At 38.8% G+C, this 72,089-nt stretch overlaps 1 protein-coding gene and 1 pseudogene across 5 annotated transcripts; one reads left to right on the top strand and one right to left on the bottom strand.

Annotated features, from left to right (window-relative positions):
- Positions 1 to 14,437: 14,437 nt before the first annotated feature.
- HAT3.1 (Homeodomain-like protein with RING/FYVE/PHD-type zinc finger domain-containing protein) lies at positions 14,438 to 71,290 on the bottom strand. Of its 5 annotated transcripts, none has more exons than XM_088854030.1 (10): positions 70,968 to 71,290; positions 63,319 to 63,450; positions 53,270 to 53,896; positions 38,906 to 39,071; positions 38,688 to 38,811; positions 38,476 to 38,588; positions 37,888 to 38,313; positions 35,029 to 35,412; positions 15,278 to 15,367; positions 14,438 to 15,180 (listed from the first exon to the last, which is right to left on the bottom strand). In XM_088854030.1, exons 3-10 carry the CDS (start codon positions 53,812 to 53,814, stop codon positions 14,776 to 14,778), a joined length of 2,253 nt encoding a protein of 750 aa, XP_088710156.1. In that variant the 5' UTR covers positions 53,815 to 53,896; positions 63,319 to 63,450; positions 70,968 to 71,290; the 3' UTR covers positions 14,438 to 14,775. The 5 variants fall into 5 exon arrangements, with proteins under 5 accessions (XP_088710156.1, XP_088710154.1, XP_088710157.1 ...); XM_088854028.1 differs by lacking the exon at positions 63,319 to 63,450 and adding an exon at positions 54,005 to 54,062; XM_088854031.1 differs by lacking the exon at positions 63,319 to 63,450 and adding an exon at positions 54,005 to 54,062 and having other exon boundaries at positions 71,132 to 71,290.
- LOC148779453 (U6 spliceosomal RNA) lies at positions 43,458 to 43,567 on the top strand (annotated as a pseudogene).
- Positions 71,291 to 72,089: the final 799 nt, after the last annotated feature.

Raw genomic sequence — 72,089 nt, 5'->3', positions numbered from 1 at the left:
AATCCCCTTTTTTACAATTGACTTAAGCCTATTTATATATAGGGAAACAGGGGTGGATACTAAAAAACTAAGCCTAGATATAATTAAAAGTAATTAAAATAGAGTCTCGAAATTGGTTACAATGACCAAAATTCCCTTTGCACATATGACATGCTCGTCCTTCTCTGAGAGGTGCACCGTCATTGTCAAAACTTTGAGAGTTCTTCCCAGGAAATTGCAGTATGAGTTTGGTTGATCTTTTGTTGTATTCTTGTCACTTGTTTTCTTGTGATCGTTTTGATGGTTTTGCAGCAATCTCCTTCGTAGATGGATGTACTCATTGGTGTTTATGAACTCTTTGATGATCTCTGCTGCACTTCTAATTCGATTGCGAGCCTGGAGAAAGTTTCCTTTAAGTGCTTTTTGCCGGAGGTTTTTGATTTGTTTCTGCGTCGTTTCTTGGACTTTTTCGGTGGACCGTCGGAAAAGGGATTTTTCGACGATGGTGATTTTCTAGCTTTTTTTATTTTTTTTTATTGCTATGACTTTGGGTTTCATACCTCTTTTTGTGTTTTGTTTTAAATGCTGCTTGCCGTGTTTGACTTGGGTTCTCTTCTTGGAAGTGTTCCTTTCTCGGCCCCAGCTTTCGCATGGCCGAGTTCTCTCTGCGAGGGGCTAAGATGTCCATCTGAAGATTTCAGCGTCCATGGATTCAAGCCATCTTTTCTTTTCTTTCGTCGGGAGGCTTGTCTTTCATGCTTGTTCGTCAGAGGGAGGGGTTTCGTCGATGCTCTTCATGGGCATCTGAGGCTTTCGACTACTTTTCTGCTATAGGGAAGAAGCAGCAAGCTCGTCGAGGAGTGGCCGAGGAATTGCCATGGACGTTGACTGGTTTAGTTAGGCCGTATGGTGGGAGTCTTGCTTCTGCCATACTTCGCGACGGTTTGGGCTTTTTGGGCTGCTGGGTCGGTCCGTCTGAGCTCTGGCCCACTTCTTTTTTCTTGGAAGATGACGGTGGTTATCTGGCTTGCCTATCCGGCTCGTACGTGGTGGTGAGATAAGGCTTTGAGTGGGCATCTTTATTCTTTGGTCATCTTTATCTGAGGCTTATTCCTTCTATGACTACTATCTTCACACGACTATGTCATGTGTGTCGTGGTGACCTGGTTGTAGCTGGCTCTCTTCCTTTATTCAATTGAAAGGCTGAGGTGCGTCAAAAGTGACATATAACAACTTGCCTCGACGGATGTTACACTTCAGAAGAGGTGAGATGTGAAAAATTAGGAAAGAAGTGGTTTTTGACATCGAGGCTCATTTAGAATCCCTGCTACGATGTTTGGAGGCCTATGCCTTAGATAGACGGTAGAAGAGCCCTTGGCAGGCGCATGAGCTGCTTCGCTGGAGTTTTTGGGGATGGTTTCTGGTTAGTCAGGGTACCTCGTCCGGTTCCCATCCTATTGGGTCCAGTCGGGGGCTTTTGTGTGGCCTGTCTCGAAAAGTCTAGACCTGTCAATAGGGAGGGTTTCCGAGGCCGTCTCTTTGGTGAGACTTCATCCTAAGTTTTTTAGTGGGGGTGTTGTTCCTCCGGCTTGACAGTTGTATGCCCTTGGGGGGCATCTTCGGCTCGTCTGAGTGATTTTTCCTTCTTCCGCTTCTTCTTTCTTGTTTGACCATTTTTGGGATGGCACCGAATTGAGAGGTCTTCGTAGTAGCGTTGAGGTTGGAATTTTAATTTTTTTGAAGGGTGGTGCTGAGGCCAGAATTTTTGTTTGTGTGGCATGAAATTGAGGCTGGAATTTTGTTTTTGAGGCGTGACACTGAGGCCGAAAATTTTGGAGGGTAGCGCTAAGGCCTGAATTTTGTTTTGGAAGGTAGTGTTGGGGCCGTAATTTTTTTTTTTTTTAGGGGTGGCGTTGAGGCCAGAAATTTTTAGAGGGCAGCGCCGAGGCCTGAATTTTGTTTTGGAGGGTGGCACTGAGGCTGGAAATTTTTGGAGGGCAGCGCTGAGGTCTGAATTTTTTTTTTAAGGGGTGGCACTGAGACTGAAATTCTTGGAGGGCGGCGTTGAGGCCTGAATATTCGACCCGATACCGTATAAGCCGACGGTGGCAGGGAGTGGGACCGCGACGTGAGGTGGCGAACGCCACTCAAGTGGGAGTGACTCAAACATATGAAAGCACGAAATTAAGATCAAACCATGAAAGTAAAAGTAAAATCTACAAAATATGATGCATAACTTTCCATCTAAGAGGAATCTCAAAATAATTTTTACATGCAAGTTTAAGCGCACTCAAAGACATTTCAAATGACAGTAGTTTCATAGGAAATGGACTTCGTTTGGTTTGTTAAAACTAGTAAACACAATAGTGACATTGAAAGATCTAGGGAAAAACCACCAACAGGACATACTCCTATGTTTTGAAATATAACTTCGTTTTTATAAAGAATTTCGATAGTGGCCAAACACGAACAATTTACTAAACTTGCATATCCTTCTAATGGCAGTGATTTGAGGTCAAAAGGACTTCGTTTGATTGTTCAAAAGCCCCTTATAAGACATGCATATTCCTGGAACTTCATAGTAATCCTATGCATGCCTCAAGAACATGTTCCGTTACCTTCATTTCATGGTAATGAGCATAATAACAACTATTCACTCACAATGTACACACATAAACCTACATTTTTACAAGATTTGTGAAACATACATTCATTTTCAGAATCCCCATTCCAATTTTAGTGAACAAGGTATAAGAAATCACCACATCACATACACTTTTATTACTCATCTTACAATCATATAAGTTTATATATTCTCATGGCTATAATGTAATCACGATGGATCCACTTACTTGAACAACAATGGTGCCTTCTCCAAACCTTCTTTCACAGCTTTCTCCCATGCCATTCATTTTTCCCTCATTTCTCTCTCTAAGACAAAGGAATTGAATAAGCCAACCACTGTTGGAGTGGAAGAAAGCTGTGAAAGAAGGCTTGAAGAAGGCACCATTGCTGTTCAAGTAAGTGGATCCATCATCATTGCATTATAGCCATGATAATACATAAACTTATATGATTGTAAGATTAGTAATAAAAATATGTGATATGGTGATTTCTTATACCTTGTTCACTAAAATTGGGGCTTTTGTTCTATGATGAATGGGGATGCTGAAAATGAATGTATGTTTCACAAATCCTGTAAGAATATATGTTTATGTGTGTACATTGTGAGAGAATAGTTGTTATTATGCTCATTACCACTGAAATGAAGATTATGGAACATGTTCTTGAGGCATGTATAGTTTTACTTTGAAGTTTCAGGAATATGCATGTCTTATAAGGGGCTTTTGGACAGTCAAACGAAGTCCGTTTGACCTCAAATCACTGCCATTAGAAGGATATGTGAGTCTAGTAAAATGTTTGTGTTTGCCGACTGTAAAATTCTTTATAAAAACGAAGTTATATTTCAAAAAATAGGAGTATGTCACTGTTAGTGGTTTTTCTCTGGATCTTTCACTGTCATTGCTATGGTCACTGGTTTTAATTAACCAAACGAAGTCCATTTCCTATCAAACCACGGCCATTTGAAAGGTCTTTGCGTGGGCTTAAACTTGCATGCAAAATTATTTTGAGATTCCTCTTAGATGGAAAGTTATGCATCATTTTGTATAGATTTTGGTTTTACTTTCATGGTTTGCTCTTGAATCCGTGCTTTCATGCATTTCAGTGACTCCCACCTGAGTGGCGTTCGCCACCTTACGTTGCGATCTCGCTCCTTGCCACCGTTGGCTTGTATAATATAGGGTCGGGGGGGGGGGGGTTGCGTGGTCGTGACAGGCGCTAAGCCCAAAAATTTTCGGAGCGTGGCCTAAATTTTTGTTTTGAGGGGTCTTTGCTCCAAGTGCCCTTTTCGAGTTTTTACTTGGATCAGGGGTGGTGCCACAATGGTGGTTTTCACCAACTTCCCTTTTGAGGTATTTTTGCCCTTGACTTCAGGGTCATGTCCACCTTTTTGCTTTATTTCCATTTTTACTCACAACACCATTTTCCTTTTTGGGTTTTCACTATGCTCTCTTTTTTTTTTTTTACTCACCATGGAACATTGTAGCGAGGACTGTTGAGGGAGAGCCCGAATGGGGGTCCTGGGTCTAGTTGTTTATGTTGGAGGACTTGCTGCCCGTTTGTGATGCATGGGCAAAGGAGATGATGGAATTCAGAAAGGCGCGACAGGCCTTCCTCTGATGAGGTGATGTTTCTGGCAGGTGAAACGTCGGAGGAAGATCCACTTTGTGATCTAGTGATAATGGTGCTTGGAGGGCATGGCGGCGAAGATACTGACTATTTGAGGAGTCAGGGCATCGTTCGACGAAATGTGTCAATGTAGTTGTACGAGGCATTTTTCTCAGGAAATGGCAGGTGCTTTTATGGTGAGCCTATAGTTTCCTCTATAAAAGGGGGTGTTTGGGCTGAAATGCAGCACAAGGAACTCTCCTTTGCTTGTTTAGAGTTAGGCTTGCTTCAAGAGGCTCGGTAAATGAGTCATCTTCTTGATGGGGGCTTTGAGCCCTCTGGTTGTTTTCATGCTCTTGGGAGCTACAGAAGAATGATCTTCACCATGTGCTCATCATTAGTCATCGTCGAACTTAGATCCGGTCTCGTTCATTCGAGGTTGGGTCGTGAAGGTCTTGACTCGATCATCCCTTTGGTAGTGAAGATCGACCAAATGGGGAGTTTGGTCTTGTTTGTTTTCTGGCGCTTAGATGAGTCATCTGTTATAACAAGAGGCATGCCCTATTCTAGCCTTCTTTGGAAACACTCCTTTTTTACCTTCACTTTATCGCGAAAAAGAACAAGGAGTCTTCTTTGGTTTTTCTATGGCCTTGTTGAGGGAGAACTAAGGCCTTGTTAAGGGAGAACGAGGTTGCTCCTTGGAGAAGGCTACCTGCATAGGCAAGTGGCGCTTCATCATTCGCACAAGGGAGGTGCTTCTATCTAGGTACTCCGAGCTGTCTATAGCGCGAAGGATCCTGCATCTTGTGGAGTGATGTCTTTGACTTTTTGGTGTTCAATTCCTTTATGACAGGTTCGATCGATCATTTGTGCCTTGAGGAAATTGAAGTAGCTTTTCATAACAGTTCTTGTAGAAGCAGTCTTCTTCTCCCTTGTAACGTAGACTTGTATTCCCTTTTTTGCTTTACGGAGGATGACCTCGTTGTAACAGAGACTTGTATTTCCGTTTGCTTATGAATGAGAATCTTTTTCTTTCTTTTTCAGTTCAAGTGCTTTCGCCTTTTCATCATTTTCTTCAGCGTTTTTCTCCTTCGCTCCCCCCTTTTTTTTAGCAGGGGATGTCCTGCCTAGCTTGGATGGCTCAGATGCCTCCTTCCGGGTGTGTGAGCAGCACGGAGAATGAATTCCTTTTTGTTTTGTGAATGTGTGAGTGTGTGCTGAGCTACGCAGAGGAGCGATATGTCCCTTAGGGTAGTCCAGAGTTTTTATCGGAGAGTAGGGAAAAGGGTGTCGTGTACCTAGGTGGTGTTTGGCTCGGTGTACCTGCACTGTCTCACTGGTGTGTAGTGGGTGAAGGAGGACCAAGACCTGGGTTTGGCGGTGCGCTTTTGATTGTTGCATGGCTGCCCTCTTTGGGATAAGCGCCATCAACCTCTTTCATGCAGAGATTTTATTGCGCGTGCCTTTTTCAGTATCATTGTACCCCTAAGTCGTGTGACGTTTCGCATGTGCGACACATTGTAGGCTTCTTTTCGCAGGGCATTTTGCTTTCCCTGTCGCTCGGTATTCTCCTGCGATTGCGACGCGTGTCCGGCTGCCGGTTTATCCACACGATTCCTCTTCCTCGTTTGCTTATTTATAGGCAAAACAGGGAAAATACCTTTTTTAGTCTCAGGATCATTTGTCTTGGAGAAAAAGAAGAAGAGTTGTAGCCTTCATCGTTCTCTTTCTTTGTTTGTGCATCTTCCTTCCTTGTGCTCGCTTGGTCTATTTATTCGTCATTGTCTTGGAGAAAGAAGTTCGTGTGAAAAAGGTGGCTCTTCAGTGGGGCTTCCTATTGCAAAACGCTCAAGAGCGGATGTCCACTCTTCTTCGACTCCAGTTCGCGAGGTGTTTATATCGAATGTTGAGAGTGTAGGCGCGGAGTCGAGGGACTCCCCACGATGAGACGAGGGGGCTCTGTTCTTGTTTGTTTGGAAACGGAGTCGAGAGCTGGGGATGACCAAAGTTTACCTCTTTCGTCGTCTGTTTCTGACGAGGACCTGGAGGTCTGGACTGGGGCCCTACTTGAGACATCCGTCCTCTTTCCGTGATTGCATCCCCCGTTTTTTCACCCCTGGAGCTGGGTTTTAAGGAGGCTACGGTACATTGTATGATTCATCCCCACCCCTCTTCCTTTTCTATTATTCTCACAATAAAATATCCATCCAATGACAAGTCAGGGTCCTCTAACCCACTTGTCTGGCCATCTTACGAGTGTGTGTTCATAAGGCATAAAGTGCGAGCAAGGGAGCAAGAGCCGAACCAGCCTCAAGCTAGGGGGCTTTCCATCGTGATCTAAGAGGGCGCCCGCATGCCTGAGCGTGTCACGAACCCACTGTGAAGTAGGTTCCACCTCACACCCTATAATTCTCTCTCATTAGTTGGTCCCTGCTAGTATGTGCACCATACACACTACAGTTTTGTAGAGCAATCTCGAGTCGGACACACCCATCTGAGTCGCCACAAGGTCTTACGACCTGATGAGATTGAGGCCCAACCACTAGGTTTAGCAAGCTAAACACCATTCCCTTGGTAAGCCAGAACCTGGACTCGGGCTCGGACTACAAGGTTCTCTTTAGGTTCGCTAAAGCCGTGGTTGGTTCATCTCATGGTTGGTCTAGCTTAGTGGTTACCTCCATTAGTGTTACGGTAACTTGAGGTCCTAGACCTAGACTTTTGAGATTCCAGATTACCCCGACCTTAAACCTCTTAGTTTTGTGAGTCAAATTTGTTTGAATGGTGGCATTCGTTATTGGATAGGGGATGGACCTCAGTATGGGGTTGGTTTCAACGCTTATGTTGGGTTTTTATTCCTAATTGATGCAGGATGACCTCTGGTCTGGTACGGTGGTTATTGAGGGTAGTCCTCGTGATACACACCTCTTGGCCAGAGGTTCCCCTAGGATAAGCTATCTGATCACTGACTTGGTGGTTGGGTTTACTGACAATGGATCCACTCACACTAGGTGTGTCACTGACTCTAGATTGACTAACATAGGTGACACCCTAGGGTGGGTCTTGATTCGGGTAGATATATAGGAGCCTCGAATACAGACCACCCTTGGGGTGCGCTGATGTGTCTAACTTATAACTAGGTTTGTTGAGGCAGTCGATGCCATGTCAAACTCCTTTTAGAGATACAAATGATTGTAAGACATGCTAGACTAGTGACTGCTAATCAGTTGGTTCTACACATACAATAACCAAAAGTAGTTATGAAAATTTGACCTATGTCATTAATGGGTAGGCAGGGCTGAGGATATGATCCTAAACTAGTGGGTGCAAATCAGTGTGTCAATCAAGCAATTTCACTCAGAGAAAAGAAAACACATTTTTTTTTCTTTCTTCTTCTTTTTTACTTTGTTATTTATTTATTTATTTTATGAGAAGATAAAACTAAAAATTATTTCCAAAGAGCAAGTAACCCAGTGTGAAACAAAAATGGGGAGAGATAAATGAATAACAGAGAACTAAAATAGATAAAAGAAAGCACTTCGACTAAGAGCTAGCCTTCAGAAGCGTCCGAGAGTCTATTTATTTAGGGAGAAACACCTGGCACAAAATAACACCATTCCGCCCCACAAATTTTGACACGAACCCCTTTAAGGCCTAAGAAAGGTCTGAAGGGTGTCAGTGTGTTTTCTGATTCTCAAAAAGCTGTTTGGAATGTCACTGCATGTCAGATTAGGGACTTTCCAGGGGAGACTTTGATGTGTTTACAACTTAACATGCCCCACGGTGGGCGCCAAACTGACTACATCATGAGTCGGAACCGATCTCGTACAAGATCAGGACCTAGATCTTCTCTACACGAGTTATTGAAAAGATTGATGGGGTCATGTCGAATTTCGACCCAATGGTGACCGGATCTTGAACAATAAATCACATAAAAGTTCAGAAATGAACCGTAAACTCATAAAATGAATAAACAATGCACAAACTTCTAAGAACATATCAAGAAACTAAGCTAAATGCAAATAAATAAAACTTATGACCAGCTGGACCTTTTTGCCCGACACTCAGAATAAAAGGCCTAGATCAGAGCTTATGTTGATTGAAATAACTCCCTTCTGCTAAAATTAATGCTTAGATCTTGAACTTTGAATAGATGGGTTAAAAGGATTATGAAAATCTAAGGTTTTGGATGCTCCAAGTGACGAAGAAAGTGTGGGTTTCTTAGTTGAAATGGGTGGCCAGGTGTCACGACCCCGCCCCCTGACCTCCGCTGGAGGGCGGCAGAGCGCGGGATCGTGACTGGAGGTCGCGAACGTCACTCAGGTGGGAGTGGCTCAACGCATAATAATACGGAATCGAGAGCAAACCACGAAAGAACACTTAAAATAAATCCACCCATCAAGCCCAAAAATCAAACCAAAAGATACAACCATTTCATTTCTTCAACATCAAAAGTCTTGAAGGCACTACTGGCCCAAAAAAACACAAAATGAAGTTCTTGAAGGCACTACTGGCCCAAAAAAACACAAAATGAAGCATTCATCATGCTGCTGAAAACCAAAACCTACTATAGAAGTCTTCGGAAGACAGCTTCTCACTTCTTAATTTCAGGCTTCTCTCTCTCAAACTGCCACCCCCCCTCTCCCCCTTCAATCTACAGTTATGAAATTAAGATGAAATGAGCTAAAAGCCCAGTAAGTAGATCACTACCCTTGCACCCTGAACTATCAGTATACATATAATGACATGCTTAAGGTTTAACAGGAAAACATTTGTCTCACATAATATGGTCACATAGTAGAATGCATATAAATGTTGTATGGTAAAACTCAGGTGTTAGAGCATTATTTGTTCTCAAGGTGACATCTACCGTTATGCAGATTACAGTTATAGTCAGATATTCTTACAAAGTGTAGAATTCAGATGAACAGAACATATTAATATTGCTCCCGAAGTAGAAGCCACAGTGATCAGGCTAAGCCAGTCTTGAACTTGGGACTTCTACCCTCATTTAGGAGGGAGGACAATGACAAGTAGAGGCCCTATTTCGTAATGTCCTTACTCACGTACACAATCCCCAGTGCGCTTTGGGGTTTTCGATAGGCTGCGTTCTTGCAAGACGTGACTCTCATTTAGGCCGTAGACGAGAGGACGTTACACTACCATTGAAGGACCCAATGCGTAGTGCCTATGAAAGTTGGGGGGCGCCCCTGTTATTTACAGTTACCTTTTGACTCCACTCTTATCATAGGAGTCGAGGTACAAAGGACCCGACTACCATTGGAGGACCCACTATGTAGCGGTAACAGAATAGCATAATTTAGATATCAAAATCAGAATATCCACTACCAATGGAGGACCCATTGTGTAGTGGCCAGAAATCACAGAATAATGGTTCTCATATACCAGAGTCAGAATTATTCATTTATTAGAATCCCAGAGTCATGTCACAGTATCGCAAAATGATCATATCAGTATCACATAATAACAATATCAATATCGCCTTTTAACAATATCAATGTCACGGAATATTTGTATTAGGGTCACAGTATAATAGAGTATCACAAAATAATAGTACCAGTGTCATACATTATGAGAGTCACAGAAATCTTAGTATTGATGTCACGATTTTTCTGAAATTCAGGCAGTGACATTTAATCAAAAAAAGGTTATAACTTTCAGTTCACTTGGAATTCGAAGATAGTTTTAAGATGAATTTATATTAGACTTAGCTATCTTTCAAATAGGGGTAGTTTGAAGACCATTAGGCCCCATTTTTCCCCTTAAGGGGTTCAAAGAAGTGAGGGTCAATCAGCAGCACCCTGCTGGGTACAGTGGGCAGCGATGTACCCTATTTTCAAATACTATAACTTTCAAACAATGGGACAACTTGTGACGGTTTCAAAATCAATTTTCAAGACAAAACACGTATCTTTCTAACAAGACCAATTTGAAAGAAATCAGATTCCATTTGGTAGTTCAAAAATTCATGCCAAACAAGGTCATAGTTCAGAATTTTTGTCAATACTTCTCACAGCAACATACCTTCATAAAATAAAGTATAACTTTCAATCTAAGGAGAATTTCAAAATAATTTCTACATACAACTTTAGCCCATTCGACGATATTTCAAATGGCTGTAGTTTGGCCAAAATTGAACCTCTTTTGGTTAGTTAAAATTGGCGCCTACAGTGGTGTTAATGAAAGAAATCTAGAAAACAGTCAATAATAGTATACCTCCTTACTTTGAAGCATAACTTCTTTTTTGTAGAGAATTTGAATAATGGGTAAAGACAAAGGTCTTACTAGAGTCACGTATCTTTCTAAAGGTGGAAATTTGAGGTCAATCAGACCCCATTTGACCATTCAAAACTCTCTCCCAAAAACTCGCATATTCCTGGAATTTCACAGTACCATGTAACATATTTCAAAAACACATTCCATGACTTACATTCCATGGTGAAGAACATGATAATAATTCTTTCCTCACAATGTACATACATAACATACATTTCTTGCAAAATCTAAGAATCATACATTCATTTACATTCACCATAATCATAGAGCAAAAATCCTCAAATTCTAGTGAAAAAGCCGTAAGGTTTTTCTACATCATATACATTCACATTGCTCAAACTAAATGCTTACAATTTCATGCATTCTCATAACTAGCCTACAAGGGTAATGGATCCACTTACCTAAAATAACAAAGGCCTTTTCCAATTCTCAGCTCACAGCTCTCTCACCCGCTCAACAGTGGGTAGCCTCCACAGTCACCTCTTCACTTGTGTCATAGAGAGAGAGGGAAATAGGGGAGAAGTGCGTGGCGTGGGTGAGAGGAATGGCTTAAGTACTCAAAGCTTTGGGGGGGGGGTGGTCCAAGTGTCATCAAAGGGCTTAAAATCTGGACAAGTGGCACTTACATCAGTATACGTCTAACAAGTGGCACTCTCAAACCATACATGTCAGAACTCAGCCGGCGTTGGACTCTCATCTCAACAGGTGTTGGGCTTCTCTTCTTCCCAAACGGTGTTGCTCTCTTCTTCCCAATCGATGCTGGGTTCTCTTCTTCCCAGCCGGCGCTGGGTTCTCTTCTTCCCAACCGGCGCTGCTCTCTTCTTCCCAACCAGTGCTAGGTTCTCCTCTTCTCAACTGGCGCTGGGTTCTCTTCTTATCTCAGCCGGCGCTACTCTTTCTTCAACCCAGCCGGCGCTATGCCTTCTAGGTCCCAGCCGGTGCTAGCACTACGTGGTCCTTACACCAAGGCTGCTAGGAGTTTAGGATTTCGTAGCTAAAGTCAAGATTTTCCAAGGACTAGTGTTAGGGTTAGGCAATTAAGGTATCCTCAAAACATTGTAATGGATCTTCCCTTTGTGGGGGTTAAAAATGAGAGTTTTATAAACAAACAATCACCTAAAAATTGTAAAAGGCGATCGTCTGGATCAATTGGGAGTTGACAATATTCGTGCTACAAATTCCGACGTAGATCCGATGTACGGTGCACCTTAGGTCACGTTAGCATAGATTTATTCGGGATTGCAATTTTAATCTCCCTATTTCATGTCATAATTCATGCAGTATGGCAATTTTATCATGTCAACATTCCATCTTAACATGCAATTTTGAGGGGCTGAACTAACTAATATGGGATTTTATGGGACTCTAAGGAATCTTGAGAATATACTAGGTTGGATCATGGTTTGGACATGACTATGGTTATAAAATCATGTGGTTTATTAGGCTAGTGTGGTCCCTAGGGCTTCTGTAATGCTTCTATTGTGCATTGGTAGAACTAAATGTTAATTCCAAATATGGGGATTGTAGCATTAAATAATCAATTAAAGTGCACGTCCAAACTGGTCATGAGATGCAATTTTGGTTTTGGAAATTGTACAAGAATATATTCTTATCTCTAATTATAAAATTTTAAACTTCATTCAAATCGAGCAAATCTATAAACACATGAAAATCTTGAAAAAGGGTAGTCTTAGATAATGTGTCGCAAGATGTATTATATTTTAGACCTTTTTTGTTTTTTTGAATGTTAATAGTGACTTTCATTAAAATAAAGAGCATAGCTCAATATTACAATAGCAATAAGAGATGAAGAAATAAAGAGACTAAGCTCTCAACTCCGTAAAGAGACCTATCCTAAACCATCAAACAATTACAACAATCAACACCAAAGGACCCAAATTCACTAGTAACTTTAGTAACCAAACTAATCTAAACGAAACTGCTTCCACAGGCGACAGTCTCCCCAGCATCTCAGTCAAACCAAACCACAAATCAAAACTCTCGATAGAGAACAACCAATTTGTCAATAACCTCACAAGCCGGGGTTGGAAGAAAGCGCTAATCTACACAGGATTACGGTGCCCATAAGGATATCGTTCGGAACTTGGCAGCGCCGCTGTGGGGGTTGGGGCACAACCAGCTATCAAAAAATAGGGCTAAAAGGGGTAAGAAAGAGGTGGCAGAGTAGAAAAGCTAAAAAGAAAGGAACCTAGGGAATAACTACAAGAGAACATAGATAAATGCTGAGGCACAACGAAAGAGGAGACAAACTCAATGTCAAGATGATCAATTACATATTTTTCCAACATCAAAACAACTTTTTCCGAAGGGTTTTAGAGGTGCACCTTAATTCTATATTTTAAGATGCCAACCTTATATAATTTTTCCTTCCCATTTTTTTTTTTTTTATATATATATATATATATATCACCTTTTTAGACTACATAGTGCACCTCTTTTTTTTTTTAGGAAGTTGGTCCCTATGTTGAACATGATACGTATTCAAAGTCTTTAGGTCCTAAACATACTCCTAAATCAGGTTTTGCCCGAGGAAGCAAATGGACAACTTCTCCCATGGGGCAAGGAATCATTCCAGTTGTCAACAAAAATTTATATGGGAATAACACTTGAAATAGGATCCCATCAAACAACTTTTTGTTAAAACATGGGTTCACCAAATACATTTTTCACTTGAAAATAATGGGTCTAGAATTTCGAACCCATTCTTGACTTGAAAAAAATAAAAAAGGTCTTGAGTGTACGTATAAAAGATATGAAATCATTTTTAATTGGAAAATTGTTTGGTGCATCCAATTACCATGCAGGCTCCGAGATCTACACCTACACCTCCCACCAAAATTGGGTCCCATAAGTAATAGTCCTCCAAAATGGTTCAAATATGTTCTCCAAAAAAATATCATTTCTAATTTTTTAAATTTATGTATTTTTATAGATTAATATTCTCCATGTTAAATCAAATTCAGTAATAAATTACCGCATCTCTACATGTGAACAAATTCAATAATAAATTACCGCATCTCTCCATGCGAACTCACAGAAACCGTGTCATTATGAGAACATATAGATTTAATGTTAATTTACCTTGCCAAAAGATTTCATGCGCCCTAGGGAGCACATTGTCTATTTAGTCCCTGAAGTAAAACCAAATTTAAGAGCATTTTTGGGACCATAAAATTTGGGAACATAATATTCTCGTCTAATAGGCCAAACTCAATAAAAAGAATAAAAAATTCTAATTGAATTTTCTACGGGCATGAAAGGAAAAATTATGCCTCAAGATCAAAAAGAAATGTTTAACATGAGATCCAAGTGTTAAAAACTCGAAATTTAAATTTCTTCTTTTTAATTTAATCATCTAGTAAGTTTATGTGGTTCCCAAATTTTCAGAAAAAAAAAAATCTTCCCAAGCAAGCTTTTGCCCACGGGAGCAAGTTCTTGATATATGCCCGCGTGGGAGAAGAGTATACAATCTCATTTCCCCTTATGTTCAAAAGTCTCCCCCAGTTTTTCCACCTTACGAACCGACCAGCCTCAAATTCCGTTACACCCCTCTTTTAGACCTTGTTTAAGGTTTTGATGGAGTTTTTCTTTTTTAGTCCTGCAAAACTATATAAACTAGCTCCATGGTTTTTGTATACTATAATACCATTTATTTTTAGAATACAGAGTTCACAACTAATCCTAGCTAACAAATGTCAAATTGGATAGCTTAAACTATGTCACATAATTTGGAAAAAACTTTTCTTTGAACTCCGACACATACTCAACCTTCAAGTTTCAAATCTAACCAGAAATGACTATGACCCACCTGTACAACAGATAAATGATCTTATTGCAAATATTTCCACAGATTTATCCAGTCCTCAGATAAATTCTAAAAATTATCAACGAATTTTAGAAGTCCCTCGCAATCTTAAGAAATGGTAATTAGGGATATAAAGCAAAATTACCAATTTAACTTACACATAAGGACATCAGTATTCAGTACTACAACAAAGAGGAAGATAGAGTTAAAACTGCTCATATCAGCGAAAGCAAGGTGTGAGGCAGACTTAAATTTAATTGGCATATGCCACTTTCTTAATAAGAGCAGCAACCCAAAGGGCATACCCCAAATTGATAACTTGGAAAAAATAAACAAATCCAATAAATTCCAACATCAAAAATTGGTCCTGGCCCAATCCAAAAATTCCTCCATTGCAGCCACCCAACCTAGGTATTCGAGGGTCCCATCTTCTCAACAATAAATAGTCAGGAATTTACTTTCCTACTTCTTGTCTGGATGCCTCGTGTTCTATTTACCTCATTATTCTCCTGACTTGCCTTTTGTGGTGTTCGAACTCTTTGAGAGTTCTTTGCACTAGCCTCAACTAGAGAGGCATTCGTTTCCAGTAACTCTTCAGGAACGCCACCATCCCTCTGGTCAAGCCTTGTTAGACTCGATAAGGAATTGATTTCGCCACAAGTCTCTCTTCTTTGTTCTGGTTCTTCACCACCAGTTTCATTTGGTTTTTCTTCCATGCCTCCACTGGTTGTAGGCATCTGGCAAGCCATGGAAGGCATGGGATGGGACACACTAGGAGAGACTGTTTTGCCAGGCGGTAACAGTTTTGCATTGCGCAAGGCCACGCGAGCATTCTCAAACCACTTGGAAACCTGCATGTATATATGCTTCAATCAGGATTCGGTGTAGTTTTTGCGAAGTGAAAGTTTTAAAAGGTATTAAAGCATGCAGCTATGGAAAAATACAGACCTGCTTGAATGTGATACCAAGCTCTTCAGCCAACTTCGCTCTTGTTTCTTTTGTGGGATACATATTTTCTTTAAAGGAGTTATGGAGGCTCTGCAGAAACAAACCTAGATCAGTCAGTACGGAAATGACATCATCAAACCTACGCATAACAGTATGAAGCAAAACAACAGCAAACATAATGAATCTTCCAGGCAGCTCCAATGATTACACAGTGCAAACGATTAATCAGGCCTAGTTGGATTATTTATTTTCAACTTTTTAGGAACCACAATGGAGGTTTGGAGGTAATAATCCATCATCAGTATGCACATGATTATCAACAAAAATTAACTTGAGACATCAAGTGAGTTCTAGAATAAAATCATCAGGATGGCTCGGCTCTCGAGGGAAGGAATTCAATTGACCAATATTGCATAAACAAGACATCAACTTCTTGAATGTACAGTCATGCATGAAAACATCTTTTTTTTTATATACATCTGTCCAGCCGAGCACAACAATAAATAGTCTCATAAACCTTCATGTAAACAGCCCCACTATCGGAAACTTGCTAAACAAAGCCTACACCATAAATTATATAAAGTGCGGAAATTATATGATCGATAAATGAACATGTCATAGTCAAACAAAATGCACAGCAGGCCAAAAGCTTGACCAAGTAGCATCATAAGTAAATTCACCATTTCAAATAGCTGCTTGCTATCTTGTGTGTGTGCCGGCACCGCCAATCTTCTCGTCCTCCACCTTCTGTAGAACTGGCTCGACCACGTGACCATCTATCCCGAAGTCAGTCCAGACTTGACCCTTCTCAGATCAAGTATAGTAATCCATCAGTGCATCCTCTTCAAGCCGCCCCGGTCCCATATCATCAATCGCAGGTGGCCTATTCAACCCCTATTCCAACTCAATACCCTCGAGTCAGCCGTATCAATCGGCTCCATACCCTCCGACCGCACCACCGGCCATTAGTCATCCTTAGCCAGGATATCTTGTGCAACAGACCCAGCTGTCCATTTTCTGTCGTTGGCACCGGCTTTCCAGCCCCCAGCTCCTCCAATCCAGATCGCTTCTCTGACCTACCCATCCGGCTCAATGAGCGTACTCGAGCCACACCTCCAGCGGTTGGGAACTTTATGCATTGGTAGAAAGTGAAAGCATGACAAGATTTTCATGTAGCCATGGCCTACCAATGAGTAGGTTGAAGAAGGGTTCAATGTCAAGGACATAGAACCTTACTATTCTGACAGTTGGCCCAATCTTAAGAGTGCGAGGGATGATCCCTAAGGTTTTTCTCTGGGCCCCCTCATAGGCTGCAACTAAATTTTTATAGCCTCAAGGTCTATATGTGATAACCCAACTCTTAGAATAGTTTTCAAAGGGTAGATATTCAAAGACGCCCCATTGTCAACCATCACTTTCTTGATCTCATAACTGCTCATGCAAAACGGTGATATAAAGCGGATGAGTGTGGAAACGGTCGAACCCTGGATGTATATCATCATCAATGAATGGGATGGGGGTCGGTGACATTAAGAGGTTGAACCCACTGCTCAGCTCTTTAAGTCTAGTATGGGTAGGGACATGAGTCATCCCCAATATTTTCTCGATTTGGGCCTGGTGAACGGGTGAGTTCTTCAGTAAATCCATCATAGAAATGGATGCTTGATTTGGGCTTGGTGAACGGGTGAGTTCTTCAGTAAATCCATGATAGAAATGGATGCTAGAATTTTACTAAGATGAATTGGCAAGTTGTACCGTGTGATAGGCTCCACTGTGTCCGTTTATTGTTCCTTTGTTGTTTCATTGGGCACGTTGGGATTTTGATTAGGTTTGGGGAGATTCCCAAACCTTTCTTCCAGATGTCAGCCATCAATCGAGGTGGCTTGAAGTGGCTTCCTCTCCTCGTGAGGTGGTCAACCTCTTGAGGGGTTTTTATTGGGCACAAAGACGATGCCTGGTTTAGCATTTTTTGGATTTTCAACTTTCTCATCTTGTGGAGTGTAGGCCCGGTTAATTGAAATCATGTTTATGCATGAATCTCGGTTGACTATGGCACCTTTGCTTTTGAAGATGACGTTATCCCAAGGGGAAACTGGGAGGTTTCCTTGGATATCTTAAGGTTTTGAACTTTAAAGTCTCCCCTGAATGGCTTATCTTCAAGCTAGGTCCAGCCTCCTTAGGGGGTTCGATTTCAGCTTTCTTGCCATTATACGGAAGCAGATTGGCAAATATTCCTATCTTCTGATTACCATCGGTGCATCGGTGGGAGAGCGGTTGATAACACCACTATCTCGGAGTTCCTAGATAGTACGCTTCAGGTTATAGCAGTCTTCAGTGCTATGGGTGTGGTTTCTATGGTATCCACACCATTTGGACTTGTCTTTAACCTCATACTTTGGTTGAACAAGTTCTGGAAGAAAAATGAGCCCTGCTCACAGGATCTTAGTTAATATCGTTCGTGCAGTGCTGGAAGGTTAACTTCCGGAAAGCACCTCTTGTTTTCAGTGTTTGCATTGAAGTTATTGGTCCTACAGGTACCCTTAGGCTGATTATTAGTCTTTTGAGCCTGGGGCGGAACCGGTGCCACGACAATCTGGCCTACATGGGCAGTAGTATTGTTCTTTTTGTTGCCATTGTTATAATTGCCCCTTGGTTTAGCTTGTGACATACGACCACTGTCGGGTTCTCAGACTTTGCACTGGCAGCGGCGACCTTCGACGTTTCATAGAAAGCTACTTGATCAATCATCTGTTGAAATGAGAAAGGTCGCAACTCGTGGTTGAAGAAGTTCATGTACTATGGCAGGGAACTCAACAGGCACATACTCATCTGAGAGGGCACGAGTAGTGCGTAATCAATGACCTTTGATGTGGATTCCTGAAATCGATTAGCCAAGTTGGGGAACGACTCGCCAACGTTTTGTTTCGTTGCAACCAACTCTTCGAGGGTCATTGGTTGTTGGTTGGCCCTTTGATATTGTTTGACGAATTGCCGAAATAATTCATCAAGAGTCTGCTCAGGGTACTTAGAAATTACTTCTCGGAACCACGTTACAGGTGGTCCGAAAAGAGTGAACTGAAACATCGCCTTGAGGAGACGTGGTTTCTCTTCCAATGCTGGAACAATTAACAGGTAAACGATGACGTGATTATCAAGGTCACCCTTCCCACTGAACTTGTTTTCAAACTTTGGGAACACGAAACACAGAGAAGGGGTTAGACATCCCTGAGAACATCCTTGACATAAGATCATGGAGAGAGTATATTCGAAACTCCCATCTTAGCCAGGGTTTCTTCAAATGTAGTTAGTTCGCCTTTCAGTTGGGCAAATTCAACTGCCTCAAAGGTTTTAACCTCGAGGGCCTGTTGGTTGCCCATAATTGATGGCACAATTTGTGGTGCAGGAGATGCAGCTAATATGGGTTGCACCAAACTAGAAGCAGGCTAAGCCTGCGAGATGGCTAGAGTCGTGTTAAGTGCCGACTCAAGCGAGGAAGCTTGAGCCGGTGCGTTCGGAGCCTAGTATGGAATTAGTGCAGGTGGAGGTGCCACTCATAACTACAATCCTGGACGCACAAAGGGCGAACTCCTTACAAGCCTTAGCCGTTCTCCTAGAGGCCGATTTCACTCTATGAGCCCATCAATCCATGTTAAACAATTCCCATCTTCACCATGACATAGAAACCTTGTGTATATCACAAATTCTTTGGTAAGTGTGAGAGCGCCTTCTGCCACGATTGAGTCATAAACATTTATGGGACCTAAGAAGGACTTCAAAATTCCTTCCTTTTCCACCCCTAAGAATGCCTCCAATCCCACCTAGTCCCAGATAACTTATTAGTGTCCATTAAATTTGGATCTAAGATAGCCACTTTGGCCTCACAATCTCTATCACGAAGAAGCTTGCGAAAAGCTGCCAACATGGTGATATTAAACTCAAGTTAAGACAATGCCTAGGAGATAAACTTGTTTCCACCTAGGGTGGGGGTATTTTGGTCAATTTATTTTTTGTAAATTATATTTTAATATATTTATTAGGCTTGCCTATTTTTTAAGAGTAAACGCTAAAAATTTAAGTGAATTGAATGTAAAAAAAAATTTAAAATTAAAATTCGAATACAAAATGCAATCGTCAACATTGGATCGGCCCATATTTAATATGGGCCATTGGATGTTTACTGTAGATGTCAGCTAGCATGCTGACCTCAGACTCTCCCATATATATATATATATATATATATATATATATCAAGTGAGAGAGAGAGAGAGAGAGAGAGAGTTGTTCCTTTAACATTTCCATTAATCTACAATTAGACCCTCATCCCTTGGAAGATGCAAGTATTGCTTCCACTCAAATACCTTGAGTTTACAAGAATCTCCAATTGCCATAGCTATCAGCCTCACATCTGCACTGCCAAGGACATTCAACCATTCATTAAAGAGGATACATAGGCTGGTACAACCCACATCATATGGGATGGATCAAAGGCACATGGCCATACTGCTTTGGCCAGCCTGCAATGGTGAGAAAAATGGTCAATGGAATCAGTATCCTCATGACTAGTAACACCAGTATAAGGAATCTGCAAGCCTGCTTCTGAGGTGAATAGTAAACTGCTAGCCCTGAAAGTGAGCCATCTTAATCCTTTAAGAACAGGAATTCTCTACAGCGACTGGCCTGTAGCCCAACTTCTGTCAAAAGCACTTCCTAAAAGGATCTCAGGGATCAAACCCCTTGAATCTCCCTCGAACAAACCCTCTTATCCATCCTCCAAGAAGGGTTGTCGACAGCATGCACATCCCTCAACAGACTAAAAAGTTCTTCGATTTTTGGACCTTGAGCTTCCTATTGAATATCAACCATAAGACTCTCTAGTCATCCTGAAACCACTGGTGGCCCTAGCTGCTCCAAAGCAGCCCTTGATAATACCAACAAAAAGAAAAAATTTCTCAGAAATATATCACCACACGATCCAAACTGCCCAAAGAGAATGTGAATCCTACCTTCAACCAGTCATCTCAAAAACTAACTAAAGTCATCATAAGTACCAACAATCAGTCTCCAAGCCACAGAAACCTTCGCCCAAGGATAGCCATCTTGACTTGGCTCCCCAACAAAATTCTGACACCCCGTACCAACCTAGAATTAAGTCAATAGACCATCATACTCCTCTCCAAATTGATAACCATTTCCCCAATATTGCTTTCTTAACAATTCATAATCTACATATACCCAAATCTCCTTCGCTCTTGCACCTACAAACTTCTTCTCACTTACCAAATGAAACTTGTAGGGATTACTACTAGGGCTACAGGTGGGCCAGGCCCATAATCTATGGTATTTACATGTAAAGGTACAGTGGGTGGCATAACATGAGGACCAAATAGATAAACAAGGCATGTACATGTATGAGACACAGTAGATGTCATAACATGAGAACGGTATGGGTGATCACCTTTCTGAAAAGATGGATAAACATGTTACGGCTTGTAAACAAAACAGGGTACATAAATATGTCATTCGAACACCTGCCACAATATATCTGCCCATGGAAGTACAATGTATTCACAAGGATGAATGAAAAGCATAATACACCTTGATTGACCAGGCATGGCCCATTGTAAACATTACAGGGCCCGACAGGTGTAGCAGCTCATAGACAAGTTCATCCCACTTATTTCAAGGGCCCTAAAACTATTGATTTACTTGCATTTTTTAAGTTAACTGGCTTATAGCTACAGTTAATAGCCAATCACCAAAAAGCATAGCTAGAGGGATTTTTGTTTGCGCCAAAAGTTTCCGCATCTGTCTCGAAATATAAACAATCTCAAAGAGAGAAAAAATCAATTGTGAGTCCTTGAAAGCTGAGATCCACCATCCTCCAAATGGAGGGCCAATTCACCAAAAATGGTTTATTCTCCCCCATTTTTTTGTGTGAATTCAACCTTTATTGATCCTAGGCAGGCAGCATTCTTGAAAAGTAGGCTTATTACTGATAACATCCTCATGGCAAATGAACTCATGTCTCTTTGCCATAGGAATTCAGTTCGGCCTAAAATGTGTCTGCAAATAGTAGTGCCTATAACAGGGATTTCTGGGATTTTATTGTGGGTAAAATGCATGCTTTGGGTTTTCCTGATCTATTTGTCTCATGGGTTTGCTTGTGCATTTCTACTACTTCCTTTGCTATTATGAGGAATGGATCTCCCAAGGGTATTTAAAGGGAAGAGAGGTTTGAGGCAAGGGGATCCTCTATCTCCATAATTCTTATTGGTTGTGGATTTCTTTAGTAGGCAGCTTGATTGTGCTATGTTACAAGGCACGGTTCCCAGGGCTTTTCCTTCAGGGTGTGATTATGGGGTATCTCATCTGTTTTATGCTGATGATGTGTTCAGTTTTTGTGAGGCATCCATCGCCTCTACCAGGGCTATGCAAGAAGTTATTTCTAAGTTTGAAAGGGCTACTGGTCAGATTTTGAATTCTTCTAAAAGCAAGGCGTTCCTCTTTGGTGCACCACGAGGAGGACGTAGGAGAATCCTGAGGGAGTTAGAGTTCCTTGAAGGAGCTCTACCATTTTGTTATTTGGGCTTACCTTTATTTCGTGGACATCTGAGGCACAGCTACTGCCATGGTCTAGTGGGCAAGGTGTTCGATAAAAATGGTTCGTGGCAGACTTTATGTCTATCATATGCAGGTAGACTTCAATTGCTTAAGTTAGTTCTTAGAGCATCAGCGATTTTCTGGCTGTTATCTTTTATTCTCCTGAAGAAAGCATGTAATATGATAGAGAGAATACAGAGGAACTTCTTATGGGCGGGTGAAGCAGAAAAGAAAGGCATTCATCTTGTCAAATGGAGACAGTACGTCTCACTCAAGCTAAAGGAGGCCTTGGGGTACGGGAAATGGAGGACTTCAATATTGCATGAATGATGAAGTTAGCATGGCGGATTTTGGAAAACCCATCCTCGTTGTTGGCCAAGTTCTTCAAACATTGCTACTTTAGGAATTCTTCTATATGGCAGGCTAAAGCAAAACGAGGATGTTCTCATGCCTGGAAGGAAAATTTACTTAGCTTGTCGCACTTGAGAGCCAATATACAGTGGAATATTGGTAATAGTTAGATGGTGGATTTCTGGGTGGGTCCATGGTTCGCAAGTTAGTCATTATTAGAGTTGCATAGGGATACCATTCAGGAGGATTGGGCCGCTGCTGGGAGCAGGGTTTCAGACTTTATAGGAGGAGCACTTCAATCCTAGGTTTTGGCACCTCCCGCATCTGATGCTTTGAGAGATATATGAAGGGAGGTCGAGAACTACACTCTTCCTCTACAGCCCAAGAAGGATTCATTAGTCTGGATTCACTCTGCTGATGGCCTTTTCTCTATTAAAGGGGCATGGGATTTTATTAGGCATAAAAGTTCTGCACAACCTATTTTTCGTGCACTTTGGCTTCTAAATGTTACCCACGAGCGAAATAGTTTTCATGGCTAGCCTTGCAAAATCGTTTACCCACTTCTTTTTAATTGCAGCAGCGGGGCATGCAGTTGGATTCTTTATGTCCCTTATGTAGCAATCATGATGACAACCTCTTTCATCTATTATTTCAAAGTGTTTTTGCTCATGGAGTATGAAGATCATTAGCTTGGAGATGTGGAAAACAGTTCGTTCTTGACACTTTTGCCCCTGAGTTACTTAGGTGGTGGTTATTTTTCAGGTTTAAATCTCATGGTCTCCGTAATATATAATCTTCCATTTTTTTTACTACTATTTGGTTTCTATGAGAGGAGCGCAACAGGAGGGTCTTTGAGTCAAGGCCCACCAGGAGAGAACACGTTGTGAAACGAATTACCTTACATGTTCAGACACTAGCAGAAATTAAAAAGTGGTCTTTCCATTTATTAGAAAAAGCCATTATAAGTAGTCTTCAGATAAATTGGAGTAAACAGAAGCAAGAATCTCGTATTCCGGTGGTGTAGTCATTTCCTGAGGTTCAGAAGTACAAGCTCAATAATGATGGTGCTTCCTTGAGAAATCCAGGTCTAGCAGGTGGTCATGGAGTCAACAGGAAAAGTGAAGGTGGTTTTGTTGTGGCTTTTCATTTTGGATTTGTTTCTAGTAACCATGCAGAGTTCTTGGCCCTTTAAGAAGGCATTTAGTTGGTTCATCAGAGGAATTGCTTTCTAATTCAAATTGAAAGTGATTCAGCCCTACTTGTGAATGTCATTCAAAATCGATGTCGTGCTCCATGGCTGCTACAAACAATTGCAGATAACTCCCGTACCAGACTTTCTATGCAGCAATGGTCCATTGCACATATTTTTTGGGAGGCAAATATGGTTGCTGATGCACTCGCTAAGAGAGTGCACCTGTTGGCCATGGTGCTACTATGTGGCGCCATAGACCACCAAACTTTCTTTCTCCTCATTCACTACATGATCTAGCGCAAATGCCCTATTACAGGGTTGTACATTAATTGTTCTTTTCACATCTTTTCATGAAAAGTCGGGTAGGGTGCCTTCTCCCCCACTGACTTACCCAAAAAAAAATGGATGCCTATTTTCAAAGTGTTTATGCCTCTCTCTCTCTCTCTCTCTCTCTCTCTCTCTCGGCACGTGTGTGAGGTGACACTTAAAAACACAACTATGATCGAATTTCTATAGCACTTTTCTCATGGATCATCACCATACAAATTCCGTCAGACAGCAAAGGTCATTCGCTAGTGCTGAAAGTTTTGTATTGATTATATACATCAAATTCACCTCAAATTAGAAGTCACATACTTCTAAGTTCTAACCATCATGTACCCATAAAAAATATAATAAAAATTATTATCAAAAAATAAAATGACCATAAAGCTGAAACACTCATAGGGGTAATTTGGTCAATTATGATTTGAATTATGTTTTCAATATTTTTATTGTTGAGGTTCAATGAGGCGTAGACACCCTAAAATTTTGAAGTGAATCCAATTTGTAGAAAAAGTAAAAAACTTCAAAAGTAACTATGGACAGTTCTAGCTATTTAATGGAATTTGGATGTTGATGAGCCATGAACAAAGTACAGTAAAAATTAATTGGGCAGATAAAAACACTAAGCATGCTACTCATGCAACACATTATTGCACCAGACCCCACTAATAACTAGGATGGTGACCTAGAACTGCTGATCTCACACACATACCAAGCTAATAGCTCTCTCTCTCTCTCTCTTTCTCTCTCTCTCTCACACACACGTTGGACAAACAGAATCAGGCAAGATGGAGATTATTGGGCCACAACTTACCATTAGAATACCTGATTGGCCAACGCGTAGGAGCAAACTGCTGGGGGCTCTATGTACGTGTACCTCGCATTCATATAGGCATTATTACCCTTAGTGTATCAGTGCCCTCAAGCCATAGTTTGTGGCCCAGGCCCTACTCTTTTAGGGCTGGGCTGACCGGGCTGGGCAAGGTCACCGGCCCATTGCCAGCCCTACCATTAAGGAGAGAGAGAAAGAGAATGATTGAAACAATATGCATTGATGGTGTTTGTATCCCTTGTGCCCCGTTACCGAGAACGCCTTAACCAAAAGTCCTTCACAACATTTCAAGATTTCCAATTACACTGGTGGACTGACATAGATGTTGAATGACCACATCTCTTGTGCATTGAATCCAAATGTCCTTCATTGATATCGTTTATCTATAGAATATAAACCTCCTTTGAACAGAATTAAGTTGCCAAGTTCTAAGAGAAAATATTTGTGAAAGCAATTTAATTAAAACCTTCATACAGCCAATATAACCACATATGCCATGCTTGGACAAAAGATTGGACGGTTCATAAAAACCTACAAGGTCATTGTCAAAGAGGTTATACCATTGCGAGATTTCAACACGTCCACTTTTATGTGCTTGCATATAGAGTTATTATCTTCATTGTTTATTGAGCAAATTATAGTTTGACTATTACAGCAAGGTGAAATGACCATACCAGTAGTTTGATTTTCATGAAGTGGCTCATCCAAATGGCATAAGTCATTGCTATCTGACATGTGATATAATCCGCTTCCAAGGTAATGCCAAACAATACATCCATATTTCTCATTTGACCAGGATGCTACACCTTAATTGTAAATTAAATATGTTCAAAAGTGGATTTCCAGTCATTAGGGTCTCTCTGCAAGTCTGCATGTAAATTGTATCACAGATTCTTTGTCCAGTCCCGAAGAATGAAAGTGAAAATATCATAGACAAGAGATGGGAGTTGTTTCCCACACTGAGTGCTCTGAGTGCGCAGTACTTTGAGTGTATGTAGTTAGGACGTTTGTGTCCCTACTTCTCACTCGACCAAGAAATGGGGATTGTCTCCCTAATTCTTTCATACATCCCCTATCAGTTCTTTCATACCATTCCCAAAGTACGAAAGTCAAAATATGATGTACAAGAAATGGGAGATGCTTCCCAAACACTGAGTCCTTTGAGTGTGTGATACCTTGAATGTATGTGGTTGAGGACCTTCTTGCATAGTGAGTTCTCGAGATCTTCGTGCTTTATTTTCTTTGTAATAACCCCTTGTACTTATTTCTTACAATATAATGGGTGGAGTACCTGCTCAAACCCCGCACTACCTTAATGAAAAATGCATCTAAGTACTCTTGAACTTCCAAACCATCTATTTACTATCAAAGTTTATAATGCTTGTCCTTGAATGTATTTGAGTAATCTTTCACTGCTTGCCAAAGAGCAATACCACAATAAACCTATTTGCAAAAGCTGGTATAGGTTTAATGTACACCATATGTACATTATGCATCCAATCGCCTATGATAAGAAATATGCTCCAATTCAACTTTTCTTGATCAACTAGACATATCATCTTTACAACTTCATTTCCTGATAGATAGGTGTGTTCGTGGGTTACATATCCACCTTGACTCAATTTTTTTAAAGATTTTATTCTTTGAATATAATAAAAAAGTAACACTTTCTATCTCTATTTATCTTCCCCTTAGAGACCAATGATGCATCACCCATGCTCTTCATTTCACAATTACAGTTTAAGCTCGTTTTTGTCTACCTTTTGTCATCCATATAGAGTGATAGGATAGCAAAATTTACTTCTGCTGTTCTAAATTATCAGATCAACAATTATCTAATCTAATTGCAACATAACCAACATACAGATTCAAAATGTTCAACTATCATTGCCAAGATTACTGCTTCAAGCCAAAGAACGATTTTTTTTATTTCATATACTTTGTTTTCTTTACCTTCAACTACATACCCTCTGATTGCTTCATGAAGAAGCCTTCTTGGAATACTCATTTCAATAAAGCAGTATTAGAATCCCTTTTGAAATAATTCAGGATAATAAATTGTATGTTTCAACATAGTTTAAGTCCTTCCTTTTGAGTAAACTCTTTTGCAACTATTTTTAGCATAAAAAAATTTGTTTATAATTCCATCAGCCTTTTATTTCGTTTTAAGAATTGATGTGCAGCCAATGGCCTTTCTATCTTGGGAAGCTCGATTCGCTCCTTCACTTAATTCATCTGAATGTGCTGATCCCTTCATTCGTCACATTGATCCATCAGATGAGTAGTGTGCATTTACAACCTCTTTGTAAGCATGCTATTTATATTTCTTTTTCAAAAAACAGGAGCATAACCATCGTCTTTCATGACAAGCCAGTACCAATTCAAATGCAATTATCTGATTAATTTTGGCAGTTCAACAAAACCATCTTCATGGACTGTTATGGATGGTTCGGTCCGATCTCCTCGAACCTCCATTTCAAACAGGCCAACAGCCACGTTAAGAGTTCTTTCATCATCCAATCCAAGAGATTAACATCTCCCTTTCGAGCAGGCTTCCATATTCCACCATCATGAATTGATGATTGTAAAACTTGAACCCTTAAGAATTCTCAGCAGTGTTAGAAAAGTCGGTGAATCCAACTCGGGCTCGAGGAGCCTGGCAAAACCCCTCAACTCATCTGGGGGGGTGTATGGAAATTTTTTACAGTGTCCTAGTGTTCCTAGAAGCCAAGAATCCTAGCTGGCAAGCTAGAAAATATTTTGGATAATCTTTTGGTGGTAAGAAAATCTTGCCGTGATTAGGAATAGAATCATAGAGGGAATTCGAAATCTAATGGAGTTTGTTATGGAATCCAATTGGAAGTTTAAGTTTCCTAAGAAGGTTATATTGGACTTCAAGAAGAATTGGGAGAATATTGGAACTAGGAATCCTCTATGGGCTAATGGTGTATTATCCACCCTAATTCATGATGGTTATGAAAAGATGGATGGCTAAGTTTAGCCCTCTCACATAATGAATTTCTCATTAAAATTAGAAGACAAGTTCCGTTTATATCCACTTTACCATTAGACAGCTCATTGAAGTGTACTCCACCCTTTTTTGGCATAATAGATGAGTCGCTAACTTTTAGAAAGAGCTCCACATGAGAAAACTAGGCTTAGGTCTCTAGTTGTTGGGAGCAGGTGCAAGAGTTAAAGAGGGAGCCAGAGCTGAGGAATCACCCATAGCTGAAGCTCCCTACCTCAAGAATAATTGATACATGCACAATGAGAACACTATAGCCCAAAAGTCTTTTATTTTATTTTTTGTTGAAAAAGGAGAGATTGCAGGGCCATGATGAACCTAAAAATCACCAGAGTCCCAAAGCAGACGCGACAAGGCAATTCTCAATAGTGAAAACTGCCCGGTTCTAGACAACCCTCGCAATTCCCCTCTTCACGATTATCCGAGACGGGCAAGCCCCCCAGATCCGAGCCAGCTCTGGCGATTCCAAATCAATTCGCCAATATTAAACTACTAAATGTAAACCACAGCCATGAAAATGCAAAACAAATATTGTCTACAAATGGTTGTTAGTTAAAACATTGACTAAGAAAAAAATAGAATAAAATCAAAGATGTCGAGTTCAAAATTCAAAAACTTTGGACCATCCCCAAGATCGAGATCCCTTCAAACCATGATCACACACCATTTTTAATGCAATCACGATCACCTTCCAAAGAAATCAAGATCCCTCTCAGTCAGGGATCGACATCCTTATAAGATAAGGATTAAGCTCACTTGATGGAAGGAGAGAGCTCCGCTCTGGCTCCAATGTCAGATTTCAAGGGGGGATCGCAGCCCCCAACCAAGCCCCCTGCATGTGTAGTTAGGTCACGTGGGACGTTGGAAAAATAGATATTCAAATATCCAGGTTTTGGGTTGTGAGAGAAAATAGACAGAAAGCGGAAGTGCGTGTGGGAGAGGGCTAGCTTTATGATACTCTACCTAGAGAGAGAAGAAAGCCCAGTACCTACAACTCTGTGATTTTTTTCTTCACCCAAAACAAGGAGGTATATCTTCCTCCTAGAAGATTTTGGTCAAAGAAAAAGAGAGAGAAGGTCAGGCATGCATATGAGGGTTGTGTGTGGCATTGAGTGCTCTCCCAATCAGAAGAGCCTGCAAACTAGAATACCATACCTGCAACATTTTTACCCAAAACCCTGTGAAAGGAAGGGAACTTGTAGACTAGATGGTGTGCCATCGGACAAGGGAGATTGCATCGGGTGTACGAAGCCCTAGGGGGGAGGACGTAGGCAAATTCTGGTTTGCTGGTTTTTCGACAGTTTCGAATGTTTAAGGAGCACCATTTTGGGCAAGTGGCTGCAAATTTTGAGGGTGCATGGTATGCTTTTCTTATTTGGAACTTAGTCTACTTGCTTCCTGTAAATTTTACAGTAGGCATGTGCAGAACGAGGAAGATATAGGAGCATGAATAAAGGCGAATTGTCTGATTCTTGCTGGAAATTTTTAAAAGTAGCACCATGAATCACCTAGGTCAAGCCTCCCACACATTAAGGACTCATTAAACTGATTGCTGCTGGAACCTGGCAAGTCACTGCACGAGTCCGAGCTTTTGCATTGGTTCTCAAAATAGCCAATGAAAGAAAACTTTATAGACTTGCTCTACAATTTATCTCGTGCTAATGTGAAGAAAGTATCCTAAAAACTCTCATAATGGTAAGGGTTAGGTTTCAAGAGTCCATTACTTATATGAGGTTGAGATCCAAGCACTATTAAAAAAAGCGGATGGCCTAGCGCCCAGGCGGTCAAGTAGGCTTCAGGGCATCGCTCAGGCTTAGACGGCCAAATTGGATGGCAGTCCCTGGGCGGCTGACAAGGGCTTGCGCCCTGCGTAGGGGCGGAATTTATTTATTTTTTTTCGTTGTATTGATTTTTTTGGAAACATAAAGGGTTTTAAGGATGGGTTTTAGGTTCATTTGAAACCTAAACCCACAAGAACCCATTTTAAAGAGAAAGAACCTCAAGAAAACTAAATTTTGTGACTTTCATTGGATCGAAATGTTTCTCAAAGTTCCGAAAAACGGATCCAGACATCACCCAAGTAGATTTGATTTAGTTTTGGAGTTTATAATCCTATTAGAGGGTGTTTTTTATTATTTTAGCACCAAAAATATCTTAGAAGTGGGAGTTTGGAGTTCGAGCAATCAAAGTAAGTGCAAAACTTTAGTTTTTAGATTGCTTGTTTATTTTGAGATGTCTTCTTTAGGATCTAGTTGAAGTGGAGATCCGGGGTGGAAATATGGATATAACCCAAATCTAAATAACAAAAGTTGCATTAGGTGCAATTTTTGTGAAAAAGATACAAAAAGGGGCATAAATCGGTTTGAAAAACATCGTATCGATATTAAGGGGGATGTTGCCTCTTGTAAAAATGTTTTTAAAGCTATCAGAGAGGAGATTAAGCAATATATGAGTTCTGTTAAACAAAAACAAGAATAAAATCCTTGTCATTTGAATAAATCTATTTCTGCTACTTCTAGAAGAAGTGGTCCAGGTTAGAAGTATGTTTATAACCCAAAACCAAACGATAAAAATTGTATAAGGTGTAATTTTTGTGAAAAAGATACCAATGGGGGTATTAACCAATTCAAGAAACACCTTGCTGGTATTAAAGGGAATGTTGCTTCTTGTAAAAAGGTTCATGAAACTATCCGGGATGAGATTAGACAACTTCTGAATTTAAAAGAATTAGAAAATGATGATAATGAGCCTTGTTCTATGAAAATATCTTCTTTAGGTTCTTCTAGAAGTGATGATCTGGGTTGAAAGTACGGTTACAACTCGAATCCGAATAATAAAAATTATTTTAAATATAATTATTGTGGAAAGGATACTAATGGGGGCATTTACCGATTTAAAAAACACATTGTCGGCATTAAGGGGGATGTTGCCCCGTATAAAAATGTTCCTGAGGCTATCAAGGAGGAAATTATACAATATTTGAGTTTAGAGAAGCACAAAAAGATAGAAAAGGGTAGAGCAGCCATGACTCCTAGGGCCTCATCTGCACATACTAGTAAGTGGGAGGTAGAAGAAGAGGAGGAGGAAGAGGCGGATTCAGAAGAAACATAGGAGAACGAGCGTATATTGAAGAGGGAGATGACTCTGAAGATGATGGCCTCAAATCTGATGCATATGATGAAGCTTACCCTATTCTTTCTGATGACAGTGATGATAATAATGATGACTAAAGATTCTTGGTGTTGAGTGTTGACTGTTGTGTTGAGTGCCGCCTATTGTGTCCTAGACTGTATATTTTCTGAATTTCTATAGATTTTCTTTTTCTTATTTTTAGTTTCTACTTTCTAGTTTCTAGTTCTACTATCTAACTTTGTGTGTACAGTCTACAGTGTATCAAACTATCAATGTATGCTTGTATGGTTTTACTGTTTTAGCATTGTATAAAAATATGGATTATGGTCTTATGGATTATTAAAATTCTCTTTTGGTCTTCTATCTTTTTTTTTTTAACTAAGATTATGGTCTTATGGATTATCAAAATTCTTATGGATTATGGTCTTATGGATTATCAAAATTCTTATGGATAAATCATTAGCGGTCATCAGTTTTTTTTCTTTTTTCAACTGGGCCGCCCAGTTTCTGAGCGCTCACCTAGGAGCTGGGCGCCCTGGACCGCCATTGCCGTGTAAGTGCCGCCAAGCGCTTTTTGGAACACTGGATCCAAGTTTTATGTTTATATCTTAGAGAGGAAATAAAGCGGTTCGGTGATATACTAATAGGTCCGAGATCCACATGTATGAATTGAAAGGTCCAAATATATTTTGTTAACAAGGTTGAGCTCAAGCACCCAAAAATTTGATGTGAGCTATGCATGACTCATTATAAATCTGATAATATCCAATGAAGCCCCTATTTCACCTTTCTGCTACACAATATTTGCTGGAGGTTGTAAAGCAATTATTTGATCCTGTATTCCTTGCAGAACTAGTGAAACAAATCTGAAAAATATAACCCACATCACTCACTTCTAAAGGTCTTTACGTGCCTTCAAACTGATATTGGCATCCAAGTTTATATTCTTTTCTATAAGGCATCAAAATTTCTTCTTAATCAAATTTACATAGCCATATCTTATAAAAATCCTCAGTTAACATTAAAAACATTTATTTCCTATATGCATAATGAAATCTAGAGATCCACAAAGGTATAAGTGAATTACATTCAACAATTCATATAATTGTTCCCCGCTTCTTGGTTAATTTTCAAAAACTGCAGTGCTCAAAGCTTCACATGTAACCAAATGCAAACTGGGGATTAAATACATTCTCAAAATATTCTACTTATCAATGTGTCAACTATTGAATATACCATATCACAAACACCACCGGCATTCATCATCAACATTCACAGGCAGCGACACATCGACATATGAGGAAACATAATTAGTATTTAAATGATGAAAATTTTCTTCTTTTTTTTTCTCCTAAAGCAAAACAAACATCATACTTCCCAATGGCATTTGTCTTGAAAACGAATATTTGATTAACAATAATTGGGCCTTGTTCGTCCTAACAATAGATGGAGCCTTGTATCGTGAGGGTATGAGGTGTAATGAGTCACAAACTACTACCCCCGGGTATATCTAGTGTATTCCCAAAGAAAACAAATTGCAATGTGTCATTACCTATGTAGATTCACTGTTTCCCTACTTCAATCAATTTCAAATATGTGAATCCATATTTGGTCCTTGTCATATGGTGGATACAAGAAGAGTCAAGGCAGCACCCATTAAAATCATGATAAAGAAGAATAAGAACACGACCAGCCATTTAGACTCTGAAGTAACACAAGTCTAGGTACTTGTCCTTCTCCTACTACTTTACTTACTGGAGTAGGAACAATAAGAAGGGCTGTGCACGCATCACCGTGGACAAGAGTGGTCTAGAGGGCTCTATAGATGAAAATATCTACAAGGGAGTAGAATTATGCTTTGGAAAGACTATAAAGGTGAAGAAGATTTCAAAAAGCGTGAAGAGTCATATAAAGAGTGTGGGTGTATTTAGTATTTTCCACCGGGCCTAGAGGATTCTAAAAGAATCCTGAATATTCTTGTATATCATGTAAATATGAAAAACAGAGTAGTGTCGAAGGACTAGAAAGTACTAAGACCATTGGGCCATGGTACGGAGTGAGCTTATATAATTGCAACCAAGTTTCAAGAGAACTATGACCACTTGTTCCATTTGTCATTGCTACTTGAGAAAGAAAGAATGTGCCCAAGTGTGTAAGAGTTAGGGGCTTCAAACCCCACCGTATTATCAAATAGGATGTCGATATGAGGGAGAGAAACCTTCCCAAGTAACTGCACCAAGTTCATATGAGAGGAGAGGTGTGGGTGTTGGGCAAGAGCAAACCAAGGGTGTGCTAGCTTGCTATAAGGCTGACAAATGCTGGTGAGCAGATGCCAACAGGGATGGTCAAGGTAGAGAAGTTTCAACATTGTGAGTTCCTAGACATGTCCAATCCAGTCCCCATTCCATTCTTAGGGGTTGTGTGCTTCATGAGTTGGGAAACCCCATGCCTTGTCCCAATGATGAAGGTTGGGAGGCTTAACGGACAGCCTATAATAGTTCTTCAAGACGTGTGAGGCTTGAATGTTAACGTCGTACAAGCTAAACAATGCTTGGTGCGCTCAACACTCAAAACCTTACCTCTTGCATGAAATTGGTGTGGCTACTTGCCAGCACTCTCATCTACTTTGGCACAATACTTTTTAAGTAACGGCGAACAAGGGGTACTCAAGGAAATTATAAAGAATTCACTCCCAAACCTTGGTTACAAATCGGGGGTTCCCCCTTTATTCAAACTCACTTCTGACAAACTATGGCTAGGATGATGACAAATCATATTTGTTTAAGAATCAGGGAAATTTTTTGAGCCTTCTACAATCTTCTACGCCGTAATATTTTCCATTTTTATACAATATACATCTACATTAAAGACACTTGTAGAATCCTCTAAGCCAACTAGAGGACCCTAGATATGCCCACACTCCTCCCAAACAATCTCTATACTTGTAGAACCTTCCACAAGAATCTGGAGCTTTCCATCTCTAAATCCTTCTTGAAGCACTTCTCGGATTCATTCCATCTCCATCTATGGAGCCTTCAAGACCACTCTCTGGTGCTTGGTGAGGCAGGCAGGGAGGCTCATTCATGACAGTCCATCAAAATATGATGGACCAAAATATGAAGAGTCAATGCAGCACCTATTAAGATCATGATCAGCCACCAAGTGTTTGAAATAATGGAAATCACGATCTTGTGTCTTCCTTTTTTTGCTGTTTCTGTCATTCTCTTTTCGTTGATAATTACAGTATCGATACTGATACTGTATATTCCTAGGTTACTATTAAATGTAAAATTATACGTACAGAAAGGAAAATGATAGTTACCAACATGGAAAAACATTCCAATTTGCTGCTGATGTCCCTAAAAAAAAGAACTTGTTTGCCTTACTTCTTAATCTAAATCAATCAAGAAGATGGGGAATTCTCCCCTAGGTACCACTATCTTAAACATGGTAATTAAAAGGCCATATCAACTTGGAAAAAGACATTACCTGGGAAAGAACATAGAAAGGGTTACAGTTAACAATAACAAAAAAAAAAAAAAAAAATAACATAGAAAGGGGTAGCCAAACTGAAGCTCAAAAGCATTCTTTCTACTTGGCAAAGCAGGTTATCCAACCAAGAATAACTCAAGATGAGCAATCTCAAGATAACGGACAACCACAAACAAAGACATTAAAGTGCTTAAGACAGTATTTCAAAGAACTAAACTAATGAAACAGACCACATCAAATATGGAAGCAAATTTCAACATGACAATATGATGATTATCCAAAGTAACATGAAGAAGCCCAGGTCAAGTAACCTAACTTTTTATCTGATGCAGAGGCCTACATAACCATCTGAGATGACTAGATCACTACGACCTAAAGAAAAAAAGTCACTTTAAGGGAAACAAGGGGGTTTTCCCAAAACTTGAAAACCTGTATCACAAGTGGAATCCTCAACACAACTGCTTCCGAAGTCAAGAAAAACAACTTTTACAATGACGGGTTGCAATGCAGAAACTGTAGTTACTAAGAAGTTAGACTCAAATAATTCTAAAGATCGTAATTGAGAATAAGACTCCAAGAAGAAGAACGATACACTTAAATTGTCCACACTGTCAACTATAAACTTTCCTATTAGGATGCGATTTAACTCAATTCTTTCTCGAGACAAGAAATAAAGCATTTTGTAAGAAGAAAGACAAACCATTAACACTTGTTCGCTCTAGCACACGTACAACAAAAGCTTTATGTAATTCAAGTCAGTTCAGTCTACAAGAATGTATACAAGATCGACAACTGAGAAATACCTGAGTTACTAGTCTGCCAAACCTTTTAGAGAGAGGTGTTACAGGCCCATTTCTAGAAGATATATGCTCACCACCACCTACATGAGATTTTACACCTGAAGCACTGACACCATGAACTTGAATCTGACTATTCCCTGGGATATTATGAGTCAAACTACTGCCAACTTGTATTGTCTCTGAATTTGGTTTCTGCAATAAAATTTGTGTCTCAGGCAAGCTCGGGATTGATTCATAAATTTTCAGACTCCCAGGGGATAAAGTGCAGTGTTTTGTAGGCAATCTGGTCCCTCTTCCAACTCCACCACTCTTCTTTCTCTTTGAGGTATCCATGGCAACCCAATCTTCATCATCACTCGAATCAGATGAAACATTTCCATAGTCCTCCTGCAATACCCAACACAAATGGATACAGTAGTAGGTGAAGTAGAATAATGTGACAACCGAATAATGAACAGGAAAACATCAAATGAAATGTAATCATTATTGTTTCTGATCATCATCATCTTCCAAGCCTTATCCCAGTTATTTGAGGTTCATGATGTGACAAAGTTTTACATTGGCTGCTTACCTAACGCAATCCACCTTCTTTACCCGGGCTTTGGACAGGTTAAGGGAAAGTTTAAGGTCCTTAGCCTCATTAGATAAAAAAAATAAACCAACAATTCAAGAAATGACTCAACGAACTCTATTTATAATGACCGTAGGTATCCTAAACACTGATCCCCAACATTTTACTGTTTATCAGCTAATGAACTTGCAATCTACAGACTTTGATCCACCCAAATCACAATCATTGACAAATATTAAACAACCCATCAAAGGTCTCTAAACCTTCCAACAACAACTCCAACCAAAGTGTGCCATTCTTGAATTGTGGCATACCCTTGATATCCAAGGGCGCAAGGAAATGGCATGCCATCGATATCCATTAGTCAAAAAAGATAATAATAAAAAAGAGTTGTGATGCTGTTTGTTGGAATTAGGTTGTGATACTTTCGAAAGGCGACACACACAGAGATCTACGGTTTTAAATAGAGCAATGAGAAACAAATAAGAGAAAAACAAGCAGCAGCAAAGGATTTAAGAGAGAGAAAAATGCAACTGAAATGTTGGGTTTTCAAACCTCGTTATGTGGAAGCCATTACTTATGTAGCACATTTGCTATATTTTGGTCCTTCTCTCTCTCTCTCTCTCTCTCTCTCTCTCTCTCTCTCTCTCAAGGTACACTTCCATAACTTTTCAAAAGATGCAAAATATATTTCACATTTAATTATGAAATTTAAAATGTAAAAAATGGTGCAGATCAAGCAGATATGCAAATACTTGAAAATCTTGAAAATGGATGGTCTAGAAAATGTGTTACAAGATGTAAGAATTTAAGGAATAGAACTTTTTTTTTCTTTTTCTTCCCATAACCGACATCTCGAACTCAAGAGGATCAATTGGAGGGTTTTCAGCATAAAAAATAACCTTTTTCGAAGGATTTTGAGGCCTGCCTTACTTCTACAGTATAAGGTTGACACCTAATATAAACTTTTCCCTACATAGGGGAGTCATGCAACAGTTCTATAGTAATATAATGAAACAATCTTCAAAAACCATATTAGGGCAATTTGTTTGTCCAAAATTTTTAAATATACACTCTTTTAATTCTAATGAATAATCACAAAAAAAGAAAAATTTAAAAACACAACCTAGAAAGTGTTTTTTTAAGCCCAATTAACATAGACCGTCCATTTTGGGAAGATGCTTAGATCTAGGCCATAGAAAGGATCTTTTATATAAATTTATTACCATTAGATTAACAATGTTAAAAAAAAAAAAAAAAGGCCTAGATCTTAAAATTCACCAAATGGACAGTCTACTATCATTGTTGGAGGGGACTCATTTTGACTATATATAGGGTCCAAATTTTTAAAATTGATTATTGAGATGAAGAGAGTATGTGTGCAAAATTTCAGGTCATACAAATACCACAAACATAGTTTTCTAGAAGTGTACTTTCATTATATTACAAAGACATGTTGACATGATATCATTTCCCATATATATATATATATATATATATATATATATTTGTACTTCTTGTAAGCCATTTCAATCATTAAGAGCCTATTGGGCCCAAACTTTTGCAGATATGTGAATCAAATCTAGGCTATCAAAATAAAAAAGAAAAAATCGAGTAATAAGTCCACCAAACACAAGCCATCCATTTGTTGGACGGTTGATCTAGGCACTCAAGAGCTCACAATTTTTTGTTTGAAATTTATTATTTTCAAATAAAAATTGCACAAAATTTCAGCCCAAAAAAAAAAGAAAAAAAATCTCTAGCTATGTGTTCGGGAGATCTATTTATGTTGCAGCGAGAATGATGTCGACACATGCATATATATATATGCATGTATAACATACATATACAGGTGTGTAATGACAGTTCGGATATGATTTGGGTAAGAATCAAATTTTACCGAGTTCAAAGGAATTTCAAGTTTTAAAACCTATTCCATCATCGTCTCATGCTGACCATACAATGTTAATACAGAAAAGGGCTAGCATCCTCACAAAGACAACACATGTAGAAAAATAATCTTCTATTGCTGGACTGCATGCTACATATCTGCTTTACTATGTTGATTCATTAAATGAACTATAGGAAATCCAGATCAGCCAGAAAGATTTTGCCATGCGCAAACCAAAATTTTCCATTGAAAACATCAAGATAATCTACTGAATAAAGAAAATCCCATGACAGTTCCCAGAACATATGAAGCTAATTATCAACATATAAAACCAACAATTCAAATCCAAAACTTTGAAGCCCTTAAGGCTTAACAATCTTGTTAGTCTAACAAAACTTACGTCATGAAGCTTCTTGTAGTCCAATCTTTCCCGATTCCGTTTTCCTGGTAGAGGGGAAACAACTTTCCCATTAGATTCTGGCTCCAGAATCGATAGAAGCTCAGAATTCATCCTTGGTTTCTTTTGATTAGATCTTCCTTCAGAGCCATTAAGAGACAAATCAGCAGACAGGAAAGGTCCTGGCAAGGATGATCCAGAACCTTCATCTAAGCTGGAAGCCTCATCATCGCTCGATGAGCTTTCAGAATCACTAGATCCAGATGTCATATCAGACTCTTCGGAGCTTGAGCTGCTGTTTTGAGCCTCATCATCAATGTCTGGGCCATCAGGATTGTAATCATTATCCTCTGAATCATCTGAGGGAAGTCCAAGATCATCGTACTGCTTGTCTCCGGAGGCCAAGGCAGCAGCCTCAGCAAAAACTTTCTACAAAGCAAAGTTAAGCAAGCAACGAGATTAAAAATGAGAAAAACCTTGAAGTAACTAATTCGTCAGTATTGGACTACCATTAAAGGAAGGAAGCACTAAAACTAATGTAGCATTCTTTGAAACCCTACAGCACAAATACCCCGTGATTTTGAGACTCACCTCCCAACCATCCTCAATGAGAAGGTCAGTTCCAAGATAATCATTAACTAAATCAACACAAAATGCTTTGCATTCACATCCAGGGCACAACCAACCTTCATCCCCAGGTGGAACTGCACCAAGGGACCAAAAAAGAAGAAATGGAATAAGTCAAGACAGAACCACTAGTTTCCATTTGGAAAAGTCATCGGCTAAGGATTTAGGAACATTACTTTGTTCTTTTAATAGAGGAGGTACCAAACACATTTGATGAAAGCCTCGATTACATATACCATCACACAATATGATATCGTTATCAGGAGGTACATCTTTGGAGCCACATTTGGCACAGAAAATCTGCACGAAAAGTAGTAGAATCTACTTAGTCATGCATCCAATTCTAAACTATACATCATAAGATGTAAGCGATAGGCAACAAAAGCAAATTTACATCTTCACTGTAAATCTTCCCCTCAGAATCAAATAAAGATTCATGAATCCTTCCCTCCTCACATAATGTTTGAAGATGTTGAAATAAATCACGTATTCTCAATTTGCGGCGCACTATTTCATCTTCTGCACGTTTAAGCTCCTTCTCAGGCTTGACTTTCTCTTGACTGCAATATTGCAAAATCACTTCAATATGAGGAAGCAAGAAGATATTACAATTTCTCGCTATAAAAGGCCATGTGCTAGGAACTATGGCACCTCCTTCAAGATATAATTCAGAGTAAAGCTATTAAAAACTGCTCTAACAGTCAACAACTCTTTCAAACAAATATGTCATAATTCTTTCAGAAAAGGAAAAAAAAAATTTGTCTAATGACAATCAAAGAAATTTCAGAAAGCAACTTCAACTTTTACTGAAACAAACAGTTTTATAGATCATTTGACTCCAATACAGGAGACTATCATGGTAGCATCAGCTATTAGATACATGGCAACGGCCATCACTTTCCTCCAAGTTAAATCTTGATATCTTAAAGCATTTATTTAAAAGCATGAAGTACATAAAGACTACAAATATAAATAAAAGAAAAATGCAGAAAGCATACCATCAAAATTTAGGTAGTGACACCAAAGCAAACTACCCCACATCAGTCCATGTTATATTTCAATCTCATGTGCTTTCTTTTTCTAAATAAACTATCACAAAAAAGCGTTGATCTATGCAAGTATCATTAGAGTACAACAAAATCACAAGAATGCACCTGGTTACAAGGAGGCTTACCAAGGAGTGCTTCACGGGGGAAATCTCAGGAGCACTCTTGGGATACTCAGTAGTTGGGGGTGGAAGAAAACACACACATGGAGACATACAAATATGTTAGAGAAGTTGGACAGAAACCTTACTTTTAGGGTTTTATACCACAAAAGACTCTGCACAAAGTAGGTTTGGGGACTGATGGATAATATTTTATGCCTCTCAAAAAGTACAAACAAGTGACATTTGCCCTTTTGTCTTTTTTTTATTAATATTTCTATCAAAATAAAGAAAGAGTATCATCTCCAATCCTAAGTGAAAGCATGGGCATCACCCTTATCTTAAAGATTTTAACAAAATGTTGAGTTTTGGTGCATGTTGTAGAATGTGAAATCCTTGCAAGAGGCCAAATTAGACGTCAATCCTCCAGAAAAGTATGAAGAAACTATGCTCAAGAAGTTGCTTGAGAAGGTCAACATATTGAAGAAGAGGATGGGGGAGAAATGTTAGTGAAACATGTGAGTAATAGTCGGCAACTAGCAGGTACAGAGTTGTTTGGTTTGAAAAATACACCAAACCGCATAAAAAACCAAATTTAGAAAAGGAATAATAGGGACGGATAATGAAGTACAACCTAGTTGTTTTATCAAGAAGTCATCCTATATGATTCGACCAGCTTAGATAACTCCCAAACACGCTTAAAGATGCATGCCAGTATAGTCTAAGGGTTGAAGCCTTAAATCATCATGAGCCTACAAAGCCACTACTGAAATATTGAGCAGAAATGGGAAAATATTTTTCCAACAGGCAAAACAAAGGTAAAAGATGAGGTTTCAATAATGCTAATTGTTGGACTTGAAAGGGGCAACCTCACTGCCTTTACTGTTACTTGTCCTTTGAGAATGATGCTTGGAAACACGATGAATCTGTTGAATCAGAAGACACAGGCTATCTATGTTTATTTGTTGGCAGTATTTCAAAAAACACTAGGCGGCGGGCCTTACCCAGGCGCTAGGCGGGTGGCCAGAACCTCTGGTTCCGTGAGGTAAAAAATTGCATATATGTACTGTTCGAAAGCACATATATGCAGATATTAGTGGTAATTTTGTATTTTTTTTGCATTTATATGTATTTCATATAACGTTTTCCATGCAAATATATACACATGATATTGAAACCAGTGTTTAAAAATTCGGTGCCTTGATCTAAAATTGGGCGATCCGAATTGGATATCGTCCAACCCGTCCCGGATCTGTAAAGAAAGGGGATCCGGCCTATAGTAAATCAGTAGCATGACATCACAAATCGCCAAGTACACGAACTATGACATCATCGAATCGATTAGTGACATCATCAAACCCATTTACCTTGCTTTTTGTTTAAACTCGGGCATTTTTTAAATTTTTATTAAAAATTGGGGCGATAGCAAAGAACAATACTTGTTGTGCTCAATAGTCTTGACAACTCCATGTCCCCCTACCAACCAAAAGTACGTTGTCTCGCACGCTTTTCATGCATGCACACCATCGAAGTAATGCAGATACACATAGAACCTTTCTCATTCTTCGATGTGGGACTAATTTCGTCCCACTCACCTTGCACGAGTCATTGGAGCATGTTACTTGTCTCTCTCTCTTTTGAACACTTGACCTGCTTGTATCAACCAAAGTTTACCTACAATTTATTATAAGGATATTTGATGGCACGCCCTACTGATGGCTAGTTCTCTCTCTCTCATATATCAATACTTGTAGCATGAGAGAGAATTGAGTATGTTAGTTTTCTCTCTCATATATCAATGCTCTGGTTAGACTTTTCTTGATCAAGGGATAAATAGTCTAACTATATCATTTCTTTTATAATATGGTGGCCTTTAATATAAATTTAGGAATATTACTTTGAAGATAGGATTCATACAATGAGGTCATTTGAAATCTCTCTCTCTTTCTCTCTCTCATAACAATCTCTTCCACTAAATTTGTTCCAGGAACCTAAAAAACTAGAATTTTGAGAAATTAAAGTATTAGTTTGAAAATTAGTACGCACTCTAATAATTTTTTAATCATATTTATTATAATATTATAATAAATAATTATGCATGGATAACCAAAGTTTGTATTTTATTAATTAATTTATTTGCATTACAAATTATGTATTTTCTTGTAGTTGTTAATAAGATTTCTTAACTAGATGATATTCTAAAAAGTTTTAGATTTGTTATTATTTGTATAGAAAAATAATTATAAAATTAAACCGACAATTTCAATTTCAATACATAAGATTATAGTTAGTTAGGTTGTTATAATTTTGGATGAGTAGGCGAACTAATAAATATTTTATACTTTGATGTGATACTAATTTCATTTTATATGGGAAATTATTATTTTAAATCTTATAATATGAATGTGTTTTCTAATATTTTTAACTTATTTTGATGCAATATTATAATACTATATTGTTATGAATAATTATACAAACATCCAGACAATAAAACAATGTCTCAGTATTTACCTATTTTCACAAAGTAATGAAAGTACATAATGCACCACTCCTAATTTCTTTTAGAAACTAAAAGAACACTATTTTTAGAGATTTATAGTGATTTTTTGAAAAAAAATTGGGACAAAATTTGCTGATTCGGCCAATTCTCCAAACCGATCAACCGTACCAACCGATCCGACATGGGTATGGGTGAGACCGATTTGGGTCACTGATCTGCTTTTTTAAACACTGGTTGAAAAAATTCAAAACTTCAAATAATCGAAAATTTAGAGAAAACAGTCAAAAACATAATAAGGCCATAGTGCACCAGCCTCCAAGTATCCAACCAAACTGAATATGGTATACTCCATACTGACACATGAACATGATCACAAAATACAATAAAGAATTATAAAACCAATAGCCCAAATATCCAATACAAGAGGATGCTTCGTCAAACATCAGATTCATTTTTCGATCCACAGAAATATCAAAATCAATCAATCAATTTCGGCTTAAATTCGTTTTTTTTTTTTTCCCCCCTTCTCACTTTAGGGATTTCGAAGACCCTAACGTTCATCACGAAATTTTGAGCCAAAGTGCCCTTAGGGGCCACTTTATTCACAACAAAATAGGCCTAATACCTGGGCGTCCGCCTCGGCCCCCTAGGTGGGAGCCCAGGTACTAGGCATGTGCCCAGGCATGTGCCCTAAGGACCTTCCAGCGCCTAGGCGCCAGACAGTCTGTTTCTTGAACAATTTGATTGTTGGATAGTAGTTGAAAGAGGTTATGGCAAAAAATATTTTGTAGGCGTGGCCACTGTGGTTAACAATGCAAAGCTATGTTGCAACTGGGAGAACCATTGGTTTTTGAAACCACCAAACTATTTTGGACACGATGTGTGGTACGCTAAACCAACCTTGCACTCAAGGAAACCCAAAAAAAAGGATGGTTAAATAAATGATGGAGAAAGCTAAAGCTTTAACAACTATTAATGCGAATCAGTAGCTTGGTTCTGAAGACAATTTATTAGTTCACCGAAAAAATAAACCAATTAGGGTGGGTGGGTAGATTTTCATCACTTTTGCTTATCCTACAAAGTCAATATGGCTAGAAACCAAATTGCAATTGATGCTTAATTCTGAGGCAGGGGAACCTCATAAACAGTTTAGAAACTCCAAGGGAAAAGGTCATTCCGTAAGATTTGTACCTATTCATTTTAGTGCTTGTTCTGGATAGCAAAGAGAAGCCCATTATGGGAATGGACACATAAACAATGTCATGGATTTGGCAAAAGAGGTGATTGTGAAGGCATAAGGGATAATAGAAGCCAATATACTAATACAGGACAAGGAACGATACAGAGAAGATTAACATGGCCCCTGCGCAAGGATGACACGCACAAATCGAGAAATGGATATACTAATACAAGACAACCTATGGCATATTGTGTTGTTTTTCTTGTATTTAAAACAAGGTTACTTTTGGAATAAAACTATTGTTTTACAACATAGGCACTTTGGCATTTTTTAATATATTGTAAGAAGCAATTTATATGGAGAGAACTCAGTGACCCACATGGGGGCCCATTGAGGGACTTGTAGTGTCCCTATGGGCCGACATATGTTTGAACTTTTGACCCACATGAGCCCACTAGCCATGGATGCCACGTGGAGGTCAAAGAGTCAAATGAGATTGGCATGGAGCCCACTATTTCTCTAGGAGGTGCATGGAGCACATGTCGGTCTACTATTGTAAATTGAAGACACCAAGCAAATTTTTGGTGACTATTCTGGATAAGATTAGTTTTGAAAATTCAAACTCCAAGCTAGTTAGGTGATTAATCTCGTTAGGAGTTAATTATTGAGAAACCTACCAGACCAAGAAGTACTATGAGGAGATTAAATTGAATTAGGAGACTACAAGAGAATTAGAATCTAGTAATCCAAAGGGACGATGGTGTTGAGATCAACCCTTGATCCATGATGGCTACTCAATGGATGGATGACTAAGATCAACATTCTCACACCATAGCTCTCCCAATTCCAATAAATGACTAATTCACCTAATTTCAGCCCTACCCCTCTCGACTTTTGTATAAAGGGCACCACACAACCTTTATGCTACGCATATCACCACTGCCTACCATAGTCTACAGAGCATGTATAAGAGGAGGATCGCATTAACGTCTATGTTTACTTCAGAGGAGTGGAGTAGGTGTAAACGGTCTAGAGATGCCAAGGGAAAGAAGGCACGAGATATTGTTCTTTTGAAATATTTTTGGCATGGGGTGAAGCATGCAATATTAGTATTTCTTCCCTTGGTGAAAGTCTTGCGCTTGGTTGATGCTGATAAGCCCTCCATGAACTTTATATATGACGCACTGGAAAGGGCTAAAATTGAGATTGCAGAGAATTTGGGCAATGATGCAGCGAAGTATGCCCCAATTTGGGAGATTATAGATGATAAATGGGATAGGTAACTCCATAGACCATTGCATGCAGAGGGGTACTACTTGAACCCCAAATTCTTTTATGCAGATGCAGATATTGAGTCAAAAGGGGTAATTATAGATGGTTTTAATGAGTGCCTTGAGAAATTAGTTCCTGATCCACATATCCAAGATAAGATATCAACTGAAGAGCTAAATTTCGTACAAGTGTTCTTTGATGTCATTTGGGAAAGATATGGCATTAAGACAGAGAAACAAAGACGAATCAGGTAGTATTCTTTTGACTTTTGTTTTATAAAATATAAATTTATAATTTTCTTTTAAGTTCTAATAATGTTAAATACGTAAATAAATTATAAAGATTGCCCACATATTGCAGCCCAATGGTGGAGACAACATGGGAATAGCGCTCCAAACCTCAAAAAGATGGCTCTACGGATCTTGAGTTTGACAACTACCTCTTCTGGTTGTGAGCGCAATTGGAGTTCGTTTGAGATGGTATTTTACTATTTTACAATTTTATATATTTTTTTTGTTTATAAGTTCATTTTGTAATATAGATTCATAAAAGGTAAGAAGATCATAGACTCATAGTAGTTTCTTATGCATTATTTTTCCTTATAGGTGCTTACAAAGAGAAGAAATAACCTTGAGCAAAAGAAGCTCAATGACTTGGTTTTCGTTAGAGAGAATCAAAGGCTCAAGGAGAAGAAAAAACAGCCAAAGAAGGACCCTATCTTTTCGAAAGACATGGAGAATGCTTCAGTTTGGCTAGTTAGTTACCTTGGTATTGAGGAGGTCTTCCCTGGGGAGGGTTTGACATGGAAAATGGTCAAGGAGGCTTGGGGGCAAGCTTCTGATCCCAAGAGGGCCACTCGAGCAACTTCTTCTGCTGGTACTTCACGGAGGAAGATAGAGGAAAAGGATGCAGTTTCAGAAGAATCTCTGAAAGAAGAGGAATATGTTAAAGAGGGTGATGATTTTGATGATGACGGCTCAATTTTAATGCAGAAGAAATTAATGAAGATAATGATTCTGATTCTTATTGATGTCTTGATTGTCTTCTCTCTTCTTTTCTAATAACTTTATTGCACCATCTTGGTTTGGGCTTTAGACATTTGGACGATTTTTATTTAGTTATGTGGTTTATAATTTTTTTGCCTTTTTGGACTATTTCGTTATGTGGTTTACTGGTTTTTTATAGTTTTTGAAGTCAGTTTGTTGAAGACTTGGAGACTTGGATGTTATTATGGTTTATTTTATGGATATGGAATATGGAGAATATGAGAGTTTTGGACCTTACAATAGCCTAATAGACTTTTAAATGTTTTGTATGGTTTCAAATTTTGAATAAGTTTAGTCTCAACTTGATTACCTGAGAGGCTGAGACATGTGATATGTTTGTATATAAAACGTATGTTGCAAACTTGCGATATTTTCAAATGGAATAAATTATAAAATTTGACACAAATATATGCATATATGTGCATTTGGATAGCAAATATATAAAAAAAACTAAGAATTTGCACCACAGGGCACCCGAGGTTCTGGGCGCCCGCCTAGGCGCTTGGCGCTGGGTGCCAGGCATGCCGCCTGGCATTTTTTGAAACCTTGCCTAGCTATGAAGAAGTTCTCTGACCTTAATATACAAGAGGGAATCAAGGTTGTTGAGCATAAGGAAAGTTCGGATTTCGAGTGGGGGAGAACATTCAAGTGGTGAATCTGATGAATTTTGTTTCTGACTCATGGGACAGATGGGAGTATCCAACACCAACCCATAATGGTAGAGTTCCTACATTATTCAGGTATGGGCAGGAAACGCCTCGCCAAGGGTATCCAGCTTCTTAAACATTAACTCACGAATTGCAGCAAACAGTTGTCTAGAAATTTTAACTTAGAGTTGGGAGTCATTCAGGAAAGCGATCCATGACAAAAGAGTCCAGAGATCCATCACAAATAAAGGGGTAGAAGGATGACGCCAAATATGGCAATGAAACCACCTTCAGGCATGAAAAAGTATTTTGGTATCAACTATCCATGGTCAAGTCGCTCAAGGCTGGTGATAAAAAACAGCCTTCTTCCACAGAACTGCTAATTATCGAGGGTCGAGAAAATTATGCAGATCGAGCTAGGAGGTTGAAACTTCGACCATTCCCACCAAGGCCAAATAATAACTACCAGTATTTTCAATAATTTATTCTCAACCCACAATGGTCCCTGATCGCATGTGTCCCATCTATTGTTCATGACACTGCTGAGCAGTAAGGCAGAGTGGCTCAAAAGGCTCTTCTCCAAACACTAGATTCGTGGGGCATTGGCAGATCTCAGGAGGACAACCCCCAGCCCTGACAGGTTTCCCAAAATAGCCTTCAACAGATTTTGGAATGACCTTTCCCCAAACATTATCACCTCTTTCAATGAGTTCTAGCATCATGAAGAATGCATAGTGGCAAGGACTCAACCTTTCATACCTTTGTAATGAAGAGTAAGGGAGCGTAACATCACAGTGATTTGTATTCTATCAATTTTCCAAAACAGCACCTACCAAATACACACAAATGTCCTAGCTTCTAGACCAAATAGGCCTCAACCTCGTCACAGCCCCTACAAAATCAGCCTTCGTAGAAAATAGAGAGATCCTAGAATTGCTCCTACTGGCTCATGAAGTCATCCACTCAAAACACATGGCTGGGAGCCCTGGCTTAGTGCACAAACTAGTTTGGGACAAGGCCATCACCCACGTTGATTCGTTGATACTTGAACAAGGTCCTATCCAAAATGACCTCCGACACGAGATGGAGATCCTGGATTAGGGGATTTATCTGCTCTCCTTTCCTTTTCCATGCACATAAAAAGTTCCCCAATAGGGTTCTTCCAGGCATCCAAAGCCTAAGAGCCTAAGATAGGGAGAACCATCTACCCTTTTCTGTTTGCCACAGTGGGTTTTAGCAGATTTATCTCTCGTCTTTACAACAGAGGAATTTTAAGAGCTTATGCTCCTTCCGAAAAGGGCTATAAATTACATACCTTCTCTATGCATATGATGCATTAATCTTTTGAAATGCCACCAAGGAGGAGTCTAGTTAGACTCTCTGTGCTTATTCCTTCATTGTTTGACGTGTCAATAAGCAAAAAGGTCAATATGACCAATATAGAGATCATGACAGTGGGAGTTGAACAATAGATGTTTGTGTAACCTATCCCAAGGACTTGCTTGTGGTGTCAAACTACTACCCTCCAAAAAACTGGGTTTGCCCCTTTCCTCGGCAAGCCCGCAAGTACCTTGGGAGCCCATTGTAGAAAAATTTCAGTGCAGAGTTGCTGCTTGGACGGCTAGGTTCCAACCTTTAGGAGGTCGTATATCGCTTATTAAAGTCACCTCCTCCAACGTTGCAATCCTCCAAACATCTATTCCACATGCTTGCTTCCAATGGAGCCTAAGATGGAGCGCCTAATGAGGGATTTCTTATAGCAGGGGAAAGTATGCTCGCTAAAAAAAGATGGTGGATTGGGTATTAGGGAATTACGAGACTGCAACCAAGCCATTTTAGGCAAATGGTGGTCGTTGGTACTGATGCAAGAAAACTTCTTATGGCAACCGATGCTTCAAGATAAATAAGGATTGGACAACTCGGACTGGTTTCTGCGGAGTAACCCCCATCAATGCGTCTTTGGGGCTTGGAAGAACATCAGAAAAAGTTGATCTAAGTGCATGGAGACTAGTAAAATTTGGAGTCAAATATGGGGAAAGAATCCATTTCTAGAAGGACAATTGGCTCCGGGATGCAACCCTTGGCAACCTTTGGCCTTATTAAAGTCACCACCTCCAACGTTGCAATCCTCCAAACATCTATTCCACATGCTTGCTTCCAATGGAGCCTAAGATGGAGCGCCTAATGAGGGATTTCTTATAGCAGGGGAAAGTATGCTCGCTAAAAAAAGATGGTGGATTGGGTATTAGGGAATTACGAGGCTGCAACCAAGCCACTTTAGGCAAATGGTGGTGGTTGGTACTGATGCAAGAAAACTTCTTATGGCAACCGATGCTTCAGGAAAAATAAGGATTGGACAACTCGGACTGGTTTCTGCGGAGTAACCCCCATCAATGCGTCTTTGGGGCTTGGAAGAACATCAGAAAAAGTTGATCTAAGTGCATGGAGACTAGTAAAATTTGGAGTCAAATATAGGGAAAGAATCCATTTCTAGAAGGACAATTGGCTCCGGGATGCAACCCTTGGCAACTTTTGGCCAAACATAGTGAGAATTGCACCACTTTTTGATGCCACATTTGCTTTCCTCTGAATTAGGGACAATTATGTGGAACCTCACTTTCCAAAGGACAATCTCAAATCACAAAAAAGAAAACCTAACCACCCTACCCCACCTCATCCAAGCCAAGCCTTCTTCCTAGCCTCGGAGGCATTCGGACACTATTATCTGGACCCTACACCAACAGAAAATTCATCGCCTCATCCTTCAATAGAGCTCTTAACCCATGCTGCCCCTCCCCCGTGTTACAAACAGGTCCCTCACAAAATACAAGCCTTCAAATGGCTAGTCCTATCCAATTGGGCCTTTAAACATCGATCAGCTCCAACAAAGGGATTTTCAAATCCCTAACCATTGCATCATTGGGGAAAAAAAGGAGAAGGAAATGCTCGACATCTTTTACTTCACTGTGAGATGATTTTAAGGCTGTGGATCATCTCGCTTCAATCCTTTTGCTACCATGCTTGATCAAGCAGCTCTTCAAACCTCCTTTTATCCCACTGCCCTACAACTGAGTATTTCTTCAGCGCTCTTCCTTCTTAGCGAAAGAAACAGCAATATGCTTTTGAGGAGAAGTCATCCACCCTTCAAGCCATCCAAGATCGCATCAAAGCTTCCACCATCTTTTGAGAAAAAGCTACAAAGGCATCCACACGTTCTCAATATCAGACCTTGTTACTAGCTGGAGAGACATCCCCCAGTCAACGGAAAACACTACATCAAGCCTTTGGACACCCCCTTGAAACATGGCTCCCTCAACTTAGCAAAGATTGTTGTTCTTCGGATCCCCAAGAAAACACTATTTTTTCCTTCTCATGCTACATTGGCATTGTTGTCTCGATAATGGAGAAGGCAATCGCCCTACTCGAAGGACTAGAAACGATCATCCAAACTGAAATCCACAGCAATAACCTCATAGTCGAGGGAGACCTAGCAATATTATCCTATGGGCCTTGAAGACTCTTAGCCTTATTTGCTCCTAGCAACCAACGGTAATTGATTCAAGCCAAGATCTATTGCATCGTGTTTAAATCTTCTGTCTACGGTTTATTGATTTATGTGAAAATTGGGTTTAGTATTATTTTTTTATCTTATATTCTTTTCCAAGTTTATGTTTGAATTTGTGGCCCATATTCAAGAGCGGGTTTGGGTTTCTGATTAAGGGTATTTTGTTAAGATTGGGTAACCCAATCTTGATAAAATTTCATGAAACTTAATCCAAATGGAATTTTTTCTAGTTTATTGGTTGGTCAGTTGGCCTTATATCTGTCTCTTGATCGTAAAAGAGCCAATAATGTGATTTTCTTTTCTTATTTTGGTTTTTTGTTAACTGTTCTTGTAACATTTTTTTATCAGTTTATGTTTGGGTTTGTAGCCCATATTCTATAAAGGGTTTTTCTCGTGTTTAATTTCATTTTTTAAGATTGGGTCACCCAATCTTAATAAAATGCGAATAAACTTAATCCCAACAGATAAGGGTACCATCAACCCCATCACTATCAAACATACGGATGACACATGTGAGTGGTTGATCAATGCTGGAGATGATCCTAAATGTGAAGGAGAGGACTTGACTTGGAGCCAAGTTTGTGAGGCAACTGGAAGCCAATTAAGCCCCGCGAGAGTCACAAGATCTCAATATTAAGGGAAGAGATTGAGGAGAGCGAGGGAGGAGGATGAGGAGGAGGCAGATTCACAAAAGATTGGGAAAGAGGAAGAACTTGTGGAGGAGGGAGACGACTCTAATGATGATGGCATGAAATCATCTTCACCACATGCATGTGGTGTTGATGGAGAGGTAGACATTGTTGGCAGCGATGATGAAACTCAGTTGCCAATTGAGTTCATCATATTTAATGCAATGTTAGACTATGGAGTCGGAATGATGAATTTTATCGGTTATGTAAGACTTGTAACTTATGTTTTGTGACTCTTTGTTTGTAGGCAATGATGTACTGATAAGGTAGAGTGTTGATTATGGGAAATGGGCACCTTTTGATCATTTATAGTTTAGACTTTTAGTAATTCAATTTCAAATTCAAAAATTGATAAGTATGATGTATCAGGGACTTAAATAATGTTTTTTGCTTGTATTTCTGAAGAATCAATTTGTGGGGGTTTGGTTTCCAGACCAACCCCTGAAACACCATACTTGGGGCCTAGAAACCCCAACTACGTTGACAGCCTGCCTAGGGAACTAGGTGCCTGCCTGCAGCCTGGGCATGCCAAACCCCTTGCTGCCAAGGTGGCCGAATCCATTTTTTCCAAAATTGGGGGCCAAAAAGGTGTCCCACATGCGTAGCTAGATCCAAAACCAATAGACCTATCTTCACCTCTTTCTCTCTTTCCTCCCACCTTCGTCTTGCTTCTTCCTCTTTCTTTTCTGCCTCTGCACAAGTGTTATTTATTTCCATGATGAACAGTCTTATTTTTTATTATGGAGCCTGGTATGCCCCCATTCTTTTCTAACTTATCATGATGTACAGCCCCTGGATTATGAGCTGCCAATTTTTTGGTCATTAAATAATGTATAAAGTTTATACAGTTAAATATTCCCTCAGACATATATAAATTCAAAGGATATTTTTTGAAACTGTTTTCTTTTTTTTTTTTTGAAACTGTAAATTCATAAATATAGAAAACAATAAATTCATAAAAGAAGTGCTGGTAGTGGTAGAAATCTTCATAATGAACTTTAACTGAAATTCTGCGGAGTGCGGAAAGTCAACATTGAATTCAGTAGGTGGAAGTCAACATCCAAATAATACATAAGCAGCAATGGCTTGTTTAGCTCCCTGGATACGCAAATCCTAGATCTTATTCATTTCCAAGATATGCCAATCCTGGGAAATACAGATCCCCCATATTGGGACAATGTTCGTTGTTTAAGTTTTGGATGGAATCCAAGATATGCATATCCTTGATAGAATCATTTATTTATAAATCCTAGATTTGCCAATTTCAGAAATTTGCAGCAAAAAAAATGTAGAAAATCTTGTAAACAGAATATGAATGGTTTATTGTCATTAAAATGTAACCAAAAAGTCCCATTGTGCAGAACATCTCAAATAAATGACAGTCTGCCAGGAGTTGAGGAAAATGAGGGTCTTCGAGGTCTGAGAACAAATACAACAGGAAAAGAATTGAGGGCCTTCTAGGAGTTGCAAAGATGCAGAGACTAAGGGTATTAGAACGCTATCAGGTGCCCTAACAGAGAATGGGAGAAAAAGGATAGTGGAGAGATTAGGTATTTCGTGAGGGCTCTGAGAGAAGAATGAGGGGAAGAAAGAAGGGCAAGTGTAGAAAGAAAGAGGAAGAGGGAGTATGCTGCAAGAAAGGCGCGAGTCAGCGAGAGATCTCAAAGAGGAGACAACCAATTGAGAGAGAGAGAGAGAGAGAGGAGGAGGAGGAGGGGGGAGGGAGAAAAAGTTTAATAATGGTGGACAAAGAGTCAGTGAGGTTGCACACCTAGTGTTTTAAGTGAGAAGGGTCACAGAGCATCTAAAATGGAGGAGAGTTGCAGAGCATCTTGAATGGAGGAGAGAAAAAGAGATCTTTTCAATGGAGGAAAGAGAAAGAAGTCTTTGAAGGGAGGAGATAGAGAGAGAGAGAGGGAGGTCATCAATGGAGAAGAGAGAAGCGAGTTGCAGTAACGGTCGGGTAGGCTTCCCGATGAAAAGCTCGGGTAGGCTTCCCGATGAAAAGCTCAAATTAGCAAATCCATAATATGCCAATTCCAGCTTTGTTTTTCTTTTTAAATTGGCATATCCAGGATGTGAGGACTTTTGGAAATATGCGTATCCAGGATATAGGCCCGAAAATTTTAATGTGCATCTTCTAGCGCATGTCCTTGATAGCAAATCCTAGGATCCAAAAGGGCCATAAAACCAAACTTATTGCCAAAGTTAGCCACATCAGAATAAGTTATTTGTCATTTGTTACCAAACTGGCCAAATACTTATTCAAGTTTTATATCACCCCTAATACAGTGAGGTTCTAACAAACTCCAAAAAATTCTGAATTTTTATCATTTTATATAATTAACCAGAAAGTTCCTTTCAAAATTCACCCTCTTCTCTTATAAAGAAAACTCAAATTTCAATAAAAGCATACAATAACTGGTTTCCAGGTTGATTGTTAATTTTTTTGCATGAGCCTCATCTTAAAGTCAGCATAAAATCAATGGCTTTAAATCACTGTAAGCCGAATTCATTTTATACATTTTCCTTCTCCTTTTTTATTTCATATTACGTTTTAAATTCTGCATCTCAACTGAAATTTCAATCTAAACATTCAGTGTTGGTCCTCAAATATAATAATTTGAAATCGAATTTCCAACTTCGGTGGAAGTAATTGAGAAGTAATATAAGAAGCACAAGTGAGGAAGTAAAGCCATAGTGCTCACTAACCTTTGTCCTTTCCATCCTTCCCCAGAGTAAGCATCAATTAGGCCCTGCTCAAAGTTTATTCTAGCCAATAAATATCTTACACTTTTCCTGGTTCTTGAGTATTCATCATTGGACAAGACTTCCTTTAATTTACGCTTTTCTCTTCTACTCTTTCTTCTTTCAGGCATGATGGGCGATGATTTAGAACTTGCAGCAGGGGAAGTTTTGCTAGTTCCAATAGACCTAGGGCGAAGAACTCGAACGCCATTTGATGAAGATCGCAGAAAATAACTCCTGCTTCCCACTTGTGAAGCGACTTTCTTTCCTTTCCACTCTTGCCTGCTAGAGTTCCCTTTGGAGGCTGTATTTCTGCCAATTATTCCAGAATTAGGGCCAGCGTATCCAGGATCTATAGGTGCAGGAGTCAACCGTTCGATTTCAAGAGAGTGTACTCCTATTGATGGAACTTCCTCCTTAGTTGTTTGTTCAAAGCTTGTGCTGCACCTTTCTGAATCCAAGATTAAACTTCTAGGACAATTTTGCTCTCCATGAGAAGCCTCATCCATTTTACGCTGCTTCGTGTGGTTCAAAGTCAGACCTCCATTAGGCACATCATGTGGCCGTAAAGTACGCTGCTCAAAGCTCGTTCTATGTGGAAGCAAAATAGGAGCCAAGTTTAGATTCTGAAACTAGGCATGCATAGAAAATTCCCAAGAATTTGAAACATGGAGATAATGAGGAGTAAAGTCTGCATGCCTCAAACATAAGAACAGCAATAAAGCTTTTGTAATCCACTTCAGAAAAAATGGACATCCTGGAAAAAGAAAAGGTCCCCAATAACCATTTTAATTAAAAGGAACATGAAAATTATTTGATTCAGAGGCAACATGCAGCATAAAAGGAATCAGTTGTCAGGTAACCGGAGTCAAAATAAAGCATGATGTGCAGCCTCATGTGAAAAAGCAAACCTTTACAAACAAAGTAGAATTATGCATTATGCATAATACAATTTACCACGAGTAGAACAGAGCAGTAAGTATAACAGAACAATGTTACGAAAATCGGACCATACCAGCAGATTTTGACCAATCGAACAGGGAATTGATGTGCCCGTCAGTCGGATCAGGGTTCCTGAACTGGTGGACCTATTGAACCGGCACTGAAATAACTAATGTCCAATTCAATGGCAGGACCAATCGATTCTACTGATCCAGACCAAACAGCCAGTCACGATCTTGCTAAGTAAATCCAGCGGTGCCTGCTTTTAAATTTTTCCATTAATTTTAGCCTATTTTGGCATGGCTTTTCGGTCTTCTCCAACATTAGTTAGGGGAGTTTCAGTAATTAGTGAAGTTTAGGTGGTTTTGGGGTTTAAAAATTAACCTTCTAGAGAGCCAGAGAGCATGATTGGGGATTTGTGCGCTCTCTCTACCCGACTAGTTTAGGGCTGACTACACATATCACAATATTTTGACCTCCAAGTAAGTTTGTTTGACTTATTTTTGGTTTTCTGTTTTATAGTTTAGAAAACTTAGAAAAGAATTTTGGTTTTTTAGGAGTTTTGAAAATAATGCATTTATGTTCAAACTTCAAATCTTGCAAAGGGTGGCTTTTAGGGATGTGTTGCGGACTTATTGCATTAAATATAATAGGTTTTTTGTTTTAATATGGCAGGTATTTGCCTATCATGGGGGTTTTGTATTTTTTATTTTATTTTTTCGCATTCAATATAATAGGCTTTTGGTTTTAATATAGCAGGTATTTGTCTATCATGGGGGTTTTGTATTTTGTATTTTTTATTTTTTGCATATAGATATCTATTTTTATTTTTATTTTTTTGCATTTATTTTTTATTTCGTTTTTGGTTTTTTAATGCTTCAATGGAACTATGGAAAATGATGATATAAGAAAAAATTGTTCTATAGTTGGGATTTTATGCATTTTTGGAATTCCTTTAGTTTGAAATAAAAATTGATTTCTATATGTTTCCTTGTAATTCCATTTATGGAAAATGTTGACTTCCATAGTTTTAGTATTTTCAGCTTTCTTTTTTTTATATATAAACTAGTAGTGACAAGAACAATCAATGTCGTTTTGTTCACTTAGTCAAATCCTTCATATGAACAATCAATATTTTTCAATTAGTACCTTAGTGGAATGCTTCATGCCAGAGTTTAAAGGATCATGGATCTAGATTGGAAATCCCCGATCTGATTCAGGAACGGTTGGAGATCGTGCTGGTTTCTACTAAGAATAAGTGACTTCATCAAAATATAGGACAAAGTATGGCTACATTAAAACAAAAAGATTTCTACTGTTTTGGCGGTTAGATATATCATGTATTAGGTCTGATGACGAAGGTTCAAACCGCAGCAGTGCTATTTTTCTTTTCTAATACTTAAAAAGCTAGTTTTAGATTAGTATATAATATAGCAAATTTATATCAAAAACCTTTAAAAGATATTACTGGTTAGAGTTTAAGTTTTTTAAGTTCTAGGATGGAGGTTCAATCCCCAAGAGCAACCCCTTCTCTTCTTATCAATGCTAAAGTAAAAAACAAAAAATAGAAAAAAAAAAAACTTTTTTAAAAGCTCATTAAAATAGCATTACACTAATAGTGCTCAAGCATTCGAGCTTTTGCAAGGCACACAAGAGACGAACAACACAACCAAGTAGGCCCCTTAAAATACGTGATTATTAATTCCAGACTGTTTTAAAATGCGGCCGCATCGCCCCATATGCGACCGCATCATGCGGGATACGATGGCAACCACATCACTAAACAATGTCTATGCACTTTGGTGGGATGCGCCCGCATATGCACCGCATCCCACCACATCCCATCGCATATGCGGCCGCATAGGGCGCTTGTGCACCTTGCATGCAAGATGAAAAAAGAAACCCTCGAAAATGGGTATTTGTCTTTTTCACCCCCGAAAAGAGGGAGAAAGGGTTTGGGGGTATTAAACCACCAACATCAGCCACATCCATGGCCTTTATCAAATCAAAACGAGCAAAAAAAAAGCAGCAGAAATATTTTTTTCGAAAATCTTGGATTTTCATCTTGGATGATCTTTGGTTGTTGATTAGTTTATTTTTGGTGTTGATTTGAGGAAGTTTTAGCAAAATTTCAACAACAAATTAGGAGTTCCAAGCGAGAATAAAGCATTATTTTCTTCAAGTAATCGGTAAGTTTTTATTTCTTACTATATTACTTCTTTTTGGGGGGAGGCAATGTCTTCTTCACAATCTTCTAATAACAACGATCCAGATTGGAAATATGCAAAACTAAAATATCGGAAAAACTGAAATTGTGTTATTTGTACTATGTGAAAATACTTATTTGGGGGGTATTTTCCGACTAAAAGAACACTTGGCTGTATTTCTGGGAATGTAAGAGTATAGTCACAAGCTACCGAAGATATTAAAAAGGAGATTAAAAAATACATCGATAGCTTGAAAAAACAAAAAGAAAAGAAGAGAATGAAACGAAAGAACTAATGCATGAAATTTAATTATTTGATGATGATGACGATATATCAGAAGTTGGTATGAGGCAAAGAAGTTGGTATGAGGCAAAGGAATACTCCAAGGTCAAGGGAGAGGGTTATAAATATTGGTGGTAGCGTTGGAAAAAACGAGTCTCTCTAAGGGGCCAATGGATACATTTTCCTCCCCAAATTTGTAGTTCAAGAGAGGAAGAAAAAAACAAAACAAACTAAAATTTAAAATCGATACAAGAAAGAAGAGAGGAAGAAAGTATGTAAGTACATTACGAAGTGGTTTTATATGGCCGGCATTCCTTTAATACTATAACCCTCGATAGTTTTGCATGTATAGTACTGTGGTCTAGGTAATAGGGCAATTTCGCCCAAGACTTAATCCTCCTACATTATATGAGATTAAGGAGCCCTTATTGATGGATGTTGTATCTGATGTTAATAGAATTTTGATTTCGCAAAGAAAAGGTGGGAGAAGTATAGGGCAAGATCAATTATGAAGTCAAGGGCATTTATTAATTTTTTGGTTAATTGTCCAACAAGTCTATTGATACATCAGACAAGTCACATGATGCTACATACTTATATGACTTGATGGATAAGATTTTAGAATTTGTTCAAAAGCAACATGTGGTACAAATTGTCACTGACAATGGTGCCAATTACTTTGTAACTGGGCATCTTTTGACTTTGAGGAGGCATATGTTTTAGACTCCTTATGCAGCTCAGTGTGTTAATCTCAAGGTTAAAGAAATGGGTACGACATCTATATTTAGTGGGGTGATTTCAAAAGCATTGTTTGTTGTTAGATTTATTTATGATCACACCATAGTCCTTAGCATGATGAGGAGTTTTACAAAAAAGTGAGATATAATGAGACCGGGTGTCCCTAGATTTGCTACATCATTTCTCACTCTTCAAAGCCTATGCAAGCAAAGAAATGCCTAGAGGACCATGTTTGCTTTAGAGCAATGGAGTAAGTGATCAAAGCATCAGAATGGGAGAAAGGCTGAACATAATATTTTTAATACATCTTTTTGGGATCAAGTATATCATGCATTGGAGGTGGCAAGCCCTTTAGTGAGAGTGCTTCGATTGGTAGATGATGAAGCGAAGCCCGTCATGGACTACATACATGAGGCAATGACTAAGGCAATAGAAGAGGTAAAAAATACTTTAAAAGATGATGGAAAGAAATTCAAAGTTATAGTTGTAATCAATGGTTTAAAAACCGGATCGGTGACCCGGATCGGGCTTTTCAAAAACCGATCCGGATCGGCGAATCGGCGATCCGGATCGGCGAATCGGCGATCCGGATCGGCGAATCGGCGATCCGGATCGGAATCGGGTGAATCGGTCAGAATAAAGCTTCAAAAAAATCCGAAAAAATTATTAAAATTCATTATAAATATTGGTTTTTAGGAATTCAATAAAAAATGAGGGTACTCCATTAAGAATTTTCATGTTTTTGAATGAATATGCAAATATTGATATGTTCTTTCCCTGCATGAACCGCCATTCAGCATTTAATTTACAGTATTTCGTGCTCATCCCTACACTGTTGCTGTTGGGACTCGATATGTGAATAATATGGTTGGGATAGGGTGGCCTCAGAATCATCATCTCTCTCGTTTTCTCTTTGAATAATATGGATTAAAAAAAAAAAAAAACAAATTTTCAAAAAAATCTATCATGGATTAAAAAAAAAATCACAAATTTTCAAAAAATTCTATCATGGATTACAAAAAAAAATTCGATCATGGATTAAACAAAAAAAATCACAAATTTTCAAAAAATTCAATCATGGATTACATAAAATTCGATCATGGATTACATAAAATTCGATCATGGATTACAAAAAAAAACAAACAAAAAAAACAAAAAATTCAATCGTGGATTACAAAAAAAGAAAAAAATAGTTCGATCATGGATTACAAAAAATTCAATCATGGATTACAAAAAACTCCATCATGGGTTACAAAAAAAGCAAAAAACAAAAAATTCAATCATGGATTAAAAAAAAACAAACAAACATTTCAATCATGGATTACAAAAAAAAAACAAACATTTCGATCATATATTACAAAACATTCGATCATGGATTACAAAAAATTCTATCATGGGTTACAAAAAAAAAAAAAAAAACAAAAAAATCGATCATGGATTACAAGAAAAGAAAACAAACATTTCGATCATGGATTACAAAAAATTCTATTATGGGTTACAAAAAACCAAAAAATTCGATCATGGATTACAAAAAAAATCTATCATGGATTACCAAAAAAAAAAAAAAAAAAAAAAAAAAAAAAAAAAAAAAAAAAAAAAAAAAAAAAAAAAAAAAAAAAAAATTCCGTACGGAATCGCCGATTCACTGTTCGGACTCGCCGATTCCGTACAGTGAATCGGCGATTCACTGTACAGAATCGTCCGGTTCTCTCTAGAACCGGACGATTTCCGATTTTCGGGCGATCCGGTTCCTTTTTCACTATTTCCGAGTCGAACCGGGCGAGTCCGGTTCGACTCGGCGTTTTTTAAAACGCTGGTTGTAATTATTAATAGGTTATGGGATTACCGGCTTCACATGCACCTCCATTCAGTCAGTTACTTTCTAAATCCATCTCTTCACTACAAGCACCCAGCCATTGAATTTGATCGTGTAATAAATGGTGAGCTCTTAGATGTGCTTGAGAGGTTGAATCCAAACAAAGATATCCAAGATGAGATCCAGAGCCAAGAATTGATCAAGATCAAGTTAGCATTGGGAAACTTTGGGAGAAAGAATGCTACTCAAAACAGGGACACTATAGATCCAGGTAAGGGCCAAAAGTTCCCTTTCTATTTTGTTTGCTTTACAGTTTTTTACTTGTATAGTTCCATTTATATAAATAATTAAATATTTAACTAAATTATAGAATGTCATACAACAGCGTGGTGGGCATTATAAGGAAGTGAGACACCAAATCTATGTCTCACTATTCAAGTGTTGAGTCTAACATGTAGCTCATCCAGTTGCGAATGCATTTGGAGTGCATTTGAGCATGTAAGTCCTTATCCTTATTTCTTAGACTACAGATCCAGGTAAAGGCCAAGAGTGCCATTTCTAATTTGTTTGCCTTACAGTTTTTTACTTGTATAGTTCCATTTATATAATAATTAAATATTTATCTAAATTATAGAATGTTATACAACTGCATGGTGGGTATTATAAGGACGTGAGACACCAAATCTACAACGTCCCACTATTCAAGTGTTGAGTCTTACATGTAGCTCATTTGGTTGCGAACTCAATTGGAGTGAATTTGAGCATGTAAGTCCTTAATCCTTATTTCTTGGACTTCAAATTTAAATTTTCTAAAATCTAACTTATCTAAGAAGTGTAAAAATAGAAACAAGAAAATAACATCTGTTATTTTTGCTTGTTTCCTTGTTTTGTACCATAGCTCCATACCCAAAAAAAAACAAGGTTGGAGCAGAAGAAGTTGAATGATTTGGTTTATGTGCTAAAGGCTTAGGAAGAAGCATCAAAGCACATGGATCTCAATCCAATTCGATTGTATGAACCTTATGGTGATTGCACAAGTGAGTGGACCATGGATCCACGAGTAGAGCACGTGTTTGAGAATGAGGATCTTACTTGGCTTGACGTCAAGATAGTCACAGGGGCTATGAAGAAATACGGCCAAACACTAGAGCACAAAAGAGTAGAGCTACGTCCAATTGCACTTCAGCTCCAAAGGTCGAGGAGGAGGCTGACTTAGAGCAGACCAAGGAAGAAGAACAATATGTGGAGGCCGCCGAGGATGATAGTGATGATGATGATGCACATGGAAACTCTTTAGTTTACTTGTCTGATTAATATATGAGATTTAGAGTCTCAAGACTTAAGAAATAATGATTGATTTGTCTTGACTTTTGAACTCTTTAATCTTCATAGACTTTCAGTTTGTAACTTTAACATTTGCAGTTGCAAATTTGTGATTATAGTTGCTGAATGTTTTATGGAGTTAGTTTTAAATATGTAGTTTCTACTTTCTAATGTATCCTATGATCTTTCAGAGAATAGTAGATACAGAATCTCCGACAATTGATACTTTTAAAGTTAATTAATAAATTAAATACTTGCTATCACATAAGCCACCGCCATATTTGTTCCTATGCATTAACCTATTTTTTGAGATTTTTTATAATTTTTTTATATTTATTGACCGCATCAAGGTGATGCACCCACATCTGGACTGCATCCCACATTTTAAAACACTGATTCCAACACTATATATTATATTCATTATTTTATAGTTGCATTTTTTAAAACAATTTACTGGATCGCTAATCTAGACGAACTGGATCGCCAATCTAGACGAACTGGATCGCTAATCTAGAAGAACTGGATCGCCAATCCGGGCGATCCGGACAGGGATTGGTGGGGGTCGTCCACCTTAACGATCTGTTATTCAAACATTGCTTTATGATCTATTTTTCAATTCATTTCTATTTTTCCAAAGCTTTTTACTTTTAAAATTTAGAATGGTATGATTGGTGAAACAGTCCGGTTTGACCAATCCAACCAAACCATTGCCTGCACCAATTAGATGTCCTATCAAGTCTTGATATCATTCGAGCAAAAGAGCAAGCAACATAAAGAGAACCCAGTATAAGGGTAACAATTATATAAAAATTGCAAAAATATACATAACAATGCAAAATACGACGAAGTCTAACAATTTTTTGTTTCTACTCAAATGTATCAACATCCAAAACCAATCATTCTTGCAATCAAAAACCCTTACTTCCAAGATGTGTATTTAAATGTTTTTTTTTTTCTTTTCTATAGGTTGGTTGCTAGGTTTAGTACGTCACGTCCTCAAAATTTGGGATCCTAAAAATACTCGGCTAGGATTTTGCCTGAGGGAGCAAATGTACATTTCACTCCCATAGAAGCACATAATACTTAAAGTAGCCACAATATTACTCCATATTGACATGTATAACCAGCATTACTACATGGCAATATACAAACAAAACAACAAATTTCCCTATTTCACGACTAAGGGACCAATTTGTAATTATTCGGTCTTGCGTCTTTTATGTCATTGACATATTTCAAGCACAGGGCATTTTAATCTTATGCATGCATGTACAAAACATACAAATAGATCAAAACCCTTTTGCATTTAAGCGAACAGAATTTGCACTATGCTCTAACATGATCAAAGACCCTAGATTTAGAACCAAGTTTGTTGGTTACATTCAAAATTTTGCTCATGTTAGTATATAGTCTTTTTTTGTTGGACCAATTTTACTCATGCACTAACAGAATGGGCCATGCTAGTAAAGTGGAATTTTCTTTCTGTAATGAAGATCTTCACTTTCATCTTTCCAACAGCTCTAGTTTGAGTACGGAAACTAGAGTTAATAATGTGTAAATAATTTTATTTCTGTAATGAAGATACTCACATGGATCTGAGTACGGAAACTCCCATGCATCTCGATTTTTCTAGAGTAAATAATGCGTAATGGAAGAGAATTTCTAGAAATATTGCAGCACAAAAAGAATTTTCTTGCCGAAATATAAAGACAAGATTCTGCAATTGTTATACAATTCAGCATTATCCGCGGCTTGTAGTGAATTTCAAATGTGGATCCAAATAACCCTTCTTTCATAAAGTTGAGGGTATTCTTTGTAAGCTTTTAGGCTTTAAAAATGCAAAACGAAAATGTGTCCTAGACTCCTAGAGATGACTATATAGATGGTATTATAGTTGAACTTACTGAGTCATGATTAAGCTAAGGAAATGATTCTTCAAGTTCTAAAGAGTTGCAAGAATATATCTTGGAGTAGTAATTCTGTGAAACAAAATATAATTGTTGGTTTAACCTGCTTAAAACAGCTAGAGATCTATGGAGACATCTTGAGAAATATTATTCGATCAATCATGCCACACTATGACCTCCACATAATGAAACAGCGAGAAAGGAATAAATGATGATTATGTGTCCTCCCTGCAAATGATCTAACGAATCCATTTTCATTATTTGAAGCACAACGTATAACGGCTGGTTCACATGTTCATGAGACTCCAATCCATGGTAGATCGAGATGCCAATGAAATTAAGCTATCTCAGCAAAAGTATGCCTTGGATTTGTTACGAAAAATTTGGTGAATTGTAAGCCTTCTGGAACACATGTTGCCATAAATAAAAGACTGAGCTAGAATGAAGGGAAATTGTTAAGAGAACCAGAAAAGTACAAGAATATTGCAAGTGCTCTACAGTATCTTACACTAACACAACCAGATATATCATATGCCACTTCATCTCATATGGAAGCCTTAAAGAGAATAATCAGCTACATTGAAGGAACAGTAAGGGCTGGCATAGGCTTATCATAAAAATGATGTGAAGAATTTCCAAATCGAATCAATAATTGGATATTCATATGCTGATTGGGCTGGTGAAACAGATTCAAGAAGGTTGGTCTCTGGATTTTGTGTTTATCTTGGGAAAAACTAGATATCATGCAGAAGTAAGAAATAGAAGACAGTAGCCAAATCAAGTATTGAAGCTGCATACCGGGTACATGGTAGATGTTATGGATCTGCAGTATAATCACCGCATTGCACATGGAAATTCAAAGATCTACAGTATTTTGTAATAACGAGAGTGCCTTAGCCTTGCCCACAAATCCAGTATTTTATGATAGATCTAAACATATTCAAATTGATTATCATTTTGTGCAAAAAGGATCGAAGCCAAAGAAATTGAGGCAAGGTTCATGGGAAAAGAAGATCAAATAACATAAATATCTACAAACGGGTTATCAAAGGAATAACATCAGTAATTGAAAGACAAGTTGTATATGTTAAAGCATGATATACAACTTCTTCTTTCTTTTTTTGAGAATGTTAACGGTTAATATTATTATCAAAGGAGTACAAAAGTATGGGTCGAGAGGACCCACAGACCGGGTCTCTCAACCAAAAAATGGTCACTAAGAAGTGGACCTGTACAAAAAGGTCGGGCTAAAACAACACCCGAGAAGCAAAAATTAAGAGTTGTTCAGAGAGAGGGGCTTATACAATATTGCCATTTACAAAAGAGAAAGATGTGAAATGGAGGAAGAAAAAGGCCACTCGCCGAGGTCCAGAGCTAAAAAGGAGATGGACCTACGACCAAACTTAGAAATGCATCCAAGTCGCAGCTAAATGGGGGCTAAAGGTTGATTCCGAGCTGCTTCCTTAGCAAGACGATCTGCGAAGTTCTTCGACATCCTCCCGATATGCATCCATGAGACGTCTATAACCCTGCAATTATGCTCAATCTCATCAAAAATGTGGGCTAGCTACCAAGAAGGAGAGGCCTTACTAGATGCCCAGGATATAATGTTTTTGGCGTCTCCCTCAATATCCAACTGTGAACCCCAAGAAGGGTTGTATTTCTTTATACCCATCAACAGGGTTGTAGCCTCTGCAAACTGTGAGTCTACAAGGCCAAGGTGCTTTGAGGAAGATGTGAGAATATCGCCATTATGGTCGCGGAAAACCCCTCCGGCTCCAACTGGGCATGGGTTTCCCAGGGAGCATCCATCAAGTTTTAGCTTAATGGATTCCATCGGGGGAGGCATCCAATTGGATGCTCTTGAAGTGCGAGTGAGGTGAATAACATTCTCCAAATCGCAAAGGAAACTGGCAGCCGAAGTCCCGGTGAAAAGTCTGTGATTGGATGCCCAAAAGATTACTAGGGAAGTAACCTTATTAAATAGAGCTAGGAGTTCGCTTTTGGCTCTACGGAAAATTCTAAAATTTCTTTCGAGCCAAATTGTCAATAATGTTGCAACTAAAGAGGCTTCCCAGAGCATTCTGCCCAACTTCGTCCAGTGAGAATCGAAAGAGCAGGATGTCAACGCCGGAATACCCAAGATACTCCAAAGAGCTGGATAATACAACTCCATAGTTGAAGGGCAAGCTGGCAATGAATGAACAAGTGAGGGTTCATTTCTTCCTCACAAAGGCACATGAAGACCTATTGGGAGCTTGGATACCTCTTCTTTGGAGTAAGTCGACGGTAAGAGCACGTTCAGAGAAAGCGATCCAGTGAAAGGCTTACACTTTTGGAGGTGCGATGGAGGACTACACTTTGGATAATACAGGGTTCGGGTTGAGGGGGAACGTAGGCTGAAACAATCTGTTATAGAAAGAGGCTACCGTAAAAGAACCGTGGGCAAGGGAGTCCAAACCATTGTGCCTGTTCTCGAAATAGCAAGAAAACTGGAGTGGAGGGATGCCGAGAGAGACATGAAATCCGTGGTTTCTTCTTCTGTGACGGATCGCTTAAAGGATGGATTCCAAACCCTGCAGTTACCGGAGAGAACCATATCCTCCGAGACCAGAGAGGCTTTGTTAACTGCCACAGAGTAGAAAGAAGGGAATAGATCTCTTAGCAGGGTGTGGCCTAACCAGAGATCGGACCAAAAGCGCACTCTAGCCCCTCTAGCATGAAAACGTATAAGTTGCTTGAACAGGTGAAGGGAGGAGAGCAAAGATTTCTAGGCACCCGAGGCTCTGGTCGTGGGATTGCACTCAAGTAGCTAATGATCTGGTGGGATGCTGTATTTGCAACGAATAACCTAGGCCCAAAGCTGGCTATTCTAGGTGGCCAGTCTCCACCACCATTTACCGAGGAGTGCGAGGTTATGTTTCTTTAAAACTCTAATCCCAAGACCACCTTGATGTTTCGAGAGACGGACTTTGTCCCATGAGATGAGGTGGATCTTATTTGACACAGCATCACCTGACCAGAGGAAGCTCCGCATCAGTTGGTCTAGGCGCTCAGCAACCAAGGCTAGCACGTGGAATAAGGACATGAGGTAAACCAGGCAATTGGCTAGGGTTGCTTTGATAAGCGTAGTTCTCCCTGCAAAGGATAAGTATCTGCCTTTCCATCCCGCCAACGTTCGATCTACTTTGTCGATTACATGAGACCACTGAGTTTTCTTTGGCTTCCCCAGCCCCAGAGGCAAGCCAAGATACGACGTGGGTAGGTCCTCCACTGAGCATTCCCAGCCGTGGATGAGGTTCCTAGTTTGGAGATTAGATAAGCCGACACCTATCATTTTAAACTTAGCCATGTTTACTTTGAATCCCGTGGCATACTCAAAGCAAATCAAGAACAACCTAAGGTTTCGATTTCCTCCGGTACTGCATCCAAGAAAACTAGTCTATCGTCTGCGTACTGCAGATGGGATACACACGAGCCATTTCTACTACTTTTGAAGCCAGAGAGTAGTCCATACAGGCAGGAGATAAAGTAGCTAAATACTTCCGCAGCAATGGCAAAGAGAAAAGGAGAGAGAGGGACTCCTTGGCAAAGGCCCCTTGAAGACGGGATGTACCCTTTCGGTGACCTGTTGACAAAGAGTGTTCGTCATATCGGTCAGGAGTATATTGGTAATTTTGTATATTGTTCCAAATTTGTTAATTATTTGTAGTTCATGTTCATCGTAAAGGACAATTATGTACCCTTATCTAACCCTCAGTTAATTAGGGTTAGAAAACAATATGAATAATACCTTTGGGTGCAACACCTCACACATGAATGACTTTGGGGTAACATCACTCTTCTTTGGCTTCCTCTCCACCTATTTGTACATGTTCCACAACTTGAGCTTTTCTCTCAAGTATTCAAGGTGAAATTTTAACACAAGGGGCCTACAGGGCCTAAAAAGGTGAGACACTGCACAGGAAGTGGCAGATCCTTACTCTTATTTAGACCTTCACATGCTTCTATCCATCTCCTTCTATACTTTCTCTATCTCCTAATTCTCTCCTCTCTCTCTCCTCTCTTCCTCTCTACAACTATCTCGTTCTACTGCTCCCAACTCTACCTTTCTATCTCTCTTCTCTTCATTCACCCATTTATAGTCTTTTATTTGTGGAGCTCTCAGCTTGTGGGATGCCCAATTTTAGCTAAACTTTGTTAGGTCATACTATTAATAATTTCCTTCCTCTCAAAAAAAAAAAAAATATCAATGAAATTATTTACCAACACTCATCTATACACTTGTACAAAATTGGTTGGAGAGCATTAAAATGAATACTAATTTTGCGTAATGGTGTATACTATGTGCTTTACTTCTGCAATCTCATTGACCTATTCGTATTTGTCATGAAACAATTTAATCTCTATCTATCTCATTAACAGGATTCCCACTTACAATCATTTCCTATCTATCCTATTGAACCATTGGCAAGAAGCAAACCAAGTCATAAGCATCTCATTCTTTTGGACATTTATGTTTTATCTTCATTATTGATCTTAAGAAAAACAAATGGAGTCAACTAACCATCTAGGATGCTTTCTTCAGTCATCCAAATAATTGTTAAAGCAGCATTTTTCTTTTTGTACCTCCTTCAGTATCTTTTTCCATAATTCCTTGGCAAGTACATTTTCTTTTAATCATTGTTTCAAAAAGCAGCCCATCTAGCACCTAGGTGGCCGCCTTGGCGAGCCTAGGTGCATCACCTAGGCCTAGGCGAGTGCCCTGGGCATTAAGTCCTTGGGTGGCCCGCCTAGGCGCCCAGCCCTGGGTGGCCGCCTAGGCGCCCAGCCCTGGGTGGCTGCCCAAGGCCTGCACTCCGCCCAAGGGTGAAAAGGGGCATTTTTTGTCTTTTTTACCTAGGGAAAAGGGGGGGTTTAGGTTATTGTGTAACATAAACCCCTTGGTTTGCCTTTAGAATGGGAAAAAATTCCAAAAACAATCACTTTTTCACATTTCTAAGAGATCGATCGGATATTTTTTGAGTTTTAAAAAATCGATCCAAATATCATCTTTTTTATTTGGATTTGGATTTGAATTTGATGATTTTTTAAACTTATTAGAGGGTTTTTGGGAAGCATTTGAGAATGAAAAACATCTCAAACAATGAAGATTGGAGATCGATAAAAACAGCTAGTATAAAAATCTTCATATTTGAGATTTTATTTGTTATTTTAATATCTTCTTCAGGTTCTTCTTAATGTAGTGATTCGGGTTTGGAAGTATGATTATAACCCAAATCCAAATGACGAAAATTGTATAAGATGTAATTATTGCGAAAAAGATACTAATAAGGGTTTACAACCCAAATCCCAATGACAAAAATCATATAAGATGTAATTATTGCAAAAAAGATACTAATGGGGGTATCTACCGGTTCAAAAACCACTTTATTGGTATTAGGGGGAATGTTGCCCCTTACAAAAATGTTTCTAAAGCTATCAAAAAGAAGATTAAGCAATATATGAGTTCGGTATAACACAAATAAGAACAAAAGCCTTGTCATTTGGATAGGTCTATTTATGGTTCTTCTAGAAGTGGTGATCTGGATTGGAAGTATGGTTATAACCCGAAACCAAAAGATAAAAGTCGTAGAAGGTATATTTTTCATGAAAAAGATACCAATAGGAGTATTAACCGATTCAAGAAACACATATCCGGTATTAAAGGGAATGTTGCTTCTTGTAAAAAGGTTCCTGAACCTAATAGGGATGAGATTAGACAATATTTGAAAGTAAAACCTCAAAATGAAGAAAATGAGCCTTGTTATATGAAAATATATTCACCAGGTTCTTCTAGAAGTGGTGGTCTAGGTTGGAAGTATCGCCATAACCCGAATCTAATGACAAAAATTGTATAAGGTGTAATTATTGTAAAAAAGATACTAATATAGGTATTTATCGGTTCAAGAAACACCTTGCCGATATTAAAAGGGATGTTGCCCCATGCAAAAATGTTCCTAAGGATACCAGGGCGGAGATTAAGCAATATTTGAGTTCAGTGAGACAAAAAAATCAGAAATAGGATGAAGAGGCACCAAGTAGAGCAGCTAAGACTCCTAGAACCTCATCTGCACAGAGTAAGAGGATGGAAGAAGAAGAGAAGGAAGAAGCAGATTCAAAAGAAACAGAGGAGGATGAACGTTATGCTGAAAAGGAAGATGACTCTGATGATGATGGCCTCGAATCCGAGGCATATGATGAGGCTTACCCTGCTTTTTTTTATGATGACTAAATTGAAGACACTTGACTTTTGGTGTTGAGTCTTAGATTGTATATTTGTTTTTTTTTCTAGTTTCTACTATCTACTCTTATGTGTATGCCTGTATGGTTGTATCATTGTATGGAAATAAGGATTATGCAATGATATGAACTATGGAGCATGGAGTGTGGTCTATGGAGTATGGATTATGGATTGTGCCTGTATTACTAATTTATAAATTACTATTATATTTTATTTTTGTTTGTGCTAGTAGTCTATCTACTACGAATATACAATGGTTTGGAACTTTTTAGATTATGGAATTTTAATACTTTATGATGTATACTCATATTCCCTTGCCCCCCACCCTTCTTCTTCAACCTAGGTTACTCGGCGATCGCCTAGGCACCAGACGCTTTTTGGAACACTACTTTTAACTGCATAATTTTTTTACCTGCAATCCTAAGGGACCATGACTTAGTAAAGTACATAAGGAACAAGGCCATTAATGTAAACATGAATACTAACAGTCTAGTCCCATTCCTATGACCCAAAACCACACAAATTATAGTGGCTAGTATCCTTTGGTCCTTGAATGAAGTACAAGGAAAACCCTGAATGACAAGAAGCAATTGGGTTTTTATAACACTCTCCCCTCAAATAGAGCTTGCATCAAAGAGATCCCGTTCAATGAAGAATAACCCAACAATTAAAACTAACTTTTCACCATCCCAAAAATTCTCGCAAGTGATTAAACTCAAACAGTCCAAACAAACCTGAATTCTACAACCTGTTACTAGTGACTTACTTTTTCACTACTGAACTCTCCTACTCTCTAAAAATTTTGAAGGAACACCATAAAATCAAATAAATTTTAGTTTTTATAATGGAAGACCTTATCTAGATTTAACTCCCAAAATATTTTTTTAGGAATGTTTCAGTTAGCATTTCACCATGTCACAATTTAGAAGTTCCCAAAAATTGTATAATAGCATCCCACTATTTTACAAGGTCACCCTTGAACCCAAAATTCAACTTAAGATAATTACGAGACTACTTTACTTCAAGCAAGCATCATGTCTAGTGAACTTAGAGAAATGAAAAAATTTCTTTTACGTAAAACATTTATGAATTTGATCTACGTATACTAAGTTAAGATAAATCAATCTTGCATAAACTTTTCCCCCTAAAAAGTTGATAAGTTATTGTTTCTAACATACCCAACGCGCAGTCAGTATTCAAAAATATAGAGGACACTAGGGGTCCAAGCCGCCTAAGTGGATGCCCAGAAACAACATGGGGTTGGAGGATTTTTGTGTTTTTTCTTCTTTTTTTTTTGGTGGAATTAGGCGAATAGGAGTTTTGAGGGCTAGATTTGCTCCCCAAAACCCTTTTCTCCCCTTTTCAGGATTGAAAGTTAACTTGTTTTGCCCTTGGCCAAGGGACTCTTTCCGCCCTCGGCCAAGTTGCTCAAAGTGCCGCCTAGGCACCCGCCAAGCCGCCGTCTAGTCATCCATCGTGAGGCAACTACCTAGGCGGTGCCCAAGAACAAGTACGCCAAGGCACCCACCTGCCTAGGCCCCACCTAAGCATTTTGGCCTCTGATGGCATGATTGGATTTTCGAACTATACTAGCAGTACCAATAAAGGTAGGCTACCTACCATTTTATTATTTTTCAGAGTGAAATACAGAAGGGAATCAAGTCATGCAAGGTTATATCTCCCAAATAGAAAGATAAACACAGATTTCCCACAACTCTTACTTCCTTTCAGAGTATACCTGAAGCAGATTTCACATAAATATGGCTTCTTGTCTTTCAAAAACTCAAAGAACTATGAATTTCTGATGTAGTTTACTATGCATGCACTCAAGGTCTCAGAATCACCACTTAATTTGCATATCCACTCCAGAAAAACAAATTCATATCTCTGTTTCAGCGACTAACTTGTGCACTAGTCGCATCACAAGCACTGCAACACTTCCTGGTTTTTACTCAGCTCATTAATGTACACACTCAAGGCTTCACATTTCCTAATAAAAGCACAACTCCTCCCGCATGAAATATATACTAAAAGCCAACAAATTATTCAATGGACAAAAAATGCTCATTCATTTATAATAAATTAGGAACTAGAGCACCACAAACATTACAGTTAAAACATGAACTGCAAAACATAACAAATAATAAACAGACTGAAGGCTTACCACTCTCTAGAAATTCATGTCCCCTAGCTGTGGGAGAGAAAACCTACTGGTTCTCTTATTGCAACCAGAATGGATGGCTGATGAAAAATCTCAAAAAAAACTTGTAACAATGATCACAACCCCTTCAAACACATGCTTTTAATAAGAGAGAAAGAGCAGCAGACCTCTTAAACCAATATATTTGATGAGAGAGAAAGAGCTGCGGATTCCAAAGATGAATGAGCTAGAATTGAAAGTTTTCCCGCCCCTCTCTGTGCGAAAGGAATCGATTTCAGAGACGCGTCAATGGTTTTACAGTACCATCAACACTTCGCATCGACACTGAGCCTTCTTTCGCTGCTATCGATGCGGTTTTGTGTTCTTCGTGAAAAGGGGGCGCATTGCAAAGGGTCGAGTCGGAACCTGAAAGAGACCGAGAGTTTTTGGAAAACTGGACTATAGTGCACTGTAGATAAGAAGATCGTAAAAGGGTTGTACGCAGTGGTGTAACCGTTATCACCGTAGAGTAATTTGATGGACGGTGATAGAGTTACAGTGGACCCGCCAGTTTATGAAATGATCCAAGGACCAGGTCCTATGACATCTGCACCACCGTCATGAATCGTGGTGTTCAGTCAGGAATTGATCACGCACAATAATCCAATGTTCCAAAACCGGATTGATGGGGTGATTGTTCACCCTACCGATCCGTGTCAAATTATTGGGGTATCTGAATCAATCAAGATCGATATGAATCGATCTAAAAAATAAAAATTGAAATAGATGATTATAGAGTGAGGATTTTGGGGGACCTGAAAAAATATTTGTAGGCTTAAAAAAGAAAAAGAATATGCACAAGGTTTTAAGACAGAGGTTGAGCCGGGACCGATATTGTCCTGAAATGGATTCAGTCCATGCTGATCCTCGATCCGAATCAATCATCTAGATCAATAATTGCATAGTTTTAAAAAATCAATAGTCACTCGCTTCTACGAGACAAATGGTTTCATAAAAACATCTATCACCAAGAAGCTAAAGCTCATGTTTCATCGCCCCGAGGACATAAAACACATTTTCGTTGGGGTGTAGGGATGTTTTTGGACTTTATCTAAACTAGTGATATGCACATGCATTATGCGTGCT

Source organism: Amborella trichopoda, chromosome 12 (genome assembly GCF_054954075.1).
Source record: "Amborella trichopoda isolate Santa Cruz 75 chromosome 12, AtrichopodaSantaCruz75HAP2 v2.0, whole genome shotgun sequence".
Taxonomy (NCBI): Eukaryota; Viridiplantae; Streptophyta; class Magnoliopsida; order Amborellales; family Amborellaceae; genus Amborella; species Amborella trichopoda.
This window is presented reverse-complemented; position numbering and strand designations above follow the sequence as displayed.

Excerpts from the sequence above, each read along its gene's own strand:
- HAT3.1 (XM_088854030.1), bottom strand. The coding sequence starts at position 53,814 with ATGGATGAGGCTTCTCATGGAGAGCAAAATTGTCCTAGAAGTTTAATC. Across the intron at positions 38,314-38,475 it reads TCATTGAGGATGGTTGGGAG|AAAGTTTTTGCTGAGGCTGC; the intron begins GTGAGTCTCAAA and ends TTTGCTTTGTAG. Across the intron at positions 15,181-15,277 it reads TTGGTATCACATTCAAGCAG|GTTTCCAAGTGGTTTGAGAA; the intron begins GTCTGTATTTTT and ends ATATACATGCAG.